The sequence below is a fragment of the Gossypium arboreum genome, chromosome 12 (assembly GCF_025698485.1).
Source record: "Gossypium arboreum isolate Shixiya-1 chromosome 12, ASM2569848v2, whole genome shotgun sequence".
NCBI classification, from domain to species: Eukaryota; Viridiplantae; Streptophyta; class Magnoliopsida; order Malvales; family Malvaceae; genus Gossypium; species Gossypium arboreum.
In genome coordinates this window covers 26,734,262-26,806,350 of record NC_069081.1, presented here as the reverse complement: position 1 = coordinate 26,806,350, position 72,089 = coordinate 26,734,262, and the positions used below count along the sequence as shown (strand labels likewise).

Here is a 72,089-nt window from a genome sequence, read left to right as displayed (position 1 = left end):
GTGAATTCACATACATGTCGTATAATATTATATAACACATACATAACATTTTAGCAAGCTTATAGCCGATTTTATCCTATCGCATTCAAGATCAAGGACTAAGCTTTGACATATGATCACTAAGCACAGTTTACACATGTATATATATATTCATGGCATATCGCATCTCAATCAAAATAAACTTCAACCACAACTAAACTAAAAACAATTCAAGCAAGATAATTAAGCCATTTTCGCATGGCTAATTTACAACATTTCCCAAAATATTCAATCTCAAAACCAGCCTATACATGTCATAATATATATATATATATTCATGGCATATCGCATCTCAATCAAAATAAACTTCAACCACAACTAAACTAAAAACAATTCAAGCAAGATAATTAAGCCATTTTCGCATGGCTAATTTACAACATTTCCCAAAATATTCAATCTCAAAACCAGCCTATACATGTCATAATTTAAGTTAGCTAAAAGATACCAAAATAGTTGATAGTGTGATGAGCTTGGCTGACAGTCCCCGAGCTTGCAACTTGACTTCTAATCTATAAAAATAAAAAAAATAAAAACAGTATACATAGTAAGCTATGATAGCTTAGTAAGCTATAAGCAAACAAACAATCAAATAAAATTAGTCAGAACCAAATTATTTTATCATACCACATATATATTCAATTGTTTATAAACACATATATTCATACTAAGTATGTATTTAAACATATAATAAATATTTCTCTTATATATATATATATATATATATATATATATGTTATCACCTTGATAGAATATTTATATCACTAAAATTCATATAAATTGACTTTTAATCTTCATATCCGAATATATAATACATATTTAGTTCACGTGCACAAACACGAACTCATGTGATTTATTATACTTCCACTTGCATATCTTAACCATATAACCGAATATGTACCTTGTTAGAATTAAGTGACCCAAAATTCTTATTTAAATAAAATACGATGGAAAATAAAATAAAAGTAAAATCCATATAGAACTAGACTTCTTTTATTTTATTTTAGAATAAGGTTTTAAACCTTATTAAACTCCATCTATTTTATATTGATTAGATAAGGTGTTTCAATCCTACTAGAATATGGCTTTGCAAGCCTATAAATAGACATAGTCTATTCCTCTTGTATTTGAGTAAAAATTTTTCGACATAGTGAATTTTCTTCTCCTCTTGCTGTGGTTTTTTTTTCCGAAAGGGTTTCACGTAAAATTTATGTGTTCTTTATTTTTATTTATTTTATTCTATTTTATTTTTCACAAATTGGTATCGAGCTTAGGGTTATTCATCTCGATCACGGTAATGGCGTCTTTGAAGTATGAAATTCATTGTTGGATCGCAACACTAGATTTGCGTTGTGGCAAATTAAGATGCAAGCGCTTCTTGCAGATGGATCTAGAGGATGCCCCGCTAGGATAGATAAGATGCCTTCGACATTAACAGATGAAGAGAAGAAGCGTAAGGATCGAAAGGCATTAACACAATTACATCGCATTTGTCCAACGAAATTTTGCAGGATGTGATGAAAGAGAAAACTGCCGCTGCATTATGGAAGAGGCTAGAACAAATATGTATGTCGAAAACTCTAACAAGCAAGTTGCATATGAAGCAGCGTCTTTATGCTCATCGTTTGGAGGAAGGTGCGTCTGTACACGAACACTTAATGTGTTTAAAGAAATTCTCTCAAACTTGGAGGCCATGGAGGTTCAGTATGATAAGGAAGATCTAGGGTTGATTCTACTTTGTTCGTTGCCCCCGTCTTATTCAACCTTTAGAGACACGATTTTATATAGCCGCGAGTCTCTCACAGTTGATGAGGTTTATGATTCTTTAACCTCGTATGATAAGATGAAGCATCTTGTGGTTAAACCCAACTCTCAAGGAGAGGGTCTCATTGTTCGTGGGAGACAAGACCGGAATGTTGATGATGATCGTGGTAGAACACAGGAACGGAATCCTCGTGGTAAATCTAAGGGTAGATCGAAATCTTCAAACAGAGGTAAAACTTGCAACTTCTGCAAGAAGAAAGGGCACATTAAATCTGAGTGCTATAAGCTACAAAATAAGATTAAAAGGGAGGTCGAATCAAAAGGAAAACACGGAAAATTCCGGTGAAGTGATGTTGTAGAAGACTACGATGGTGAACTTCTAGTTGCTTCATCAATGATTCTAAAGTAAGCGAGGAGTGGATACTTGATTCAGGCTGCACCTTCCACATGAGTCCCAATCGGGATTGGTTTACAACTTATGAAACAGTATCTGAAGGTGTTGTTTTGATGGGAAATAATGCTTCATGTAAAATCGCAGGTGTTGGAACAATTAAAGTTAAGATGTTTGATGGAGTTGTCGAACACTTAGTGACGTCGGCATGTTCCGAATTGAAAAGAAATTTAATTTCGTTGAGTACTCTTGATTCAAAAGTGCATGAGATACAAAATGAAAGTGGGGTTTTAAAGATTTCAAAGGGTCCTTGTTGTGATGAAAGGGCAAAGAAAGATTGCCAAGTTATATGTTTCTGAGGTTCTCTCATATTCTTGGTGATGCAATTGTCGCTTCCTCTTCCTTGTCGATGATGATATTACTAAACTTTGGCATATCGCCTAGGGCATATGAGTGAGAATGGCATGGCGAAATTAAGCAAAGAGGACTTCTTAATGGGCAAGGAATTTGCAAACCGAATTTCGTGAACACTGTGTTTTGGGAAGCAAAAGAGAGTTCGATTCACTAGAGGAATCCATAACACGAAGAAACGTTGGAGTATATCCATTACGATCTATGGGGCCGTCCAGAGTGCCTTCGAGAGGTGGAGCTAATTATATGCTAACCTTTATTGATGATTTTTCCGAAAAAGTTTGGGCGTTCTTCACGAAGCGAAAAGCGATGTGTTTTCCACATTTAAGTCTTGGAAAATTATGATTGAAAAGCAGACGGAAAAGCAGATAAAATACCTCCGTCATGACAATGGCTTAGAGTTACGCTCGATGAGTTTAATAGATTGTGCAAGTCGAAGGATCATGAGACACTTGACGATTCGTCATACTCCACAAAAAAGCGGCGTTGCGAGCGAATGAACGAAACGATCATGGAGAAGGTTCGATGTATGTTGTCAAATGCCAACTTACGAAGTCATTTTGGCGAAGCGACCTCTCGCATGTTTTTGATCAACCGATCTCCATCCGTTGCCATTGAGAAAAGACTCCACAAGAGGTATGGTCCGTAATCCCGCTAATTATTCGATTTAAAGATTTTTGGGTGTCCTGCGTATGCTCATGTTGATAATGGAAAATTGGAACCGAGATCCATTAAATGCGTTTTCTTGGTTATAAAGTGGTGTAAAAGGCTATAAGTTATGGTGTCCTCGAAAATAGAAAAGTTGTGATTAGCGAGATGTTGTTTTGATGAAACGCTATGCTACCTAACTTATCTCTTAAAGACTCTTCCAATAAAGAAAACCAAAAGCGGTGGAGCATCGATTAATACGAATCAACTCCTCAAGCCAAGATAAAAATTGAGAATAGAGTTGCTTCTTCACCGCAATACTCTATCGCCAAAAACAGGACAAGAAGAGAAATTAAACCTCCAAAGAAGTATGCCGAGGTTGATCTAGTTGCTTATGCTTTAAATGTGGCTGAAGATATAGATGCGAATCAAGAGCCATTTAATTATTCCGAGGCGATTAGGCGTGAAGACTCGAAAAAGTGGATGTTTGCTATGCAAGAAGAGATGGAATCACTCCACAAAAACAGAACATGGGATCTTGTAAAACTTCCTAAAGGTAAAAAGGTCATTCGTTGTAAATGGGTGTTTAAAAGAAAGAAGGGACTCAGGAGTTGAAGAACCCGGATATAAAGCAAGGCTTGTTGCAAAGGGTGACGGTCAGTGCCATCTTTCTTACAAAAGATCAAATGTTTCATGAGAGAACAAAACACATTGATATTCGGTATCATTTTGTTCGTGATATTATTGCTCGTGGTGATATTGTTGTGAGCAAAATTAGCACTCATGAAAATCCTGCAGATATGATGACTAAGTCACTTCCTATAACCAAGTTTGAGCATTGCTTAGACTTGGTTGGTGTTCATTGTTGAAGTTAAACCCTTAAGGGTTTTTGGAAGAGGTGAAGAACTTGTTTATTGAAAGTTCGCGATGAAGAACTTGTTCATTGAGAATTTGTGTCAAGGTGGAGATTGTTAGAATTAAGTGACCCAAAATTCTTATTTAAATAAAATACGATGGAAAATAAAATAAAAGTAAAATCCATATAGAACTAGACTTCTTTTATTTTATTTTAGAATAAGGTTTTAAACCTTATTAAACTCCATCTATTTTATATTGATTAGGATAAGGTGTTTCAATCCTACTAGAATATGGCTTTGCAAGCCTATAAATAGACATAGTCTATTCCTCTTGTATTTGAGTAAAAATTTTTCGACATAGTGAATTTTCTTCTCCTCTCGCGTGGTTTTTTTTTTTCGAAAGGGTTTCACGTAAAATTTATGTGTTCTTTATTTTTATTTATTTTATTCTATTTTATTTTTCACATACCTCATCACTTAATCACATACACGTAAGAACTATTATAACATGCTTACTAGTCAATCACAAATAAATACACATATCAAATACACATATTTTTTTTTCTAAATTTGTTTTTACTTACAAGATTTGTAACAAATAACCAAGGTGCTTACTTATTCAAATAAATAACAAATAAATTCTTACCTGATCTATAGTTTGTTTTACACATTTGTTCTCAGTATACCTCTACCCGATGAACCATTCGGAATTGGATAGGACACTCGGATAATCACACAAGTCGTACACTGCCAACGTCCCAGACGTGGTCTTACATGTAGTCATATATCGATGCCACTGTCCCAGACAGGGTCTTACTCGTAAACACATATCGGAACCACATATCGATGCCATGGTCTTACTCGCACACATATATCAGAATCCTATGTCATGACATATGTATCCTAACTATTCCTAAGGTTCATACGGGGCTTTCGGACGTCGTAACTCCGTCGGAACAAATTCGGAAATATAGTAGCCAAACTTATTCACATTCGGCTATAGCATATATAAATTTACAAATTTCATTTCAGCATATATATTTAGCATTTAATTAAAACTAAGTACGTCTATTTGCTTATAAACTTACCTCAGACGGTACAAAATGGAATCAGATAGCTAGTCAACAACTTTCGTTTTTCCCCGATCCAAATCCGATTTCTTTAGTTCTTGATCTAAAAATACTCAAATTGAGCTCATTCAAACATATTTTCATTAAATTTAGTCTAAAAACACATAAATAGGTAAATTACCATTTTACCCCTAACATTTACAATTTTTACAATTTAGTCCCGATTGCACAAAACACAAAATACACAAAATTTGGCTACATTCTAATTAGACCGAATGCTCCCTATATACATACAAGTCCATATTTTCCATCAATTTCATAATTTAGTCCCTCAACTTTTTATTTTTGCAATTAATTCCTAATTACTGAAAATCGTCAAAAATTCCAATACAAAATATGTTAACCCAACACCTACCTTTCATATTTCATCATCAAAAAAATAAAATCACAAGCTCTCATCAATGGCATAACTTAAAATATTCATCAAAATTCAAAATTTAAACATAGGTTTTGTAGTACTCGAAGCAACGATCTCAAAAACATAAAAATTATCAAAAACTGAGCTAAACACATACCTTAATCAAGCCTGAATATAACCGAACCCTAGCTTTTTTTTTTGTTTTCTTTCTTGCTTAAGTTTCAGCAATGGAGGTATATGAGCACTTAGATAATTTTATGATATAACATATAACATATATTATATAATTTATTACTTGATTTCCTAAATTACCCTTTTTAAAATTATAACCAAGCTTTATGTTATAAGCCATTTTTCGTCTCTTACATAAGATAATGGACATGGGTTGGCTTTCAATTTCACGCATTATAATATAAATATATATATACACATAATATCTTATTATAAAATAAAGCTTAACTTTACATATTTGTATAACTTAAATAACATAATATAAAAACTATTAAATTTTTACCTACCACCGTACCACTTATAAAGACATGGACTATTTACAACTTAGGGGCTTCTATTTAAAAAGCCATTACCAAAACAGTCCTTACAATTAAAACTAGCTAATTTTCAATTTATACGATTAAGTCCTTTCATTTAATCGGATACCCAAACGATAAAATGAAATCACGAAAATTTTACAGATGTAAATTCACACAAAATAAACACGAAAAATAATTTAAAAATATTTTTCTGACTTGGATTCGTGGTCCCAAAACCACCATTCCGATTAGGGTCTAAATCGGGCTGTTACATCAGCTCTCCCCCCTTCCCTACAATATCTCCATGCCATATTGGCACACACCTTGACCGGAAGGAGAGAAAGCACCAGCCTCGTCAACACCCACGACGCCTACTATTTATGGTGCATGGCGAATGCACACGTGACTGACTTTGCCCACTTTATTGCTTTTGCCATTCGCCATCAAACCGAGCGGTATAGGAAGGGAGTGATCTCCATCGGCCCCTACGTGACGTGACTTGCCAGACACTTCGGCCTTCTCTACACCGCCGCCCAATCATCAGCGCTTACCCTGATAGGTCAGATGTCCCCACAAGGCATCACGACTATGTTACACATGAGGATGATCAAGCGCCGACATGGGACCGATCCTCTTCAATATCGTCTCTCGCATGCCATTGACGAGGAGGATCTTGAGGACATCCCTGATGGTGTTCCCCAACGGCATGAGGAGCCTTCTACCGCGCCACCTAGGGAATGACCACCTCATGCGGCTGCTTCATTGGCACATCTTTCCGACCGACTAGCCCATTTCGAGTTGTATTGCACTACACAGTTCGAGATGATCCACGAGCGAGATCGGTGACGGGACCGACAGATGAATGATATGCAGGCCATGATGCAGTAGCTGTACCAACACTTCCACATCGCCACTCCAGCACCACCACCTGAGGCCCCCCCCCCGACGAGGATCATTGAATCCTCCTATTTTTTTATTTAGTTTTATTTTTATTTTATTTTCTTTTTCTTTTTCTTTTGATTTTTATTTTCATTTCAATTATTATTTTATTTTGAAAGACATATCTATATTAGTAAATTTTACTTTTTTTATTTTCTGGTATTTCTAACAAGTAATTCCACTACGCTCTCTTCCACACCAACTCTTAATCAACTCTTCATGATTCTACAGACTTCCAAGCAAAGCTGCTAGGAATATTTTATGGAATGAGGAAAAAAAAGGGAAACATTACCTCACAAGTGCCATGTTCAACAACCCAATTTTTTCATCTAGCCAAGAACAATGGCAGCCACCATTTTCCCCGAACACTCTATCCTTAGAATCAAGCTCCACATCCAAATAACAGGGAGTTTCACCTCCATTCCTCTTATGATTTTCTTTATTTTGAATAATATATCTTTGTACATTGAGGGCAATGTACATCTTAAGTGTGGGGGGTGAACATGAAACCTAACTTTTTGCATTATTCTCAAATCCCAGAAGTTGGTCTTGTGCTTAAGTGATTTTCTCATAATCTTGATCGAATAAATTCTAATTGATTTATAATTATTTTTGGTATGTCATGAATTAGACCATGGGAATTATGCATGATTATTTGATTATAGGACATTAGAGAATCGAGCATGATAAGTTGATATTTTGAGAACTAAAATTTTTTAGATTATTTTCCTAAATTGAGGTATTATCTTGAAATCTTAAGTCTCTGGAATGACATCGAAACCCAAATTTTGGTGAGATTTTGAGCCTTTAGAGCATATAGCTTTCTTTCTTGCTCACTTCTTTTGTGGTTTGAGTGTGTCAACATTGAACTGTTATTCTAGAACTTGCTTCGATTATACATATCGAGATCACACGTATGATTTGATATACTGAGATGATAAAGGCACTTAGGATTTAACCCATTTACTCCATAAAAAGCCTTCCCACATAATTAAACCCTTAGTGAAACCCCTTGAGCCTACTAACCTTTTTTCATTGATTAACCCTCATCATTAACCTTTTAACCCATTATTGTTGAAATCCTCCTACTGAATTTGACCCTTTTTATCGAGATTGAATTTAATATTGTTACCTCGCTATGTTCACCATTTTTTGTTACTGATTCATGAAGTATGATTTCTATATTGTATCGACTTGATTTGTTCTTAAAAAAAAAAACTCAGTATTATTATTGTAATTCTCAGCAAGCTAAAGTTGTCATGAACTCATGTAAAATAGTTCTAGATATTTGTTTGTGGTTCAGTAATTAAGTTTTTGATAGTGGGGTAATATATTGAAATTATCTCGATTCTAACCCTTTTCTCTTCAGCTTGTATCCATACCTTTAACCTCAACCCCATTACATCCATGCAAAGACCTTTTGATTAGTATATCGTCTAATTTACAAGTGGCGGAGATTTGATTTTCATGCAAGCCTATGGTAATAACTTTTCATGTTAGACAATCAAGTGCTTAATCTTAAACCTTAAACACTTTGAGTGATTTGAGTGAATCTTTAGTGAGGATGTCATCTCTTATATATTTAGGACTAAAGTTAATTACTTAGAGGAAGGAGATTACCTATGATTTTATTATCAAAATATTCGATTTAGATTGTTTGAGGCTTTTAATGCCCCTATAGTTGAATTCTCACTGTATAATTTTCTGTGGAATAACTTGTAACATTATCAGTAATGATTATGTGATTAAGAAGAATGAATTCTAGTAGTAAATGAGAATTTTTCTTGAGGACAAGCAAATGCTTAAGTGTAGGGGTATTTGATAAACGCCAAATTATACATATCTATACCCCAAATACTTAGCATATTTATGGATGTTTATTACTAGATTTGTAGATTTTGGTGCTCTTAATCCGATTATTTCATGTTTTGTGCTCAGGAGAGCACCAATAGTCGAAAGGAGCCAAAAACAAGCTAAAAAGGGACAAAAACAGACCAAATCGAGAAGATGACACGGCCTAAGCCTTGCCACACGGGCATGTCACATGCCCGTGGTCTTTGGGGGTGTCGACTAAGGTTTTCACGATTCACACGGCCTGGCCATTGAGCCCACACGGCCGTGTGCAATTAAATGGATCGAACACGGCCTGGTAATCACGTCACATGGTAGTGGCACACGGGCGTGTCCCTTTTTCAAAGAGTTGTATTTTACAAGGAAAAAGGTACTTAGGGAGGAAGAAAGCCAATCCAAAGCCTATATAAACACCCTAAGTGTGACCTAGAAGGAGGCCGCTCTTTCCAGAACTTTTCTGGAATACAGTACCACACGCTAGGGATTAATTGAAGAAAGCCAGACGATCAATCTCAAAAGCTGGAGCTACTCCAAGACTGAAGATCTCTCTCAGAATTCCTTCAAGGGTTTTAGAGATTTTTTTATTTTTTGTTATTTTCATACTTTTGAGATGTACTCTTATTTTATTATGAACTAAACCCCTTAGATACCTAAGGGGGATAAAACCTATGATGGATCTTGTTATTATTATCTGAATTGTATGATAAATACTTGATTTTTTTCTTAATTATGTGTTCTTAATGCTTGAGTTAATATTTCGGGTATTAATTCATGATTTGATGTGCTTATGCAGAGGAGGAATAGACCCTACCTAAGAGTAGATTTGGCATAATTAAGTGGAGTTGATCGAACGCCTAGAAATAGGGTTACGAGATTTTTCCAGATTAGGGTGAAACCTAATTAGGGGATCCGTAGATCGAGTTAATGCAACCCTAGAGTGTTAATTAGAGAAAAGTCTCGGTTATTCAATCTAGGGATTAGACATTATTAGTCTTGAATAGGGATAATAACTTAACTTAAGGATCTTTACGGAACAAGTCAAGTGAATAAATCGTCCGGTTCAGAGTCAGATAACAAGTGGAATCTAGGTGGATTCCTCCTTGGGTGTCGACTTTATCAATTGCTTTTCTTCAAGTCTTTTTCCAAATTTTCTCTTTGCTTTAATTAAATCAGTTAATTAGTTTAAATAATTAGTTTAATAAACAAACCCTTTTTATTCTTAGGCTAGATAATAAAAAGATCGTTATTACTAGAACTTTTGGTTCCCTTGGGTACGATATCCTGGTCTTGCCATTACTATACTATTGTTCGATAGGTGCGCTTGCCTTTTCGTTGTGATAATAGTTAGTCTAGGTTTGATCTTCATTATTACTTGTTACGAATCATGCGATCAATAGGCAGCCACATCTCATATAGTAACAAAAGATAATAACATAAAAAGAATCAAAATATTATTTACATACAAACTTACCTCCGTCCAAAATATAGAAATTTTGCATTTTAGTCCACAATCTTTTCATTTCCCCGATCAAGGTCGATTCCACGTCTTTCTTGGTCTATAATAACACTTTTGACTTATTAAAATGCTCACATTATTCAAATTAACCCAAAAACATCCCATGGAAAAATTTACAATTTTGCCCCTAAAGTTTCATAAAATTATGATTTTGCCCCTAGATTCGGGAAATAATTTTTATTCAATTTCCTTGTATTTTAGGCTTAGCCTAACCATTTTCATAACTATAGCAATCCACAATTTGCATTAAATCACACACTTACACACATTTTACACGTTTTTACAAACTAGCCCTTTTATGCAATTTCAACAAAAATCACTTAGTAAAAGTTTTTTATCACACTCCAAACATTCATATTCTTCCATAAAACGTCAAAATACATGCATGTTATCCATGGGTAAAATTTTAAATATAAACTCTAGCTCAAAATATTAGTAGAAATAGGTAAACCGAGCTACGAAGATCTCAAAAATGAAAAGAACATTAAAAACGGAGCTAAAACGGACTTACAATCGAGTGATACGTGATATTCGTGACAGGTTTTAAATATTTATAATGAATCATGCTTGAAACTAACTATTATCACGATGAAGGCAAGTGTACCTTTCGAACGGTAGTATAGCTTTAGTAAGACCGGATTATCGAACCCAAAGGAACTAAAAGTACTAGTAACGACTGTCTTTTTATTATCTAGCCTAAGAATAATGGGGTTTGTTTTAAATAACTAATTAACTAAACTAAGAATTCATAGAAAATAGAATTGGGGAATTACTTTTGGAAAAACGATTCAATTAAGACAATACCTAAGGAAAAATCCACCTAGACTTTACTTGTTATTTGACTCTGAATCGGACGATTTATTCATTTGACTTGATCCGTAGAAATCCCTAAGTTATATTATTATCCCTCTCGAGACTAAAAACATCTAACCCTCGGTTGAATAATTGAAATCTATTTCTAATTAACTCCCTAGGGTTGCAGTAACTCGGTCTATGGATCCCCTTATTAGGTTTCACTCTAATCTGGTAAAATCTTGTCACCCTATCTTTAGGCGCGCAATCAACTCTGCTTAATTATGACAACTGTACTCTTAGACAGGGTCTATTCCTTCTCTGAATAAGAGCTTAACTTGAATCAATATCCTGAAATATCAAAACAAGAAATTAAGAACACATAATTAAGAACAAGTCAAATATTTATCATACAATTCAGATAATAATAACAAGATCTGTCTTAGGTTTCATTCCTCTTAGGTATTTAGGGGTTTTAGTTCATAAATAAAAAGGTAAACATCTCAGAAGAATAATGACTACAAAACATAAAGAAAAACCCAAAACTCCTAAAGAGAAATTGAGGGGAAATCTTCAGTCTTGATGATGAATCCCGCTTCTGAGATGGATCAATCGGCTTTCCTTGAGCAGTTCCCTGCTTCCTCCTCTGTGCGTCTTTTCCCCTCCTCCTCTAGGGTGTATTTATAGGCTTTAGAATGCCTAAGAAACCTCAAAATTGGCCTTTTCTGAATTGGACTAAACTTGGGCTCGGCAAGGACACGCCTGTGTGCGATTGCTTAAGGTCGTGGTCAAGCTTGTTAAATAGGCACGGGCGTGTGGTTCACTCGTGTGAGTCGTGCTTCGATTCTACCAAATTGACACGACCATGTGGTCTCCCTGTGTGAGGAGGTCCAGGCCATGTTGATTTCATACGTTGGCCCATTTTCTCTATTTTTGGCCCGTTTCTCGTTCTTTCCACTCTCCTATGCTCACCTAAGTATAAACATGAAATTAAGGCATTAGGACCATCGAATTCACCAATTTTAAGGAAAAATCATCCATAAAATGTGCTAAGCATGGGATAAAAATATGTATGAATTACGGTTTCTCAAATACCCCCACACTTAAGCATTTGCTTGTCCTTAAGCAAAATCCTTAACTCATAATCAAAATAAATTCTTCTCAACTTATAATTTCTATCCATAATATCTCAAAATAATGCATAGGTAATCATACATTGAAAATTCAACTGAAAGAACATCAAAGTTTCAAACATTCCAAGTTGAGCATTTTATCATGAAAACATAGATGTCTCCCCTCATTTAAGTAATTACCTTTGATTCAAAATATCACAGAGTTTCACATCCTTACTAAAGATTCACTCAAATCACTCGAGATGTTTAAGGAAAATAAAATGAAGCACTCAATAGTCAATAATGAAGAGTCATTACCATAGGCTTGCATGAAAAGCAAATCTCCACCACTATAAATTGAGATGAAACATCAATTAAAAGGTCTTTAGAGGGTTGTAACGTGGCTTTGGTTAAGGGTGTGGTCACAAGCTGAAAGAAAGGGTTAGAATCGAGATTGAATTGAAAAATTGCCTAACTAGAAAAATGACTAGTCATCAATTGCGTACAACAGAGCTTTTTCTCAGAATATGGAATTTAACTTCTTTATCTCAAAAGATCACTACTACTAATATGTATACATTTTTTTAAGAACAAGTCAAATTACAAAAAAGAATAAAATATAGCTAAGCAATTATTCCAACTCAAATCTTGACAAAAATAGGGATCAAATTAATTTAGGGGATTTCAACAATAATGAGTTATGGGTTAATATCAAGGGTAAATAATGAATGGGTTGTTAGGCTCAAGGGGGTTTGCTAAGTGTTAATTGTGAAGGTAGGCTTTTATGGAGTGAGTGGGTTAAACCTAAGTGCCTTTATCATTTAGACATATCAAATCAAATGGTGTGGTCTTGACATGCATAATCAAGCAAGTTCTAGAATAGCAATTCAATACTAACACACTCATAATGAAAGTGAGTATGAAAGAAATAATAGATGCTCTAAAGGCTCAAGATCTCACAAAAATTATGACTTTTTGATGTTTAAACTTGTGAATTCCAACTCAAGATAATACCTAAATTTGGGGAAACAACCTAAAAGTTTTAAATTCTTCAAAAATCAACTTATCATACTTGATTCCCTAATGTCTTAAAGTTTAAACCCTCAATGCATAAATGCCTATGTTTTAATTCAAGATATACCAATAAAAGTCATAAATCAATCAAAATTTATCCTAAACATGATATGAGAGCTTTTCAAGAGAACAAGACAATCATTCAGGGATTTTTCTGATAGTGAAATGAATACCCCCCCACACTTAAGATGTACATTGCCCTCAATGTACAAAGATATATATGTAGAAAAGAATATAAATATAAGAAAGGGAGAGAACTGAAAATTCCTGAGTGATGAATAAATTTCCTTGAACTGGATTTTTGGAGAATAATCGGCGTGAGGGTGGAGGAGGATTCTCCGGCGATGCTAGAGGTTCATTAGTCCATAAGTCTTGCGCAAAAAGAATATTATATCTGACGTTTGCTATGGTCGTGGTCGAGTAGGACATGACAGTCGTGGAGAACCTTTCCCGGTGGAGTTTTTAATTCTTATGTAAGGATGGGCTGAGTAGCTCTTTATAACTGTGATAAAATCAAGAACTCTTTAAGGGGTATACTGAAGCATAATTACTCGTAATGAAATAGCCGAAGAATAAAAATTGTAAAAACTCATGATAAAATAGTATTAAAAGGAAATAAAAATAATAATTTCAAAATATATAAAAATAAAATAAAATAAATAATAGGTATTTATAGATAAATTGGGGCACACGACCGTGGGGCACGCCCGTGTGCTCTAAGCTCAGCCCGTGCGTTTTGTAATTTTCGAAATTAGGCGCACTAGTGTACACGGCCATGTTGCACGGCCGTGTCGATATTCGTTCGCTTCTCCCACGCCCATGTATGCAGATGCACGCTCATGTTAAATTGACAGGTTTAACCACGGGTTTAAAACACGGGCGTGTTTCACACGAGGTCCCTAAAGTTTCACAAAATTATGATTTTGCCCCTATGTTCGGGAAATATTTTTATTCAATTTCCTTGTATTTTAGGCTTAGCCAAACCATTTTCATAACTATAGCAGTCCACAATTTGCATTAAATCACACACTTACACATATTTTACACTTTTTTACAAACTAGTCCTTTTATGCAATTTCAACAAAAATCACTTAGTAAAAGTTGTTTATCACACTCCAAACATTCATATTCTTCCATAAAACATCAAAATACATGCATGTCATCCATGGCTAAAATTTTAAATATAGACCCTAGCTAAAAATATTGGTAGTAATAGGTAAACCGAGCTATGAGGATCTCAAAAATATAAAGAATATTAAAAACGGAGCAATAACGGACTTACAATTGAGCTTGGAAGTTTGAAAAACCCTAGATATGTCTTCCTCATTTGAAATTCGGCCAAGGGGTTGAAGATGGACAAAAATTAGCTTTTAATTTTGTTTTTAATTCATTTTAATAACTAAATGACCAAAATGCCCTTAATGAAAAACTTTGGAAACATGCCTAACCATGCCCATTTTTGTCCACCAACTTAACCAATGGTCTGATTACCATATAAGGACATCCAATTTAAAATTTCATTACAATTGGACACCTCTAACATGTAGAACTCAACTTTTTCACTTTTTACAATTTAGTCCTTTTGACTAAATCGAGTGCCCAAACGTCAAAATTTTTGAACAAATTTTTTACAAAATAATTCCATAAAAACGTAGACCATAAAAATATAATAAAAACACATTTTTCTATGTCGGATTTGTGGTCCCAAAACTACTGTTCTGACTAGACACAATCAGGCTGTTACAACTCTCCCCCTTTAAGTATTTTCGTCCCGAAAATCTTACCGGTAAAGAGGATTGGGTATTGTTTCCTCATGGCTTCCTCTGGTTCCCACGTAGTCTCCTCTATTCCATGCCTTTTCCAAAATACTTTTACTAAGGCTATACTTTTATTTCTCAACTGCTTAATTTCCCAAGCCAAAATCTTAACCGGTTTTTCATCGTAAGTCATATTCGGTCGAATACCAATCTCCATTAGAGGAATCACATGCGAAGGATCGGAACGATAACGTTGCAGCATCGTCACATGAAACACATTATGGATCTTTTCCAATTCTGTTGGCAAAGCTAACTGATATGCCACTAGCCCTACTTTTTCAATAATCTCATACAGACCAATAAAACGTGGACTCAACTTGCCTTTCCGGCCAAATCCGAGAACTTTCTTCCATGGGGACACTTTCAAAAATACTTTATCTCCGACCAGTAACTCAATCTCTTTTCTTTTCAAATCTACATATGATTTCTGTTTATCGGAAGCAGCTTTCAAACAATCTCAAATTACTCTTACTTTCTCTTCGATTTCTTTAACCAAATCAACTCCGTGAATCTGTTTTTCGCTAAGCTTGGTCCAATACAAAGGTGTTCGGCACTTGCGGCCATACAATGCCTCATAAGGTGCCATTTTTATACTCGACTGAAAACTTTTGTTGTAAGCAAATTCAACTAGTGGTAGGTATTTCTTCCAACTACCTTCCAATTCTAAAATACAACATCGAAGCATGTCTTCAAGAATTTGAATTACCCTTTTGGATTGACCGTTAGTTTACGGATGAAACGCAATCCAAAAAATTCAATTTTGTACCCAAGGCTTCTTACAACTTTTTCCAAAACCACGAAGTAAATCTTGAATCTCTATCCGAAATAATGGACATAGGTACTCTGTGCAATCTCACAATTTCAGCAATATACAATTAAGCCAACTTACCAAGTGAGTAGTCGGTATGTATCGGTATAAAGTGAGCCAATTTTGTCAATCTATCAACCACAACCCAAACGGCATCTTTCTTTTTCGGAGTTAGAGGTAAACCTGTCACAAAATCCATTGTGATTTTGTCCTATTTCCACTCGGGAACCATCACTGGCTAAAGTAAACCCGAAGGCACTTGATGTTCGGCTTTCACTTGTTGACAGATCAAACACTTTGATACAAACTCAGAAATGTCTCTTTTCATACCCGGCTACCAATATAATTTCTTCAAATTGTTATACATTTTTGTACTGCCAGGATGAATTGACAAACTACCACTGTGTGCCTCATATAAAATATTCTAAATCAACTCAGTATCTTTCTATACACATACTCAATCATGGAACATTAAGCAATCATCTGGTCCGATTCAAAATTCTGAGTTACAACTTGATTCACATTGAGCTTGCTTGGCTTACAAATAACTGTCATTCTTCTGAGCCTTACAAATTTGCTGAATAAATAACGGCCTAGCCCTCAACTCGGCCAAAATCGAACCGTCATCATACATAACCAAACTTGTACACATTGCTCTCAAAGCAACCAAGGATTTTCTGCTCTAGGCATCTGCGACTACATTTGCTTTTCCCGGATGATAGTTAATCATTAGGTCATAATCTTTCAATAATTTGTTCCATCTCCATTGTCACAAATCCAAATCCCTTTGATTCATTAGATACTTCAAACTTTTGTGATCAGTAAAGATTCGAAATTTCTCACTATACAAATAATGACGCCAAATCTTCTAAGCAAAAACAATGGCGGCTAATTCCAAATCGTGCATCGGGTAATTCTTATCGTACGGTTTCAACTGTCTCGAGGCATAAGCTACCACTTTACCTTCTTGCATTAATACACAACCAAGACCAGTTAATGACACATCACTATGGATCACAAACTCTTTACCCGACTCGGGTTGCACTAGCACTGGTGCTTCTGTCAATCGCGTTTTCAACTTCTCAAAACTTTGCTGACACTTTTCAATCCAATCGAACTTAACACTCTTTTGCAGTAACTTAGTCATAAGAGAGGCAATCATTAAGAATCCCTCGACAAAGCATTGATAATATCTAGCTAAACCCAAAATGCTTCTAACCTCAGTTACATTCTTTGGAGGTTCTCAATCAACAATCGCCAAAACTTTGCTCGGATCAACCCGAATACCATCACCCGTAAGTAGATGTCCCAAAATCCAACTTCATGAAGCCAAAATTCACTTTTACTGAATTTAGCGAACAATTTCTTTTCTCTCAAAATCTATAATGTCGTTCTCAAGTGTTCGGCATGCTTGGGCTTATCTCGAGAATAAATCAATATGTCATCTATGAACACAACCACAAACTTATCCAAATATGGACAAAAGATTCGATTCATCAAATCCATAAAAATGGCTGGAGCATTAGTTAAACCGAAAGGCATCACAAGTAATTCATAGTGTCTATTCCTCGTTCTGAAAGCGGTTTTTGGCACATCTGACACTTTAACTCTCAACTGATAGTAATCGGATCTCAAATCTATCTTTGAAAACACTATTGCCCCTTTCAACTAGTCGAACAAATCATCAATTCTCAGAAATAGATACTTGTTCTTTATAGTCACCTTGTTGAGCTGTCGGTAGTCAATACAAAGTCTCATAGATCCATATTTTTTCTTTACAAACAATACGGAAGCACCCCAGCGAGAGAAACTCGGTCTGACAAACCCCTCATCTGTTAACTCTCGCAACTGAGCTTTTAATTCTTTCAATTCAGTCGGAACCATTCTATAGGAGCAATCGAGATCGGTGCAGTCCCAGGCAACAAATCAATGGCAAACTCTACCTCTCTAATCGGAGGCAACCCAGGAAATTCTTCTAGAAATACATCCGGGAATTCACAGACTACCGGTACTAATTCAAGCCTCGACTCCAACATCCTGGTATTCAATATATATGCAAGATAAGCTTCACACCCTTTTCTCATGTATCTCTGAGTAGACTTGTGCTAAATCACCGTAGGCAATTTATTTGATTCATTTGTTTCAACCCAAAGAATTTCACCGTTTTCACATTTCAACTCAAGGGTTTTCTATCTATAATTTACCTTGGCATCATGTAATGTCAACCAATCCATATCTAGAATGAAAGCAAACTCATCAAATGGTAACAACATCAAATTAGCCAGAAAACAGTGACCTTGAATCATCAAAGTACAATTCTTGCAAACCTTTTCTACTAACACATATTTGCCTAAGGGGTTTGACACGTTAATCATAAATTCAGTAAGCTGTACAGCAAAACTCTTACTAGATACTAAATTCTCGTAAACATAAGAATGAGTAGATCTAGGATCAATCAATGCAATAACAGTAGTATCATAAAGAGAAAATGTACCAATAATCACATCGAGAGATGACGCTGTAACATCTCGAAATAGGGCCTAAATGGAATAGTGGTTGTGAACCACAAATCTGAGATAGAAAATTTTATTTCGATTAATTTTTATGATTTACTGAGTGATTAGATGCATGTGTTAGAGTATTGATAAGAAATTTTATAGATTGCATGTTTAATTTGCCTATTAGGGCTTATTTGCAGAAGTTGCTGTAACAGCCTGATTTAGGGCCTAAACGGAACGATGGTTTTAGAACCACGAATTTGAAGTCAAAAAATTTATTCTGATTAATTTTTAAGGTTTATTTATTGATTAAAATATTGTGTAAAAATATCGTTAAGTAATTTTACTGATAAAGTGCTTAATTGGACTTTTAGGACTAAATTGCAAAAGTTGCAAAATATGTGTTCTAATTCATAAGTACTTGATTGAAATGGGGGTTTAAAGAGGAGGTCCTTAAATGGTAATTTGACCATTATATTTCGTTTGGACAAAAATGGGCATGAATAGGACAAAATTTTAAAGAAAGGCCTTCAGGGCATTTTAGTCATTTGATAATTAAAAGAAATAAAAAGGGAAAATAAAGCCAAAATTTACTCATCTTTTTCATGGAGGCAGAAATTAGCATGGGGGAAGCCACGACTAGGGTTTTCAAGCTTTCCAATCTCAATAGTAAGTCCGTTCTAGCCCCGTTTTTCAAGTTCTTTACGATTTTGGAATCCCAGTAACTTGATTAAGCTTATTCTAGCAATAATTTAAGCTAGGGTTCATATTTGGAAAAATACCCATAGGTGAAATGTGTTTATTTTGATGTTTTATGGTATAACATGAAGGCTGATATTATGTTAAACAACTTTTGCTAAGCAGTTTTAAGCAAAAATGAGTAAAACGGCTTAATCGGTAAAAGTTGTTATTGTTCATAACTATGTGTTAGAGTGAGAATTTGATGTTGCCATAGAATGGAAAAATGATCAGCATGTCATAAAACATAAGAATAAGGGATGAAGTTTAATTCCCGAGCCTAGGGGCAAAAGTGTAAATATGCAAAAGTTTAGGGGTAAAATTGTAATTTTTCCAAAGTTTGAGTTAAGGACTGTTTTGAATAGTACATTAATTAAATAAGTAAAATATGATGTTTTAGATCCCGAAAAACGAGATTTGAATCTAAAATGGGAGAAAAATCAAAAATCGGGAAAGTTGGTAAAATGGCCGTTTTAGTATCGAAGTAAGTTCATATGTATAATAAGCATTAATTTATGCATGTTTCAATGTAAAATTGATATATTTACTATGATTGCCGAGGTGTTGAAAGTAAGTATAATTATGATGATTTAAATGTTCAATATTAATTCGATATGGAAATGAGAAAGTATGTAAGTTTGTATGTAAATAATACATTATCTTTATTATGTTTTTGTATTTCAGCATATGTTATGTATTGTAGCTGATTTTTGAATCATAATTGACTATCGGAAGTATGGAATCAAGTATTAGAAAGAGAGAGAAATCCCGGTTGAACCTTCGGAAAGATTGGATGATACAGATGGTTTGTAGCTATGTCACATGTATGGTGCTGAGTGCACATCATGTGTACAAGAGAGCTACGAGACATTATGATGTAGCTAGGTCGCATGGGTGATACTATGTGTACACCATGTAGACAAGAGAGCTACGGGATATATGTAGCTAGGTCGCATCCGTGGTTCCAGGTGAAGGACACCATGTAGACAAGAGAGCTACGTGATAAACTGGCTAGGTCACATAGGTGGTACTAAGTGTTCACCATGTGTACAAGAGAGCCAAAATTATGTGTACAATCGAGCTACGTCACATGAGTGGAGCTAAGTGAAGGCCACTATGTGTACAAGAGAGCTTCAATTTTAAAGGTAGGCTGTGTGCGATACCATCACGTATCTGTTATTATTCCAAAGCGTTCAACTGAGAAATTGATTAAATGAAATTGTGTATGACTTTTTGATAATAAGTGTAAGTATATATGTGTGTAACTTATGAGCAATATGCTCGATATGTGATTGGAAATTGGAAAGATTGTTATGGGAAAGTGATGAATACAATTGAAGTGTGAAAGATCAAAATTGACAATAAAACTGTTCTGGATAGTTGCAATGACATGAATCTAAAAATTTACCAAAAATAGTAGAAATTGAATTAGAGACTGAATGAAATATAAAATTATAGCTTAATGAGTGTATTTTCATATAACAGAAACAGAGCAAGCAAAGGAATTCTATATTATGATATATTTAAGTTTTTGAGAGACTGGTTCAGAATGACTACGTGATCCCCTATTCTAACTTGGAAAAATAATTAAAAATTTTAAAAAAATATTTAGGGGATATAATTTATATGCTTGAAATCCTTAATTAGTCTAGTTTCAAATTAAATAAACAATAACATACTTTGAATTCCGTACGAGGAGAAAATTGATTCGTAGTGAAGAGTGATCAGAACAGTTGAGCAATGAAATAGGGGTAACTTCAATGAATAAACTGTACTAATTGGCTAGACCAAAAATCCTGAAATTTTTATGGTAAGAATATATGTAAATCTAGTTTCAAGAAAAATTAATGGTTTGTAATTTGGAGTTCTGTAGCTCTAGAAATAAATAATTTAGTTTCTAGTACTCTACTAGACAGCTTATTTTGAACTTGTTTATGATTGTAATAGTGAAAGTATGTGTGTTTGTGATGGTAATATTCCGGGAACATATTGTGACTTTGTTTAAAGTATGATAATTTATTGTTTATTAATATTTACATACTTACTTACTAAGCTATAATGCTTACTCGCTTCCTTTCCTTTTTCCTATAGTGTCGCAGATGTTAGCTCGAGTTGGAGGTCGCCAGAGGTTAAATCACACTATCAAACTATTGATCAATATATAAAGGTTTTAAAGTATTTTAAGTCTTTGGCATGTATGGAGACTCATTTAATTGTTATTAAGTTGCTAGGAATTGGCTTAAAATACTGACCTATGTTATTTGAAGGTCTCTATTGTATAAAGTCATTTAATGTAGATAGTCTTGATTATGTTATTAATTAAATGATGCAATTTATGAATGTGCATGCTTGCCTATGTGTGTGGTTGAATTAAAGCATGATATGGGCCTTGTAAGCTCTTTTTAAGGGACAGCTTGAATGTGTTTGAAAAAGTTTTAAATTAGAGTGAAATTATGAATCGATTTTTATACGATGATTAGTGATTAAGTCCGGTAATGCCTCGTACCCTGTTCCAGCGTCAAACACAGGTAAGGGGTGTTACAGACGCCTCCTCACAAAGCACGTATGGCATAAGCTCCAGCAGGTGCTCTAGCTTCTGATCTCCCAGTTGAATCCTTCATCACACTTTTACTACTAGCTCCACTTCCAGTATTTCTCGGAGGTCTACCTCTATTAGTAGTGTTAGTCTGTCTGACATTCAGAAATTTTTTTTCTTCAACCCTTTTTTGACAGTCCTTAATATAATGTTCTCGAGAACCACACCTGAAACAAGCTCGGCTAATCACCCAACACTCACCTTGATGTTGCTTACCACAATCCTAACACTCAAGTCTATTAGGGCTCGCGTTCCACACACTTGTCATTGAAGTAGCTTGAGTTTTAGAACCCAAATATGATCTCTCACGGCCTCAGTACGAATATCCGGTTGAAACCGTCAATTGAAGATTCATGTCTTTGGATTTCTTTAACTGATATTGGAACGACTTAATCGTTGGCCTCTTTCTTGCATCTCTGGCTTCAATCACAGCTTTTCTCTTTTCTTTGTTCAGCTCTTCAGCTTTACCAGCTCGATCGACGAATACCACAAACTCTTTCAACTCTAAGATCCCAACTAACAATCTGATGTCTTCATTTAACCTATCCTCAAACCTCTTGCACATAATAGCTTCAGTAGACATGCACTCTTGGGCATACTTGCTAAGTCGAACAAATTCACGTTCATATTCTGCCACAAACATTTTACCTTGTTGCAGCTCGAGAAACTCTTTCTGTTTCTTATCAATGAACCTCTGGCTTATGTACTTCTTTCTGAATTCCTCTTGGAAAAAATCCCATGTAACCTTTTCTTTCGGAACCACGGATACTAGTGTCTTCCACCAATGATATGCTGAATCCCTCAGTAAAGATATAGCACATTTTAAACATTCTTCAAGAGTGCAAGAAAGCTCATCAAATACCCTGATAGAATTCTTAAGCCAAAACTCTGCTTTCTCGAGATCATCATCTATATTAGCCCTGAATTCTTCGGCCCCTTGCTTTCAAATTTTATCAACTAGAGGCTTGTTCAATCTTACCATTTCAGCACCTTGAGGAACTACGGGAACCGGTTGAGGAATAGGAGGGGTTGGAGGAGGTTGAGCATTTAGATTTGCTCAAACAAATTCTATATATCAATTATTCATCATACGGAGAAAGGCCTCCCGAGCCCCATCTCCCTGATCAAGTGTCTCAGGTCTACTCTCAGCTGGCGCTGTCCCTTGCGTGGAGCCGGCGCATTACTTTCTACATCGTCAGCTACAACTCAGTCGAGATTCATTTACTATATGAAAACACAATTTAAATTATCAGGAGTCATCACACTATCACAGTATATTTATGGCATGTATAGATAGACTTTTACACACGCTACATAAATCCGAGAACCAACTAAACCATAGCTTTGATACCACTAAAATATAACACCCCTTACTCGTGTTCTACACCGAAACAGGGTACGAGACATTACCAGAATATAACACATGAAATCGTACGAAACCATGACGTAGATTTTATATATATATATATATATATATATATATATATATATCCAAGTTAAAACAATTCAACTTTCATACTTAATCATGCATCCATACCTTATAGCTTGAACGATATCAATTAATATCAATGGTCATATACAAAATGAGCTATCAAATATTGAAGGCTAACATTTTAGGCCAAATTAATTATGACATAAAACAAAATAACTAAGTCCTCTATACATGCCATAATCCAAAATATTTGGCATGGCCTAGCACACGGCCTGGTACACGGGCGTGTAAGGTAATTTTTAGGGTACACGGGCTAGCTACACTGGTGTGTGTGTTGGCCGTGTGACCCAAGTTAGAGAGTTACACGAGGTCAGACACGGGCTGGGACACGGCCATGTGCTCCCATTTTGAATGTCGACACGGCCAGTGACACAAGCGTGTCTGTTGGCCGTGTGAGACACATGGCTAGGTCACACGCCTGTTTTGAGAAAAAATTTCAAGGTTTCGTGAAAGTTTCCAAAGTTGTCGATTTAGTTTCGAACCATTTCCAAAGCATGATTAGAGCCTCGTAAGCTTATATTAGGGACATTATGATTGAGATTGAATGATGATTGCATGAATTTTGAAAATGTGGACGAAGTGATTGTATAATTGTTTTATAAGTCCGGTAATACTCTGTAGCCCTATTTCGGCATTGAATACGGGTGAGGGGTGTTACAGGTTCTCTGCATGTCTCAGGATGATGATGGGCAATCCTCACATAACGTGAGTTTAGGCAAGTCCATATTGTAAACACGTTAGGTAAGAAAAGCCTTTGTGGTGTAATATGAAAGAAAAACATGTGGCATAATATGAAAGAAAAGCCTTTGTGGCGCAAAATGAAAGAAAAGCCTTTGTAGTGTAATATTGAAGGAATTATATAGAGTATCAAAATGAGATTATGTTATAGCATGATATAGAGTTCACTTGGATGTTGCTTGCAGTGAATTATTTGTATAGGTATAAGAAATTACATGAATCACGACATGTTTGAGTAAGAATCAATAATATGAAAAACTATGTAAGTATCCAACATATTTATGTGTTCGCCCAAGATGATAACAGTAAGAAATTAATTGGAAGAAGAGCATGAGTTGAGTTGTGGATCGGTGGAAATGGTTTCTAAAGGTATTCTCTTACAACAGTATATTGGGGCAAGAGAATCATGAAACAACGAGAAGGGCCCTCCTACTAATTAAGTACAAAAGATTAAGTATAACAAGGATGTTATAATTAGTGTGTACATGAAGAATAAGACCTTACGGTCTCAGTCATAGTAAATGGCAAAGAGTAGAAGTTGAACCATGTAAAGTCCTAAAGTATTACAAGACTTCGCCAAGGTACTGTCAATGAACTTACTAAATACTTTTATACTTATGAGGTTATTACTTCTTTTCAGGTTTGCTGATAAGTGGATTCGCCTGGAGGGACAACACCAAAAGTACACCAAGCTGGTGGCAGATTGGGCTGTTATGCATACAGAGGATTGGTGGTGCAACTTTAAAAATTTTCTTTTAAGTCTATCTTAAATAATTCCCTAACTTGTAGAGATTTGAATCAGATTTGTAATAAAATGTTTATCATGTACTCCATTTCAAATTTTTAAAAATGTTGAGATTTTCTTATGGACTTCAAATAACAATCTTAAAAAAGAAATAATAAACTTTTTTACTAAATGTTTTGCACCGCCTGGTAACACTCGATATCCGGACTCGGTAAATCAGGTCGGGTTGAGGGCGTTACATATAGCTTGTCACTTACGCAAGATTGAGGTAAGCCACACTATGAATGTCACAAGTAAATTAATCCATAAATGAATTTAGGATTAATTCAACTTGGATTTCATCTGATGTGTTGTCAATCCAAACAATCACATCTTTGTCTCTATCTTAGAAGAGGAAACCACTATAATACCCAAGACAATGCATCTCCCCATTTGGACTTGTTAGACAACATAATAGCCCTTTAATCGATTTGCTTAATTTCGATTCATAAGATTATGGACCTTTTAGGTTACCTGCTAATTCAAGTTGTCTTCTCACATTACAATCCAACAACATATGCAACTTAGTATTAGTTAAACACTAGGTAATCAATGAGTCAATATTTGCTTATATTTTGCTTTGCATGGAAAAATCATTGAGGACAAGTACAAAAGAGATTAATGTGAATACTAGAATTTTATTTAAACCAATCTATTCAAAAAATTACAAGCATAAATGACGAATAAACTACACTCAAGCCACAAGATCCTAACATACTTTACCCAACATTATCACTCAAGAATCAATTCTCTTTAAAGCGGTCGAATCTCCCACGCACATGGAATATTGTTGGAAGTTCCTCATATTTAATATATTTCTTAAACCTTATTAACCCCAATGAAGGAGACAATAGGGTTGTTCAAGTCGATCACAAAAACAATCCTCATAAAGCACCCCCGATTACCAAAATTTGTATGTTGTAGTCTATTTTAACCACCTTACTAATAACCTTTGCAATTGCCTTCATTAAGCCCTTAGTACATATATAGGAGTCTATTTTAACCAGCTTACTAATAACCATTGCAATTGCCCTCATTAAGCCCATAGTACATATATGGGAGTCTTCGTAAATGAATCTAAGCAACAATCTTCGATAGATGTGACATTTTTGTAGAAAACTCGTGGCTCCATGGCTGAACAATAAGATAATGTCCATAAACCATCCAAGATCCTCCTACCAAGACCTTATCATAGTCCTTTTGATTGGCAAACTTCACAAGGAAATAATTATTATCCAGATCGACAATTTTGAATTCACCAACTTCCCAAAGGCTTTTAATTATGTTCTCAAGTGTTCAATACCCAATTGTTAAACCAAGAAAACGAACAATAAGCATTTGGTGCATACTCTGATCAATTAGACCATGAACTTTTTTAGAAAAGAAAATTTCTAGATAAGGGTCCTGTGACAGCCCTAAATTGACCCTAGTCGAAAAGTGGTTTCGGGACCACTAAACCGAGTCATAAAAACAATTAATTGTTATATTCTATACTTACTATGTGTGTGCATGCATATGTGGAAGTTTCATTCTCTAATTTTACCAATTGCATGAGAAATTATTAAATAGGGATCAATGTGAAACATGGGGAAATATGATAGGCTAATTTTAAATGGCTTATTAGTGCATGTTAACAAAAAGGTGGAGTTGCATGTCAAATAATCCACTTCCTAAGGAGGAGTGGCCGGCCATGACAAGGTTATGGGCAAGGAACATGTTTCCAACATGTTTTGCTAGTGGTGTATGTAGGAAGTCATAAAATAAAGACTAGCATTAAAGAAATGAACAAAAAAATGAGCATGGATGCCCCCCTTGTTGCCGTGAGTAGAGGAAAAGAAAGGAGAAAAAAATTTGTTCATCCATTCTAAATTCTTTGGCCGAAAATACTAAGGGAAAAAGGAAGGATTTTTGCTCCATTTCTTGGTTTAGAAGAGATCTAGAAGGAGTTTTGGCTATACTTGCATCAAGATTAAGGTATGTATGAGGTTGTATCATGAGATTCATGCATGTTTTAGTTGCTAACTTGATGCTCATGTTAGCCATGGTTCAAATCCTTGTTATGCCATGGAAATGGTCTGTAACACCCCGAACCCGAGACCATCGCCGGTGTCGGACACGAGGGGTTAACAAGCCAAGTTCCCTTGCTTTGCCCATCCATTTGACATTTTCAGTCAGGCTGGAAAACTGCGTCACTGTCGCCTTAAAAATCATATCTCGAGTTTCAAAACTCGGAAACTGGTTTCGTAAATTTTCCATGAATTTAGACTCATATATCCATCCATGGATTTATTTCTAGAATTTTTGGTTAGGCCAATTGGTACAGTTTATTAGTTAAAGTCACCCATGTTACAGGGATCGACTGCTCTGACCTTCGCGCGGTATAACTTGAATATCTCTCTGTACAGGGCTTTAATGCTGGTGTCGTTTGTTTCTAATGAAACTAGACTCAAAATGGAATCTGTAAATATAAGGTATGTCTCCTAATTCTTTTTGATAATTTATAGTAAATTTTAAAGTTGCGACAGGAACCCAGAAACCGTTCTGGCCCTGTCTCACAATAGCTTTAATATCTCTTAACATGTAACTTCTATGACCATTTCGTTTCTTCCATATGAAAATAGACTCATCAAGGTTCGTTTACATAGCTTATTCACTATTTAATTCCATTCCTACGAATTTTGGTGATTTTTCACATTCACGTCACTGCAGCTGGCAGCATCTGTTTTAAGGTAGGTCTTACCTATTTGGTAGTCACCATGAACCAACTAGTCTTGCCATACATAGGTTCATATATGATCATTTTAACCATGCCAATGGCTGATCATATGACCAACATTCCCATTTCCAAGCCATAGCCACATCATGACACCAAATATATACATACAAACCACAATTAGTCTAAGTTCATGCTTCCTTTTTGAGCCATTTTCGCATGGCCGTACATATATACATCACAACATATTTAACCAACAAGGGTAGTCCTATACATGCCACTTCAAGTTCAACCAAAATTTATACCAAAATGGAGGCTTGATAGTGTGGATGACTTGACTTCAACGATCCCAAATCCGATTGCTTGAGCGAAATCTAGAAAACGAGAGCCAAAGCAACGGGTAAGCATTTTATGCTTAGTAAGTCTCAAGGAATATAATCAACTCTAATTACAGCAATACATTCACATAGCCAAATGCATCATTTCATTAATACACATTCTTACTTCACACTTCATCATTATATAATTTCACAAAGTATCAATCAATTCAATAACTGAAATTCATTAGTCGATTGAGCGAATATTGCTCAAACATGTCGACTTTCCAATGCACATATAACGTACCTTATCCTTTGGGCCTTTCAAGTGTACTAATTGAATTCATTACAGCAACCAACACTCACGTCCAGCCCAAGATTCTTCGGAATATAACCGGATATAATCACGTGCACAAATGCCTTGAGTCTTAGCCGGATAGAATAACTTCATACGAATGCCTTCGGTCTTAGCCCGGATATAGCCACTAGCACAATTGCCTTGGTCTTAACCGGATATAATTTCCAGCATAATTGTCTTCGGGGCTTAGCCCGGATATTATTCAATTTCTCATGTACACATACATCAATAATCATTGGACATACATATTTCATTTTCGTTACTAAGGCTCAAACGCACATATATTCACAAGCATATTCGCCTTGGACTTAGCCCGGTATCATTCAATTTCTCATACACATAAATCAATAATCATACACATCCATACTTCATCTCACATAATTCAAGTAAGGTCACTTCTTGAGGACTTACCTCGGATGTTGTCGAACGGCTTTTTCGGCTATTCGATCACCTTTTCCTTCCCTTTGTCCAATTGTGGCCCTCTTAGCTCTTGAGCAAATTCAAACAAATTCAATTTATTAAAACCTCATTGTGCTTGCTTATGGCCGAATATGACAAGGAGTTTTAAATGGTCATATGGCCACTCTTTAGCTTGAATACACAATGGTCATGCACATTTTATACTACATCAAGCAATTCAATACAATTTATTTGAGCATCAAGGAAAAGCTAAGGCCTTCAATAGGCTACCCAAGGCCGAATATTCATGTACATGTTGAGGTCAATTTTGCACTTAATACCTCACAAAACAGCATGCATTTTACTAGTTAATGCTTTGCACATTGTGGCCCAAAACTTATAATATAGCATCAAGCACTTATATGTGTGCTAGGCGAATTGTGCTTGCAATTTCACAAGCATTCTTCCACATCTTCTTCTTTAAACCAATATATTCATCACTTACTTCATAGCCAAAACATCATGTGCAAACATATATATACAATATGAGCATGGCGAATTTCAAGATGTCCATAGCCATCCAAAATACAAATTTTAACTAACATGCAAGAAGCATGAACCATGTTCATGAATGCATCATGGCGAATCTGAAAATCATGCTCCATTCAACTTCAATCATGGTTAAACACAAAAAGAAAACTCAAAATCTTACTCAAGAGTAGACAATCCATCATTGCATGCATCATCATCAAGCTTCACACTTAGCATGCAATGGCTTTATCACCATAACAACTTTGGCCAAATACCATTTCCATGGCATAACAAGGATTTGAGCCATGGCTAACATGCACATCAAATTAGCAACCAAACCATGCATGAAACTCCCAACACAACCTCATACATACCTTAATCTTGATGTAAACTTAGCCAAATCTCCTTCTAGGTCTCTTCCAACCCAAGCATGAAGCAAAAATCCTCCCCCTTTTCCCTTAGTATTTTCGGCCAAGAAGATGAGAAAGGATGAACAAATTTTTCTTTTCTTTCCTTAGGACATTCGCCAAGCCTATGGAGAAGAATGAACACTTTTTTTTTTTCATACTCTTATTTTATCATTTCTAACATCATCCATTAGTAAAACATGTTGGGAACATGTTTCCCTTGCCCATAATTTGTCATGGCCGCCATCCACCTTAGGGAATGGGATAATTGACATGCAACTCCATTTATTTCACTTCATGCATTATTAGGCCACTTAAAATACACCTATCACATTTTCAAGTCCTAGCACATGGGTCCTTTCTTATAAATTAGCACCTAATTAATAAAAATCGAGACACGAAATATTTACGCATACCAATTCCACATACAATAAGCACGGAATATAACACTTAATTATTCTTGTGACTCGGTTTCGTGGTCCCAAAACCACTCTCCGACTAGGGTCACATTAGGGGTGTCACATGGTCTTTGGCCAAGGTTGATATTGTGTTGAGGCCATTGCATGCTAAATGTGAAGCTTGCTAATGATGCATGTAATGATGGATTGACTACTCTTGAAATTTCTTTTTAGTATTCTTGAGTAGGGCATTGAGTCCTTTGTTTAACCACGACCAAAAATTTAAAAGGGGTATGGTGTGAGGTATTCGGCCATGGTATGCTCATGAGCGTGGTTTATGCTTCTTGCATGATAGTTAAAATTTGTGTTTTGGATGGTTATGGACACCTTGAAATTCGGCCTTGCACCTATGTGTGTATATATGTTGCACATGATGTTTTGGTTATGAAGTAAATGATAAATGTGTTTGTTTAAAGAATAAATTGTTGGAGAATGTTTGTAAAAATTGCAAGTATATTCGGCCATTAGGGTGAGTATGTAGGTGATGTTGAATCAAGTTTTTGGTGCATATTCGGTTATGTGTATAATCGACCAAATGGGTGATTAGTAAGAATGGTTGCCGAATATACAAGCATACATATGCATGTGTAGTTGAATTATGAATGTTTAGCAAGATGGTTAAACTAGTTGATTTATTGATCAAGCTCAAGGAGTCAAAGAAGGAGAATCAAGCAAGGGAAAGACGAAGGTCATCGAGTAGCCTACTTGGAACTATTTTACCCAACACGAGGTAAGTCATTAAGCACGTATTTGATATTGCTTAAATGATTGTAAAATTTATGCAATTGTGTTTAATGGGATGATATATATATTTACAAATGAAAATGTATGTGTATGGAATGATGACATTTGTTGAATGTAAAAGAAATAGTGAAATGTGTAGAAAGTTGCTTTCGGCACTAAGTGTGCGGGCAATACGTGTGTACGGTGACGAGATTGGCACTAAGTGTGCATGCTGGAAATATATGGCACTAAGTGTGCATGCTGGAAATATACGGCACTGGGTGTGCGAGCTCGAAGGGTATGGCACTATGTGTGCGGGCTTAAATCGCATGGCACTAAGTGTGCGAAATCGAGTATTAAGCAATCGTGTGTGTGCTCTATATATATATATATATATATCTCCGATCGAACAATTATATGGAGGGTGTGTCTCCATCAAGTTGAGTATGGCCAGCGGATCGGGTAAGTACCTTGAGCTCATGACGAATAGGCAATATGTTCATGCTCGGGGTTGAGCTTGGTAAGCTTTAAATCTATGTGATGATTGCAATTGTGTGATTGTGGTGAAAATGAGTTAGTGTGTGAAAATGCCTCAAATATCTTATTGTGTAGAACATGAAATGTGGATGTATGACTTGGTATGAGATTGAACCGAAAGGTCCGAGGAATTATGGTATAGTTTCGGTATGGATGAGTACCTAGCCTCGTTTATTGTTTCATGTTGTGATAACTTTATTAATGGATGGTGGTTGAATGCTTATGACTTACTGAGTTATAAACTCACTCGGTGTTTTCTTGTCACCCCTTTTAGGTCTCTTGGACTCGTATTGTTTGCGTGCTCGGAACCATCGTTGAAGTCATCACACCGGCTGGAAATCTTTTGGTATTGTCTTCGTAGTTGAACTAGGAGAACATTTGGCATGTATAGGCTATTATGTTTTGTTGAATTGTGGGTTGTAAACTTTAAGCCATGTGAAAATGGCCTATGTGGTCGTTGAGTGGGATGCTAGAACCTATAGCCACGAGTCTTAGAAACTTTAATTTTGATAAGGTGGCCATAATTTGTGTCATGTATGATGGATGATTAGTAAGGTCAAGGAAAGATTCATGAAATTGGCATAGTCTACTGCAGTAACTGTTGCGGACAGCAGCAGTGATATGAGATTGAAAAATCACTAAAAATAGTAGAAGTAGAATTAAATAGTGAATAAATTATGAAATTGAACCTTGATGAATCTATTTTCATATGGACGAAACGAAACGACCATATGAGCAGTATACTAAGAGATATTAAAGTTCTCGTGAGACAGGGCCAGAACAGTTTCTGGATCCCCTGTCTCGACTTTGAAAATTTACTATAAATTATCCAGAAGGAATTAGAAGTCATGCCTTATATTTTCAGATTTCATTTTGAGTCTAGTTTCATTAGAAACAAACGGCACCAGTATTAGAGCCCTGTACAGAGAGATATTCAAGTTGTAACGCGCGAAGGTCAGTGTAGTCGACCCCTGTAACATGGGTGACTTTAACTAATAAACTGTACTAATTGGCCCGACCAAAAATTCTAGAAATAAATCCATGGATGGATATATGAGTCTAAATTCAGGGAAAATTTATTGAATCAATTTCCGAGTTTTGAAACTCGAGATATGAATTTTAAGGCGACAGTGACGCAGTTAGCTAGCCTGCCTGGAACAGAAAACAAATGTTTCAAAAAGAGTAATAAGGGAAGTAAGCCCGATAACACCACGTGTTCAAATCCGGTGATGGTCACGGGTTTGGGGTGTTACAGGTCCGTTGAGATATGCACATCATCTTCATGTAGATGTAACACCCCGCACCCGAGACCGTTGCTGGAGTCGGACACGAGGGGTTAACAGACTTAATTCCCTTAAAAATTATATCCTGAGTTCCAAAACTCGAAAATCAGTTTCGTAAATTTTCCCTGAAACTAGACTCATATATCCATCTACAAATTTTTTTCTAGAATTTTTGGTCAGGCCAATTAGTACAGTTTATTAGTTAAAGTCTCCCCTGTTTCAGGGTTCGACTGCTCTGACCTTCATGCATTACGACTTATATATCTCCCTGTACAGGGCTTCAATACTTATGCCGTTTGTTTCTAAAGAAACTAGACTCGAAAAGGAATCTATAAATATATGGAATGACTTCTAAATATCTCTGGTTAATTTATAATGAATTTCCTAAGTCCGAACAGGGAATCCAGAAACTGCTCTGGCCCTGTTTCACAAAAACTTTAAAATGTCATAAAATACTGTTCATATGATCGTTTCATTACTTCCTTATGAAAATAGATTCATCAAGGTTCAATTACATAATTTATTCGCTATTTAATTCCATTCTTACTATTTTTAGTGATTTTTCAAATCCACACCGCTGCTGCTGTCAGCATCTGTTTTTAAGGTAAACCTTACCTATTTCATGGTTTTCCATGAATCAACTAGAGTTTGTCATACATAGCATCAAAATAATCATAATTAACCATTCCCAATGGCTAATCGTTACCAAACATTTCCATACCTCTCAATGAACAATATACAAGACGATTATAATGCTATGCTCAAAGTGTATATAAGCCATTTTCGCATGGCTATCCAAATTTATACAAAACCAAAGGGTACATGACCAACAACAAAAGGGTAGTCCTATACATGCCATTTTCGAGTTCAACCAAAAGTGTACCGGGGGGCTTTGATAGTGTGGACGACTTCGACTTGACAATCCCGAGTCCGATAGCTGACGAACCAAAATCTATAAAACAGAGAATCAAAGAAACGGAGTAAGCATTTAATGCTTAGTAAGTTTTGAATAATGAAATTAGTTTCGCTAAGGTATAACATTCATATGGCTAAATGGATAACTTCATATATGCACATTCTCATAAACATACTTACTTCACGCTTCAATCAATATATTCATTCACAAGGTATCAAACCTAACTAAAGGCCGAAAATTCGTTAATCAATTGAACGAATACTATTTAAAACGAATCGACTTTTCCGATGCATATACGAAACATACCTCATCGTTTGGATTTTATGAGCGTATTAATTTGAAATTTACAGCAAGATCGCTCATTCCCAAACCAAGTACCTTTGGAGTTTAGCCGGATATAGCTACTAGCTCAAATGCCTTCGGGACTTAGCCCGGTTATAGTAACTCGCACAAATGCCTTCGGGACTTAGCCCGGTTATAATAACTCGCACAAATGCCTTCGGGACTTAGCCCGGATATAGTAACTCGCACAAATGCCTTCGGGCTTAGCCCGGAATTAGCCACTAGCACAAATGCCTTCGGGACTTAGCCCGGTTATCAATCCGAATATCCATGCACATATCAAAAAATCATGACACATCAATATTTCATTTTCGTAACTAGAATTCAAACACAATTCACTTATCAAGCATTATCATTTTCGGCTCAATAGCTACATACAAAGGGCATGATTTTGATTTGCTTATAACATAATCTAATCGAATCATAATCTAAGTTTCATTACTCGAAAACTTACCTTGGATGTTGTAGAACGATTTCGACGGCTATTCGATCACTTTTTCCTTTCCCTTATCCAACTTTGGTCCTCTAAGCTCTTGAGCTAATTCAAACAAATTTAACTTATTAAAGTCTCATTATGCTAGCTTATGGCCGAATATGACAATGAATTTGATAGGTCATATGGCCACCTTTAGCTCAAATACAAAATGGTCATACGCATTTTTAATCACATTAAGCAATTTAATACCATTAATCTAACATTTCCTCATGTGCAACTTTATGACCGAATACACATATCATTAACTCAATATCAATTAACTAAGCACTTAAACAAATTCTCTTTAACTATACACACATTCGGCAATGACAAAGACAATTTAGCAAACCTTAAATTCAACTTATAACAATATATATATATTCAATATTCAAAGCATTTAACATCACTCCACCATAATTTGTACATCATGGCTGAATGTTCCTTTGAACCATTTACCCTTAAAAGGCATAAATTTCACCATCAAAACTAACAAGCTTATAATCCCATGATCGAAACCTCTAACAACACCAATTGAGAATACTTCATGGGTTTGAGGTAAAACCAAGAAAGAAACTCATAAATATCGAGATATAAGCACTAACATTGTTCATCTAGACTTAGCATGAAACAACATCCATCACCCTTATAATTACCATAGCCGAAAACCTTACTCATTCCAAAATCCAGATCTCAACTTGGGTCACAAAAATAACTTGATATCTCATCAACACAACATCAACACCAAGCAAGAATGATACATCCATGGCCGAGTGTCATCTCCATCACATAGCAAGATTTAGACCATGGGCTAGGTAGAACTCAAGCTAACAACTAAAACATGCATGCATCTCATGGAACATCATCAAACATACCTTAGTCTAGCAAACCACCATAGTCGATTTCCTCAAAGCTCTTTTTCCTTCTTTGTCTTTTTTTCTATTCGGCCAAGAACAACATGAGAGCTTTTTTTTTTTCTTTCTTTTTCTTTCTTCTATTCGGCCAAGGACAACATGAGAGCTCTTTTTTTTTTCTTTTTTCTTTTTTCATCATCATTTACCTTCCTATTATTATTTTATTGCCCATACTCCTTATTTTATTTTTCCTAACATAAAGCATTAACCCAACATGTTCATGACATGTTTTTTTAGCCATAACATTTTGTCCACCCTCATGCTCATGGCCGGCCACTACTAATTAGGGGGGGAAAATTGACATGCAAGTCCACCCTTTGATTACATGCACTAATAGATCCTTATAGATTAACCTATCACATTTCAAAAGTGTCACACATAAGTCCTATTGACTAAATTCACATGCAATTTACTAAATCAAGCTTAAAACTTTCACACATTCATATTCACATATTTTAGACAATAAATATCATATTCAAATAATTTGGTGACTTCGGTTTAGCGGTCCGAAACCGCTTCGACTAGGGTCACTTTAGGGCTGTCACAACTCTCCCCACTTAAGAAATTTTCGTCCCGAAAATCTTACCGTAAATAAGTTTGGGTATCGTTCTTTCATAGAGTTCTCGGGTTCCCAAGTAGCTTCTTCCATCCCGTGTTTGAGCCATAACACTTTTACTAAAGGAACCTTTTGTTTCGCAACTCTCTCACTTCACGAGCTAGGATACTGAATTGGTTCTTCTTCATAACTCATATCGGTTTGAATTTCAACCTCGGAGGACTTATTATGTGCGAGGATCAAATCAGAACGTCAAGCATCGAAACATGAAAAACGTTGTGGATCCTTTCAAGTTCGGGGTAAAAGCAACCTATATGCAATCGGACCAACTCGTTCGGAGATTTCATACTGCCCAATGAATCTCGGACTCAACTTGCCCTTACGCCCAAATCTAAGTATTTTTTCCAAGGTGAAACTTTAAGAAACACTTTATCTCCCACGATACTCAATGTCCTTTCGTTTCAAATCACAGTCATTTACTTGACGATCCGATCTTGCCTTCGGACTTTCACGAATTATTTTACTTTTGCTCAGCATCTTTAATCAAGTCAACTCGAAAATTTTTCTTTCACCGAGCTCGGTCCAAAACAATGGTGTACGGCATTTTCGACCGTACAAAGCCTCGTAAGGCACCATCTTAATGCTTGACTGAAAACTATTATTGTAAGCGAACTCAATCAAAGGTAGATACCGTTCCCACGAACCACTAAACTCAAGGATGCAGCATCTCAACATATCCTCGAGTATCTGAATTATCCGCTCGGATTGACCATCAGTTTGGGGATGAAAAGCAATGCTAAAATGCAACTTGGTACCCAAAGCTTCTTGCAATTTCTTCCAAAATCGCGAGGTGAATCTCGGATCTCTATCCGACACAATAGAAATGGGCACCCCGTGTAATCTCACAATCTGAGAAACATACAATTCAGCTAGTTTATCCAATGAAAAATCCGTACGTACGGGAATAAAATGAGCCGACTTAGTCAGTCTATCAACAACAACCCAAATCGCATCTTTCTTACTTGTCGACAATGGCAACCTGCACACAAAATCCATCATGACTCGATCCCATTTCCATTCGGTACCATGATCGGTGGAGTAAACCAGAGGCACTTGATGTTCCGCCTTCACTTGTCGACATATTAAACACTTCAAACAAAATCGAAATGTCTCGTTTCATACCATGCCACCAAAACTGACGTCTCAGATCGTTGTACATTTTCGTACTTCCCGGGTGAATTGACATTCAGCTACAATGAGCTTCGTTCAGAATCATCAAAATGAGTTCTGAATTTCTTGGAACACACAAACGACTTCTGAACCTCAAACAATCGTCATCATCAATTTGAAACTCGATTCCGTATTCGAACACATTCACCCGTTTGCAACCAATTCATCATCAACTTTCTGAGCTTCACGAATTTGATGGATCAACAATGGTTTGGCCTTTAATTCTGCCACTAACACATTTTCGGATAGAACGGACAAGTGTACATTCATCGCTCGTAAAGCAAACAGTGATTTACGACTTAAGGCATTCGCAACCACATTAGCTTTCCCGGGTGATAGTCAATGACAAGCTCATAATCTTTCAACAACTCGAGCCAACGTCTTTGTCGCAGATTTAAGTCTCTTTGAGTCATCAAATATTTGAGACTTTTGTGATTCGAATATACATGGCACTTCTCACCAAATAAGTAATGTCGCCATATTTTCAAGGCGAACACAATGGCAGCTAGTTCAAGATCATGGGTCGGATAATTTTTCTCATGTGGCTTTAATTGTCTCGACGCATAGGCCACAACTCGACCTTCTTGCATCAATACGCAACCCAACCCAAGTAGGGAGGCATCACTATAGATGACAAACTCTTTGCCTGATTCGGGCTGCACTAGAATTAGAGCTTCATCAAATAAGTTTTCATTGATCAAAACTTTTCGACATTTTTCCGTCCATTCAACTTAACATCTTTTGAAGTAGCCGTTATTGGTGTGGCTATCATCGAGAAACCTTTACAAACCGTCGGTAGTAACCAAGAAGTCCCAAAAGCTCGAACCTCAAGAATATTTCTGAGGCTTCCAGCTAAGTATGGTCGAAATTTTGTTCGGATCAACTCGAATACCCAATGCAGATACCACATGACCCAAGAAGCTAACCTCTCTTAACCAGAACTCACACTTACTGAACTTAACATATAACTGCTTATCCCATAAAATTTGCAACACTAATCCTGTGTGTTCAAGATGATCGGTTTCATTTCTCGAATAGACCAAAATATCATCGATAAACACAACTACAAACCGATCCAAATACGGTCTAAAAATCCAATTCATCAAATCCATAAATATCGCGGGGGCATTAGTGAGCCCAAACGGCATCACTAAGAATTCGTAGTGACCGTATCTCGCTCGAAGCGGTTTGGGTATATTCAAATCTCGAATTACAAGAATCGATAATAGCCCGATCTCAAATCTATCTTTGAAAACACTGAGGCTCCCTTTAGTTGATCAAACAAATCGTCAATACGCGGTATCGAATATTTATTCTTTATTGTCACCTTATTCAGCTGACGATAATCAATGCACAACCTCATGGTTCCGTCCTTCTTTTTCACAAACAATACTGGTGCACCCCAAGGTGAGAAACTTGGTCGAGCGAAACCTCTATCCGTCAACTCTTGCAACTGAGCTTTCAACTCTTTTAACTCGATTGGTGCCATATGATACGGAGCTATCGAAATCGGTGTAGTCCCAGGTACAAGCTTGATGCCAAACTCTACCTCTCGAATAGGTGGTAAGCCAGGTAATTCTTCGGGAAAAACATCCGGGTATTCACAAACCACTGGCACAGATTCAGGCTTCTTTTCTAACTCTTTATCATCAAATACATACGCAAGGTATGCTTCGCACCCCTTTCTTACATATTTCTGAGCCAACATCGATGACATTACAGCTGGCGACCCATTCAAGTCGGTAGACTCAACTCGAATCATCTCATTATTTGCACACCTCAAATCGATAGTTTTTCTTTTGCAATTTACAACTGCATCGTGAACGGTTAGCCAATCCATACCGAGGATAACATCAAATTCATCAAATGGCAAAAGCATCAAATTGGCCGGAAGCAAGAACCTCAGATTTCTAAGGGACATTTCTTACACACTTTGTCGACAAGCACATAACGACCCAAGGATTTGACACCGAATTACGAACTCAATGAGACTCAACGGTAAAGTCTTCTTGGTTGCTAAGGTTTACATATATAAGAATGAGTAGAACCAGGGGTCAATCAAAGCAATCACATTAGTATCAAAGAGAGTGAAAGTACCGTAATAACATCAGTGAAGAAGCATCCTCGCGTGCACGTATAGCATAAGCTCTAGCAGAGCACGAGCCTCGAGATCTGGTTGTAGCATCTCTAGATCCTCTCGACCGCCACTAGCATTTCCGTATTCCTAGATGGTCTACCCGAGCAAGAGTAGCACCGTGTTTCCCACTCGATTTACATTCTGCTCGCACAACCCGGGCAATCTTTAATAAAGTGGTCAACTGATCCGCACTTGTAACAGGAGCGGTCATGGTATCTACAACTCCCCGAATGCCATTTACCACAATACGGACACTCCGTTCTGTCTCGACGATCATTTCCAACACTGGCGACCGAAGTGACTCGTGCACTCATAGGGGGTCGATCAAGATCTCGTCTAGAAAAACCCAAAGTGTCTCTAGATCGGCCCAAATCATCTCTAAATTTCTTCGATGACTGTTGAAAGGGCCTCCCCGAAGACCTCTTACGAAACTCCTTTGCTCCCATATCAGCTTTTCTTTTCTCCATACTGAGCTCCTCGGCTTTGCAAGCCGCTCGACAAGTACCACAAATTCTCGGATTTCCAAAATGGCAACATACAGCTTTATATCATCATTCAGTCCATCCTCGAAATGTTTACACATTACGGCTTTTGAAGAAATGCATTCTCAAGCGTACCGACTAAGCCTTACAAACTTTCGTTCATAGTCAGTAACCGACATGAAACCTTATTTAAGTTCAAGAAATTCCTTCCGTTTTTGATCCATGAATCTCTGACTGATATACTTTTTTCGAAACTCGATTTGGAAAAACTCCCAAGTTACTTGATCTTTGGGCACAACAGAAGTCAACGTGTTCCACCAATAGTAGGCAAAATCACGTAGCAAGGAGATAGTACACTTTAGGCACTCATCGGGTGTGCAAGATAGCTCATCGAGTACCCGAATAGTGTTGTCCAACCAAAATTCAGCTTGCTCGGCATCATCGCTATCCGTAGCTTTAAATTCAGTAGCCCCGTGTTTTCGAATTTTGTCAACTGGGGGCTTATTTGACCTTATTTGGTCGGTTGCCGGAGGTATTGTAGGTGCGGGGGTGGCATTAGTCGGGAATGGAGGTTGTGGAACAGCCGTATTAGTTCAAATGTATTGGTTAAACCAATCATTCATCACGCTATAAAAAGCTTGCCTAGCCTCATCATTCGGATTGCTAGCAATAGGTTGAGAGTCCGCCGGCGCTGTCCCTTGTGCGGGAGCAGGCGCTACACTCTCAAGATCATCAGCTACCGCTCGGTCGGGATCGGGATCCATTACTATAAATAAACACATTTGCAAATGTCAGAAATCACCACACTATCAAATAATCACAAAATGGCATGTATAGCTAGACCCAAACGTATTACGGTAGTCCTAGAATCGACTAAACCGTAGCTCTGATACCAATAAAATTGTAACACCCCGTACCCGAGACCGTTGCCGGAGTCGGACACGAGGGGTTAATGGACTTAATTCCCTTATTTTTACAGTCCATTTTAAAAATCTCCAGACTAGCTGGCTAATTGTGTCACTATCACCTTAAACATCATATCTTGAGTTCCAAAACTCGAAATCAAATTCCGTAAATTTTTCCTGAAACTAGAATCATACATTTATCTACTAATTTTTTTCTAGAATTTTTGGTTGGGCCAATTAGTACAGTTTATTAGTTAAAGTCTCCCCTGTTTCAGGGTTTGACTGCTCTGACCTTCATGCATTACGACTTATATATCTCCCTGTATAGGGCTTCCATACTTATGCCGTTTGTTTCTAAAGAAACTAGACTCGAAAAGGAATCTATACATATATGGCATGACTTCTAACTATCTCTGGTTAATTTATAATGAATTTCCTAAGTCCAAACAGGGAATCCAGAAACTGCTCTGGCCATATTTCACAAAAACTTTAAAATCTCATAAAATACTGTTCATATGATCGTTTCATTACTTCCCTATGAAAATAGATTCATCAAGGTTCAATTACATAATTTATTCACTATTTAATTCCATTCTTACTATTTTTAGTGATTTTTCAAATCCACACCACTACTGCTGTCAGCATCTGTTTTTAAGGTAAACCTTACCTATTTCATGGTTTTCCATGAATCAACTAGAGTTTGTCATACATAGCATCAAAACAATCATAATTAACCATTCCCAATGGCTAATCGTTACCAAACATTTCCATACCTCTCAATGAACAACATACAAGACGATTATAATGCTATGCTCAAAGTGTATATAAGCCATTTTCGCATGGCTATCCAAATTTATACAAAACCAAAGGGTACATGACCAACAACAAAAGGGTAGTCCTATACATGCCATTTTAGAGTTCAACCAAAAGTGTACCAAGGGGGGCTTTGATAGTGTGGACGACTTGACTTGACAATCCAGTCGATAGTTGACGAACCAAAATCTATAAAACAGAGAATCAAAGAAACGGAGTAAGCATTTAATGCTTAGTAAGTTTTGAATAATGAAATTAGTTTCGGCTAAGGTATAACATTCATATGGCTAAATGGATAACTTCATATATGCACATTCTCATAAACATACTTACTTCACTCATCAATCAATATATTCATTCACAAGGTATCAAACCTAACTAAAGGCCGAAAATTCGTTAATCAATTGAACGAATACTATTTAAAACGAATCGACTTTTCCGATGCATATACGAAACATACCTCATCGTTTGGATTTTATGAGCGTATTAATTTGAAATTTACAGCAAGATCGCTCATTCCCAAACCAAGTACCTTCGGAGTTTAGCCGGATATAGCTACTAGCTCAAATGCCTTCGGGACTTAACCCGGTTATAGTAACTCGCACAAATGCCTTCGGGACTTAGCCCAGTTATAGTAACTCGTACAAATGCCTTCGGGACTTAGCCTGGATATAGTAACTCGCACAAATGCCTTCGGGCTTAGCCCGGAATTAGCCACTAGCACAAATGCCTTCGGGACTTAGCCCGGTTATCAATCCGAATATCCATGCACATATCAAAAAATCATGACACATCAATATTTCATTTTCATAACTAGAATTCAAACACAATTCACTTATCAAGCATTATCATTTTCGGCTCAATAGCTACATACAAAGGGCATGATTTTGATTTGCTTATAACATAATCTAATCGAATCATAATCTAAGTTTCATTACTCGAAAACTTACCTCGGATGTTGTCGAACGATTTCGACGGCTATTCGATCACTTTTTCCTTTCCCTTATCCAACTTTGGTCCTCTAAGCTCTTGGGCTAATTCAAACAAATTTAACTTATTAAAGTCTCATTATGCTAGCTTATGGCCGAATATGACAATGAATTTGATAGGTCATATGGCCATCTTTAGCTCAAATACAAAATGGTCATACGCATTTTTAATCACATTAAGCAATTTAATACCATTAATCTAACATTTCCTCATGTGCAACTTTATGACCGAATACACATATCATTAACTCAATATCAATTAACTAAGCACTTAAACAGATTCTCTTTAACTATACACACATTCGGCAATGACAAAGACAATTTAGCAAACCTTAAATTCAACTTATAACAATATATATATATATATTCAATATTCAAAGCATTTAACATCACTCCACCATAATTTTTACATCATGGCCGAATGTTCCTTTGAACCATTTACCCTTACAAGGCATAAATTTCACCATCAAAACTAACAAGCTTATAATCCCATGACCGAAACCTCTAACAACACCAATTGAGAATACTTTATGGGTTTGAGGTAAAACCAAGAAAGAAACTCATAAATATCGAGATATAAGCACTAACATTGTAATATCTCGAATTAGGGCCTAATCGGAATAGTGGTTTCGTGACCATAAATCCGAGATAGAAATAATTATTTTATAATTATTTTGAGGTTTATGATATGATTTCATGATTGTGTGAAAATTTCGTGATGAAATTTTATGCCTAAAGTGCTTAAATTGAAAGTAGGGACTAAATCGAATAAGTTGCAAAACTTGCATTCTAGAAGTTTTAGTATGAAATTGTTTTGGAATATTAATGAGGAGGTCTTAAATAGCAATTTGACCAATTTTAAGTTCATGGACAAAATTAGGACATGGAAGGAATTTTGGAAAGTTTAGTAGTAAGGGTATTTTGGTCATTTAGTTATTAAAATGAATTAAAACAAAATTAAAAGCCAATTTTGTCCATCTTCTTCATTAGGCCGAAATTTCAAGGGTTCTCCATAGCTAGGGTTTGTTTCAAGCTTCCAAGCTCCATAGTAAGTGATTCCAAGCCCGCTTTTAATGATTTTTACGTTTTTGAGATCCCAGAACTCGATAAAGCTTATGTTAGCAATAATTTAACCTAGGGTTTATATTTGGAAAAATACCCATAGGTGAAATTTGTGTATTTTGATGTTTTATGATAGAATATGAAGTTTTAAATTATGTTAGACAACTTGTACTACTCGATTTTAAGCAAAAACGAGTAAAAGGGCTTAATCGGTAAAAATACCTAATAGTCACAAGTACATGTTAGAGTGAGAATTTGATGTTGCCATAGAAGAGAAAAGTGATCAGCATGTTGTAAAACATAAGAATAAGGAATAAAGTTTAATCCTGAGCCTAGGGGCAAAAATGTAAATATGCAAAAGTTTAGGGGTAAAATTGTAATTTTGCCAAAATTTGAGTTAAGGATTAATTTGATAATGTGAGTATTAAATAAGCTAAATATGTTATTTTAGATCAAGAAAGACGTGGAATCGACCTTAATCGAGGAAAAGAAAAGATTGTGGACTAAATTGCAAAATCTTTGTATTTTGGTACCAAGGTAAGTTCATGTGTAAATAATGTAGCATAATGGTTATTTTTAAGTTATTGATGTTAATTATATGTTATGCTGAATTTTATTATGAAATGTATGATTTGTGGTTAATTTCAAATAATATGTAAATTATGTGAACTACTTGTTAAATAAAATTGTTACCGAGTATTGATTTCGGCATTCTACGGAAGACGGCAAGGATAAGTGTTCGAGGAAAAAGCCCGTTTGAACCTTAGGAATAGATTAGGATACAAGTGACATGTCACTAGGATGGTTGAGCATCCGAGCTCGTTGAGTTGAGTCCAAGTTCACTTATGGATGCGAATGTCCGAACTCGTTGAGTTGAGTCCGAGTTCGTGAGATGTAACTAGGCATCCGAACTTGTTGAGTTGAGTCCGAGTTCACTTATGGATGCGAACGCCTTAGCTCGTTGAGTTGAGTCCGAGTTCGCCTATGGGCGGGTTACATGATTGCTTGATTGCATATATGGCACTTATGTGCAAGTTATCCATGTATCCGAATTATATTCCGATGTGTTCAACGGGTAAAGTTCTACTCAAATGGAGGAATATTCGAGATGTAAAGAGACGTATTGGTAAGATATGTGAAATGCATATTTTGGACAGGTATGTATTTAACCCTCGGGTTGAGTATTGATACAACCACAATAAGGTAATAAGATGATGAAAATGATTAAAATGTGATATGTGTTTTAGTGATACATGCTAATGTTGATTGGTATGACTGTTTGTTATGTTACTTATTATTTGCATATGAACTTACTAAGCATTTATGCTTACTCCTCCTTCTTACTCATTGTAGTTTTGGACAAGCCAGCTCAGAGTCGATAGGTCAAGGCTCACCACACTATCCTAAGACTTTTGGTAATGGCTTGTAAATTTAAGTATGGCATGTATAGCAATATACCTTTTTGTGTAAATGATCTTATGGTATGGTGATGGAATGGTTGAGGAAATGCTTGATAATGATAAATTATGAAAATAGTTAGTTTAGATTATATTTGATGTTAAGGAAAATTATTAAGATACTTAGTGCATAAAAACTCATAAAAGGGATGAAATTTGCCATAAACAGAATACTGCAGCAACACTGACGCGAGTTTAAAAATTTACTAAAAATCATAGAAATTGAACTTGGTGATGGACTACATATAAAATTGAAGCTTATTATGTCTAGTTTCACATGAAACAAATGAAACAGGTAAATGAATTATATGTTACAAGATATTTTAATTTTAGTGAAACAGGGTCATAGCAGTTTCTGAATCCCCTGTTCCAATTTTAGAAATTCACCATAAATTGTAAAGATATAATTAGGTAGTGTATTTTATATTATCAGAATCCTTATTGAGTCTAGTTTCAGGAGAAATAAACCTCATAGTTATATGGATTTTGTACAGATAGAAATGTGGTTCGTAGTAAACAGAGGTCAGACCAGTCAACTCCTGAAATAGGGGTAACTTTAACTAATAAACTGTACTAATTGGCCAAACCAAAAATTTTAGAAAATAATTAGTAGATAGGTATATGAGTCTAGATTTAGGGAAAATTTACGGAGCTTGATTTCGAGTTTCGTAACTCGAGATATAAATTTTCTTGTGACTGTGATGCAAGTAGCTTAAAAGCTGTGAATGTAGAAATAAATAATCCAAAGTTCTAAATATGTTAAATTAAGCTTAGTAACTCCTCATACTCGACTCCGGCGACGTTCTCGAACGTGGGGGCGTTACATTTAGTGGTATCAGAGTAGGTTTAGTCTGTTCTCGGACTACGTGTTGTATGTACAGATTTTGCTATACATGCCATATGTATGAATTGTGATAGTGTGACGACTTCTGACCTTTTTAAATGAATTTTTTTTATATAGTAAATGGATCCCGATCCAGCTGTGGGAGATGAAGTAGAGAGTAATGCGCCAGCTCCGGCTGAAGGAGCAGCGCCGACTGAAAACCCACCCCCTACTGTTGGTCAGGGAGGAGGAGAAAGGGATCGGAAAGCCTTTCTCCAAATGATGAGTGCATGGTACACTGAGTTCGTTCGTACGAACCCAAATGTACGATCTTCCCCACCTCCCCCAATTCCTCAACCTGTATCCCCGATGCCTCAAGGTATGGATATGATAAAATTTCACAGAACCCCCGTTGACAGAATTCGTAAACAAGGGGCTGAAGAATTTAGAGCAAATATTGATGATGATGCAGAGAAAGCTGAGTTCTGGCTTGAAAATTCTATCTGGGTATTTGATGAATTATCTTGTACACCGGAAGAATGTTTGAAATGTGCTACATCTTTGTTGAGAGATTCAGCCTATAATTGGTGGAAGACTTTGATTTCGGTGGTACCAAAAGAGAGGGTAACCTGGGAATTCTTTCAAGAAGAGTTTCGGAAGAAATATATTAGTGAAAGGTTTATTGATCAGAAATGTAAAGAGTTTCTTGAGCTGAAGCAAGGTAATATGACAGTCTCAGAATATGAAAGAGAGTTTGTGTGACATCCCAAAATTGACCATAGTCGGGATGTGGTTTCGGGACCACAAAACCGAGACACAAGAATAATTAATTATTATTTTCTATGTTTATTGTGCATGAACGTACATATGTGAAAATTTCGTGCCTTAATTTCGTCATTCGTAGGTGAAATTTATTAGAAAGGACTTATGTGAGGAAATTGAGAAATGTGCTAGGCTAATGTTAAAGTGGCCTATTGATACATATTAGAAAATGCTTGGACTTGCATGTCAAATTGCCAAATTTTCCTTATGGTGGCGGCCAAGTTAGATTGATGATGGGCAATATATTTGTTTGCCTTAGATATTATAATAAGAAATTGGATTATGGGAGACAAACTAGAATAAAGAAAGGAATTTAAAAGAAAGGGAATAAAATAAGAAAAAAAAGTGTGTGGATGCCTCCCCCAAGTTGCCGTGAATGGAGCAAAGAAAGAAAAAAAAGAGAGCTTCATTTCCTTTGGTTCTCTCTTAGCGAATTGAAGAAAGAAAGGGGAGGGAGATTTCGGTCAACTTTAAGCTCAAAACAAGGTTAGTAATTCATGTTAGATTTTGAAATTTCAGCTTAATGAAAGTTGATTACTAAGTTCTTTAACTAGCCCATGTTAAAATTTTGGATTTGGGTGGTGCATGAAGTATACTGCCATGGTAGATAGTGAAGGAGTTGATTATTTTCTTTGTGTTAAATGAGTGATTGTGGATGGGTGAAGTGTGAGCTAGTTAAATATTCATATAGTTAGGTTGGATGATAGGAAGAAAAAATCAGCTTGTGTATGTACACTAAGGCCGAATATGAAGTTGGAGATTTGTGGGAAATGTATGTGTCTTGAAGTGTTGGAATGGAGAGGATGCTTTAATTGTGTTATGAACAATTATGTGTTAGAAATTGTGATTTTGGGTTGACTAGGATTTTCGCCATAGTGGTCATTGAGGATTAAGGTTATGTTTCATGCTAAACTTGATAAATCTTGGTGTATGGGTGTTTGAACTAAACTAATGATCAAATAGTTGCATAAATACAAAGTAAGAAGAATCGGCTATTGTATGTAATATTATTGCCGAATGTGAAAATACTATACTTGAGTAATGAATGTGATTGGATTATTGATAGTATGGTAATTGCATAAGGCTATTAGCGAATAGCTAAGAACGTAAGGTAGTAAGATAAAAATTTTACTATGTCGTTCCGTATGTCATAAGATCATTAAAATGTGGATACCAATATATGTACCAAAGCGGTTGAATGAGCTAATTTATTTGTTTAAGCTCAAGATCCTAAAGGAGAGGCGTCCAACAAGGGGAAATCGAAGATCATCGAGTAGCCGACTTGGAATTATTTACGAACACAAGGTAAGTCATTAAGCACATATGTTTGATATTGCTTAAATGATTGGAAAATCTATGCAATTGTGTTTAATGGAATGATATATATATGTATAAATGAAATTGTATGTGTATGGAATGAGGATAATTGTTGAATGTAATAGAAATAGTGGAATGTGTAGAAAGTTTGCTTTCGGCACTATGTGTCGGGCAATACGTGTGTATGGTGACGAGATTGGCACTAAGTGTGCGTGCTGGAAATATATGGCACTAAGTGTGCGTGCTGGAAATATTTGGCACTAAGTGTGCAAGCTGGAAAAATACTGACCTTTGGGTGTGCGAGTTCGGAGGGTATGGCACTTGTGTGTGCGAGCTTAAATTACGTGGCACTAAGTGTGCGAAATCGAGTGGTAAGCACTATGTGTGCGTACTCTATATATATGGAGGGTGTGTCTCCATTGAATTGAGTATGGACAGCGGATCGGTAAGTACCTCGAGCTCATGACGAATAGAGAATTCGCTCATGCTTGGGGATTGAAATTGGTAAGCCTTAAATCTATGTGATGATTGAAGTGTGTATGGTTGTGCTGGAAAATGAGTTAATGTGTAAAATGCTTGATTATCTTGTTGTGTAGAATATGAAATGTGGATGTATGAATTGGTACGAGATTGGACCGAAGGTCCGAGGTATTATGGTATAAATTCGGTATGGACGAGTACCTAGCCTCATTTGTTGTACATGTAGTAGTAACTTTATCGATGGATTGATTAATGCTTATGACTTCTGAGTTGTAAACTCACTCGGTGTTTTTCATGTCACCCATTTTAGGTCTCTCGGACTCGTATTGTTTATGCGTGATCGGGACCGTCGTTGAAGTCATCACACCGCTGAAATCTTGTGGTATTGTTTTTGTTGTTGAAGAACATTTGGCATGTATAGGCTATTATATTTTGTCGAATTGTGGGTTGTAAACTTTAAGCCATGTGAAAATGGCCTATGTGGTCGCCGAGTGAGATGCTAGAACCTATAGCCACGAGTCTTAGAAACTCTAATTTTGATATGGTGCCCATAATTTGTGTCATGTATGATGGATGATTAAGGCCAAGGAAAGATTCATGAAATTGGCATAGTCTACTGCAGTAACTGTTGCGGACAGCAGCAGTGAGATGAGATTGAAAAATCACTAAAAATAGTAGAAGTAGAATTAAATAGTGAGTAAATTATGAAATTGAACCTTGATGAATCTATTTTTATATGGACGAAACGAAACGACCATATGAGCAGTATATTGAGAGATATTAAAGTTCTCGTGAGACAGGGCCAGACGGTTTCTGGGACCCCTGTCGCGACTTTGAAAATTTTCCATAAATTATCCAGAAAGAATTAGGAGTCATGCCTTATATGTACAGATTCCATTTTGAGTCTAGTTTCATTAGAAACAAACGACACCAGTATTAAAGCCCTGTACAGAGAGATATCCAAGTTGTAACGCACGAAGGTCAGAGCAGTCGATCCCTGTAATATGGGTGACTTTAACTAATAAACTGTACCAATTGGCCCAACCAAAATTCTAAAATAAATCCATTGATGGGTATATGAGTCTAAATTCAGGAAAATTTACGAAACCAGTTTCCGAGTTTTGAAACTCGAGATATGATTTTAAGGCGACGGTGACGCAGTTTTCCAGCCTGACTGGTAATGTCAAATTGGTTGGTATCTTGAGAGGATTTGGCCGTTAACCCCTCGTGTCCGACACCGGCGTCGGTCACGAGTTAGGGGTGTTACAATTTTATTGGTATCAGAGCTATGGTTTAGTCGGTTCTAGGACTACCATAGAGCGTGTGAGTCTAGCTATACATGCCAAATTGATAGTGCTTAATAATGTGATGACTTCTGACGGTTGAAATTTTTGTTTTGATTAGCGATGGAACTCGGGATAGAGAGACCCTTGGCGGATGACGTTGAAAGTGTAGCGGCTGCTCTGCGCAAGGGACACCGCTGTTGAGCCTCGGTCATCCGCGAATAATCAAAATGAAGGGGCGAAACAAGCCTTCTTCACTATGATGAATGAGTGGGTCGCGAATATGCCCGAACCAACCCGGCTGTCCAACCATTCCCGAATTTAAATACTCCACCCCAAGAGCCCGCAATGCCTCCAGTTATTGATCCTGTGAGGCTGAGTAAACCACCGTGGACTTGATTAGGAAGCGCCGAGAGGAGTTCAAGGCCATAGTTCTTGATGATGCCGAAAAGGCCGAAGTTCGCTCGATAACACCATTAGAGTGTTAGATGAACTGCCATGCACACCGATGAATGTCTTAAGTGTGCTATATCCTTGTTGCGAGACTCACTTACTATTGGTGGAGGACTTTAATTTCCATAGTCCCAAATGAACGAGTTACAGGATTTCTTTCAATCCGAATTCAAAGAAATACATTAGTCAACGGTTCATCGATTAGAAGCGTAAGGAATTCTTGGAACTCAAGCAAGGCCGGATGATCAGATCGAATACGAACATGAGTTCGTAAGACTTAGTCGGTATGCCCGGAGTGTGTGGCTGATGAGGTTGCGATGTGCAAAAGATTTGAAGAAGGATTGAATGAAGAGTTAAAGTTACTAGTGGGAATTTTGGAGATAAAGGAGTTCGTGACACTAGTCGAACGAGCTCGCAAGGCGGAAGAACTTGGGAAGGAGAAGAAGAAGGCTGAATTTGAAGCAAGAGATTACCGTAAAAGATCGACGAGTAAAGCTCCGTTCTCGGCTGTAAAGAGGTTCGGGGAGGACACCAAGAAGTCGAGGACGATCATGGAATTTCCATTAGAGCCCGACCATTGACGGACTCCCGAGCTACTTCAGTAGCTAGTGTGGGCAATAGTCGTCAAGAGAGACCTGAATGCCCCAATGTGGAAGACGACACCTAGGTGAATGTTGGGGTAAGTCTGTTAATAGGGCTGTTATGGATGCGGTTCAAGGACCACTTCATTAGAGATTGCACGAGCTAGATGAGAGGAATAAGACGCAAGGTGCAAGACCTAGTGGAACGACGGTGGAGGTAGGCCCCGAGAATCTCGGAGGTAGGGGTGGTAATCGAGAGAAGCCTCGATACGGCCGTCCGATCCGAGACCCGTGCTCTGCTAGAGCATATGCCATCCGCGCACGAGAGGAGGCATCCTCCCCGACGTTATCACTGGTACTTTTACTCTCTTTGATACTATTGTGATTGCATTGATTGACCCCGCTACTCACTCATATGTATGTGAAACCTTAGCATCCAAAGAAGACTCTACCGTTGAGTCTCTCGAGTTCGTAATTCGAGTGTCAAACCCTTTGGGTCAATACGTGCTTGTTGATAAAGTGTGCAAGAGATGCCCCTAATAATTCGAGAATCTGCTTTTCCTACCGATCCGATGCTTCTACCATTTCATGAATTCGATGTTATTCTTGGTATGGATTGGTGACCGTACATGATGCAAAGGTGGATCGCAAAAGGAAAACCATTGATTTGAGGAGTGCAAATAATGAGGTAGTCCGAGTCGAGTCTACTAATTTAAAAGGAGCGCCAATGATAATATCTTCTATGACCGCCGGAGGTATGTGAAAAAGGTGTGAAACATACCTTGCGTATGTGTTTGGAAGTAAAGAGACGGAAAGGAAACTCGAATCGGTACCAGTGGTTTGTGAGTATTCAGATGTTTTTCCTGAGGAGTTACCGGGATTGCCACCGGTTCGAGAAGTGGAATTCGCATCGGTTGTACCGGTACTACGCCGATTCAATAGCCCCGCATCGTATGGCATTAACGGAATTAAAGGAATTGAAGGTTCAATTGCAAGAATTGACGGATAGAGGTTTCGCTCGACCGAGTTTTTCTCCATGGGGCGCACCTGTATTGTTTGTGAAGAAGAAGTACGGAACCATGAGGTTGTGCATCGACTATCGTCAACTCAATAAAGTGACGATAAAGAATAAATATCCATTGCCACGAATTGACGATTTGTTTGATCAAGTAAAGGGAGCCTCGGTGTTTTCAAAGATAGATTTGAGGTCGGGGTACTATCAGTTGAGGGTCCGAGAATCGGACATACCCAAAACCTCTTTTAGAACGAGGTACGGTCACTACGAATTCTTGGTGATGCCGTTTGGGCTCACTAATGCCCTACGGTGTTTATGGATTTAATGAATAGAATTTTCAGGCCATACTTGGATCGGTTCGTAGTTGTATTTATCGATGACATTTTGGTCTATTCGAAAGATGAAACTGAACATGCTGAACATCTGAGGCTAGTGTTGCAAATCTTACAAGATAAGCGGTTATACGCAAAGTTCAAGAATGTGAATTTTGGTTGAAAGAGGTTAGCTTTTGGGGCACGTGGTGTCCGTGATCGGTGTCGGGGTGGACTGAACAAAATTTCGACCATAGTCAATTGGAAACCTCCAAGGAATGTTACCGTTAGGAGCTTTTTGGGGCTTGCGGTTACTACCGACGGTTTGTGAAAGGATTCTCGATGATAGCCACACCCATGACAAAACCGCTTCGAAAGATGTCAAATTTGAATGGACGGAAAAGTGTCGGAAAAGTTTCACCAATTGAAAACCCATTTGACGAAAGCTCCGGTTCTAGTACAAATTAATCGGCAAAGAGTTTGTCATCTATAGTGATGCCTCCCTACATGGGTTAGGTTGCGTATTGATGCAAGAAGGTCGAGTTGTGGCCTATCGTCGAGACAATTAAAGCCACATGAGAAAAATTATCCAACCCATGATCTCGAATTGGTCGCCATCGTGTTCGCCTTGAAGATATGGCGACATTACTTATTTGGTGAGAAGTGCCATGTGTATTCGGATCACAAAAGTCTCAAATATTTGATGACTCGAGAGACTTAAATCTGCGACAAAGATGATGGCTCGAGTTGTTAAAAGATTATGAACTCGTCATTGATTATCACCCGAAAGGCTAATGTGGTTGCGGATGCCTTAAGTCGAAATCACTTGCTTACTTTACGACGATGAATGTACACTTGTCTATTCTACCCGACAATGTGTTAGTAGCCAATTAAAGGCCAAACCATTGTTGGCTCATCAAATTCGGAAGCTCGAAAAGTTGATGAGGAGTTGCTTGCAAAACGGGCCGAGTGTGTTCGAACAAGGAATCGAGTTTCAAATTGATGATGACGATTGTTTGAGGTTCGAAGTCGTCTGTGTTTCCAAAGAATTGAACTTATTTCGATAATTCTAAATGAAGCCCATTGTAGTCGAATGTCAATCCACCCGGTAGTACTAAAATGTACAATGACCTAAAACGCCAATTTTGGTGGCCCGGTATGAAACGAGACATTTCTGAATTTGTTTCAAGGTGTCTGATATGTCAACAAGTGAAAGCGGAACATCAAGTGCCATCGGGATTACTTCAGCCGATCATGATACCCGAATGGAAATGGGATCGAGTCACAATGGACTTTGTATCCGGACTGCCATTGTCAGTGAGTAAGAAGGATACGATTTGGGTCGTTGTCGATAGACTGACTAAGTTGGCTCACTTTATCCCCATACGTACGGATTTTTCAATGGACAAACTAGCCGAATTGTACGTTTCCCAGATTGTGAGATTACACGGGGTGCCTATTTCTATCGTGTCGGATAGAGACCCAAGATTTACGTCACGATTTTGGAAGAAATTGCAAGATGCTTTGGGTACCAAGCTGCATTTTAGCACCGCTTTTCATCCCCAAACCGATGGTCAATCCGAACGGATAATTCAAATACTCGAGGATATGTTGAGATGTTGCATCCTTGAGTTTAGTGGTTCATGGGAACGGTATTTACCTTTGATTGAATTCGCCACAACAATAGCTTTCAATCAAGTATTAAGATGGCGCCTTTACGAGGCTTTATACGGTCGTAAATGCCGTACCCCATTATTCGGACTGAACTTAGTGAAGGTAAATTCTTCGGGTTGATTTGGTTAAGGATGCCGAGCAAAAGTTCGAGTAATTCGTGAAAGTTTGAAAGTCGCTTCGGATCGCCAAAAGTCGATGCGGATTTGAAAAGAAAATATGTTGAATATCGGGTTGGAGACAAGGTCTTTCTCAAAGTTTCACCTTGGAAGAAGGTGCTTAGATTTGGTCGTAAGGGCAAATTGAGTCCGAGGTTCATCGGGCCATATGAAGTATCCGAACGAGTTGGGCCATCGATATCGATTAATTTTGCCCCGAGCTCGAAAGGATTCACAACGTTTTTCATGTCTCGATGCTTGACGATATAGGTCGATCCATCGCACGTAATTGCTCCATCCGAGATTGAGATTCACCTAATTTGAGCTATGAAGAGGAACCGTTCGCATTATGATGCGTGAAGTAAAAGAGTTGCGCAATAAGAAAATCCCGTTAGTGAAGGTGTTGTGGCATAAACACGAATTGAAGAAGCCACTTGGGAACTTGAGGACTCTATGAAAGAGCGATACCGAGCCTATTTACGGTAAGATTTTCGGGACGAAAATTTCTTAAGTGGGGAGAGTTGTGACATCCCAAAATTGACCATAGTCGGGATGTGGTTTCGGACCACAAAACCGAGACACAAGAATAATTAATTATTATTTTCTATGTTTATTGTGCATGAACGTACATATGTGAAAATTTCGTGCCTTAATTTCGTCATTCAGAGGTGAAATTTATTAGAAAGGACTTATGTGAGGAAATTGAGAAATGTGCTAGGCTAATGTTAAAGTGGCCTATTGATACATATTAGAAAATGCTTGGACTTGCATGTCAAATTGCCAAATTTTCCTTATGGTGGCGGCCAAGTTAGATTGATGATGGGCAATATATTTGTTTGCCTTAGATATTATAATAAGAAATTGGATTATGGGAGACAAACTAGAATAAAGAAAGGAATTTAAAAGAAAGGGAATAAAATAAGAAAAAAAAAAAGTGTGTGATGCCTCCCCCAAGTTGCCGTGAATGGAGCAAAGAAAGAAAAAAAAAAGAGCTTCATTTCCTTTGGTTCTCTCTTAGCGAAATTGAAGAAAGAAAGGGGAGGAGATTTCGGTCAACTTTAAGCTCAAAACAAGGTTAGTAATTCATGTTAGATTTTGAAATTTCAGCTTAATGAAAGTTGATTACTAAGTTCTTTAACTAGCCCATGTTAAAATTTTGGATTTGGGTGGTGCATGAAGTATACTGCCATGGTAGATAGTGAAGGAGTTGATTATTTTCTTTGTGTTAAATGAGTGATTGTGGATGGGTGAAGTGTGAGCTAGTTAAATATTCATATAGTTAGGTTGGATGATAGGAAGAAAAAATCAGCTTGTGTATGTACACTAAGGCCGAATATGAAGTTGGAGATTTGTGGGAAATGTATGTGTCTTGAAGTGTTGGAATGGAGAGGATGCTTTAATTGTGTTATGAACAATTATGTGTTAGAAATTGTGATTTTGGGTTGACTAGGATTTTCGCCATAGTGGTCATTGAGGATTAAGGTTATGTTTCATGCTAAACTTGATAAATCTTGGTGTATGGGTGTTTGAACTAAACTAATGATCAAATAGTTGCATAAATACAAAGTAAGAAGAATCGGCTATTGTATGTAATATTATTGCCGAATGTGAAAATACTATACTTGAGTAATGAATGTGATTGGATTATTGATAGTATGGTAATTGCATAAGGCTATTAGCCGAATAGCTAAGAACGTAAGGTAGTAAGATAAAAATTTTACTATGTCGTTCCGTATGTCATAAGATCATTAAAATGTGGATACCAATATATGTACCAAAGCGGTTGAATGAGCTAATTTATTTGTTTAAGCTCAAGATCCTAAAGGAGAGGCGTCCAACAAGGGGAAATCGAAGATCATCGAGTAGCCGACTTGGAATTATTTACCGAACACAAGGTAAGTCATTACACATATGTTTGATATTGCTTAAATGATTGGAAAATCTATGCAATTGTGTTTAATGGAATGATATATATATGTATAAATGAAATTGTATGTGTATGGAATGAGGATAATTGTTGAATGTAATAGAAATAGTGGAATGTGTAGAAAGTTTGCTTTCGGCACTATGTGTGCGGGCAATACGTGTGTATGGTGACGAGATTGGCACTAAGTGTGCGTGCTGGAAATATATGGCACTAAGTGTGCGTGCTGGAAATATTTGGCACTAAGTGTGCAAGCTGGAAAAATACGGCACTGGGTGTGCGAGTTCGGAGGGTATGGCACTGTGTGTGCGAGCTTAAATTACGTGGCACTAAGTGTGCGAAATCGAGTGGTAAGCACTATGTGTGCGTACTCTATATATATGGAGGGTGTGTCTCCATTGAATTGAGTATGGACAGCGGATCGGGTAAGTACCTCGAGCTCATGACGAATAGAGAATTCGTTCATGCTTGGGGATTGAAATTGGTAAGCCTTAAATCTATGTGACGATTGAAGTGTGTATGGTTGTGCTGGAAAATGAGTTAATGTGTAAAAATGCTTCGATTATCTTGTTGTGTAGAATATGAAATGTGGATGTATGAATTGGTACGAGATTGGACCGAAAGGTCCGAGGTATTATGGTATAAATTCGGTATGGACGAGTACCTAGCCTCATTTGTTGTACATGTAGTAGTAACTTTATCGATGGATTGATTAATGCTTATGACTTCTGAGTTGTAAACTCACTCGGTGTTTTTCTTGTCACCCATTTTAGGTCTCTCGGACTCGTATTGTTTATGTGATCGGGACCGTCGTTGAAGTCATCACACCGCTGAAATCTTGTGGTATTGTTTTTGTTGTTGAAGAACATTTGGCATGTATAGGCTATTATATTTTGTCGAATTGTGGGTTGTAAACTTTAAGCCATGTGAAAATGGCCTATGTGGTCGTCGAGTGAGATGCTAGAACCTATAGCCACGAGTCTTAGAAACTCTAATTTTGATATGGTGCCCATAATTTGTGTCATGTATGATGGATGATTAAGGCCAAGGAAAGATTCATGAAATTGGCATAGTCTACTGCAGTAACTGTTGCGGACAGCAGCAGTGAGATGAGATTGAAAAATCACTAAAAATAGTAGAAGTAGAATTAAATAGTGAGTAAATTATGAAATTGAACCTTGATGAATCTATTTTATATGGACGAAACGAAACGACCATATGAGCAGTATATTGAGAGATATTAAAGTTCTCGTGAGACAGGGCCAGACGGTTTCTGGGACCCCTGTCGCGACTTTGAAAATTTGCCATAAATTATCCAGAAAGAATTAGGAGTCATGCCTTATATGTACAGATTCCATTTTGAGTCTAGTTTCATTAGAAACAAACGGCACCAGTATTAAAGCCCTGTACAGAGAGATATCCAAGTTGTAACGCACGAAGGTCAGAGCAGTCGATCCCTGTAATATGGGTGACTTTAACTAATAAACTGTACCAATTGGCCCAACCAAAATTCTAAAAATAAATCCATGGATGGGTATATGAGTCTAAATTCAGGGAAAATTTACGAAACCAGTTTCCGAGTTTTGAAACTCGAGATATGATTTTTAAGGCGACGGTGATGCAGTTTTCCAGCCTGACTGGTAATGTCAAATTGGTTGGTATCTTGAGAGGATTTGGCCGTTAACCCCTCGTGTCCGACACCGGCGTCGGTCACGAGTTAGGGGTGTTACAGTTTGTTTGATTGAGTAAGTATGCCAGGGAATATGTTCCTACAGAAGCCAAGATGTGCCGACGATTTGAAGACGGGCTCAACGAAGACATTAAAGTATTTGTCGGGATCCTTGAACTAAAAGAAATGGTAGTACTGGTTGATCGAGCTTGCAAGGCTGAAGAACTACTTAAAGAAAAGAAAAAGGTAGAGGCTGAGACTAGAAATTGGAAGAAAAGACCGATGAGTAGTTCATTTTCACAGCAACCTAGAAAGTCAAGGAATATGAATCCTCGTTCCCAAGCTTCACCGGACAATCATATGGGAATTATAAGAAGCAAAATGTGGGTCCTAAATCTCGAATATTCATGAGCCAAAGTAGGGAACTCGAGATTTGTTAAACCCGAAAGTGCCACCGTGTGGTAGAAATCATTTTGGTCCGTGCAGAGCAAATGAATGTTTTCGATGTGGTTCTCCTGATCATTTTATTAGAGACCGCCCGAGAGAGTGAGAAAGAAAAATTTCGAATGTAAAAGCTAGTGGTGCAGACTCGAGGGAAGGTATCCGAGAAAAGTGGAAGTGAAACAAGCAATAAGAATGTAGCGAGGATGCACCGTTAGACTGAAGGAAGGGCTCGGCTACAACTTATGCTATTAAAGCGCGTGAAGATGCTTCCTCACCGATGTGATTACTGTACATTTTCTCTCTATAATGTTAATGTTATTGCTTTGATTGATCCGGTTCTACTCATTCATATGTGTGCATGAAATTGGTGTCTAGTATGAATATACCTGTTGAGAACACGAAATTTATGATTAGAGTGTCGAATCCGTTAGGCAAATGTGTGATTGTTGATAAAGTATGTAAGAAATGTCCTTTAATGATTCGGGATCATTACTTTCCTACCGACTTGATGTTGTTGTTGTTTGATGAGTTTGATGTTATTTTGGGTATGGATTGGTTGACATTGCATGATGCTAAAATAAATTGCAAAGAAAAGGTTATAGAATTAAAGTGTGAAAATGGTGAAACTCTGGGGTTGAATCGAGATAAATCAAAGGCATTGCCTAGTGTGATTTCTTCAATGTCGGCTCAAAGATATCTGAGAAAGGGTTATGAAGCTTATTTGGCGCATGTAATTAATACAAAAGAAGTTGAAAAGAAAGTTGAATCGATTACTTGTTGTGTGTGAATTTGCGGACGTATTTCGGAAAGAATTGCGGGTTTGCCTCCAATCGGGGAAGTAGAATTTGGTATTGATTTGATACTGGGAACAGCTCCGATTTTGATTGCTCCGTATAGAATGGCACCAACAGATTTGAAGGAATTAAAGTCACAGTTGCAAGAGTTGACTGATAAAGGTTTTGTGAGACCGAGTTTTTCACCTTGAGGTGCTCCCGTGTTATTTGTGAAAAAGAAGGATGGTTCTATGAGGTTGTGTGTTGATTATCGGCAGTTAAACAAGGTGACAATCAAAAACAAGTATCCGTTGCCAAGAATTGATGATTTGTTTGATCAGCTAAAAGGAGCGACATGGTTTTCAAAGATTGACTTGAGATCCGAGTATTACCAATCATGGGTAAAGGAGTCGGATGTGCCTAAAAGCGCTTTTAGAACAAGGTACGGTCATTATGAATTTTAGTTATGCCATTCGGTTGACAAATGCTCCTGCTATGTTTATGGATTTAATGAATCGCATATTTCGGCCATACTTGGACAGATTTGTTGTGGTGTTTATAGATGATATTTTAATTTATTCAAAAGATGAGACAGAGCATGCTAAGCATTTGAGGATAGTTTTGCAAACTTTGAGAGATAAGCAGCTGTATGCTAAGTTTAGTAAAAGTGAATTTTGGCTCCGAGAAGTTGGATTTTTGGGTCATATTGTTTCAGGTGATGGTATACGGGTTGATCCTAGTAAAATTTCAGCCATTGTTGATTAGAAACCACCAAAAAACGTAACTGAAGTTAGAAGTTTCTTGGGGCTAGCTGGGTATTATCGGCGGTTTGTAAATGGATTTTCTATAATTGCTGCTCCTATGACTAGACTACTCCGAAAGGATGTTAAATTTGAATGGACGGAAGAATGTCAACAGAGTTTTGAAGAATTGAAAAAGTTATTAACTGAAACACCAGTGTTGGTACAGCCCGAATTAGGTAAAGAATTTGTGGTGTATAGTGATGCTTCTCTAAATGGTTTGGGGTGTGTACTCATGCAAGAAGGAAAAGTGGTGGCTTATGCTTCGAGGCAGTTAAAACCTCATGAGAGGAATTATCCTACTCACGATTTGGAATTGGCTGCAGTGGTGTTTGCTTTGAAGAATTGGCGACATTATTTGTATAGTGAAAAGTGCCGAGTATATACCGATCACAAAAGTCTTAAATACTTGATGTCACAAAAAGACTTGAATTTGAGACAGCGAAGATGGTTGGAGTTATTGAAAGATTATGAGCTTGTTATTGATTACCATCCGGGAAAAGCGAATGTGGTTGCCGATGCTTTAAGTAGAAAGTTGTTGTTTGCTTTGAGAGTTATGAACACTCAGTTGAAAATGTCAGATGACGGTTCGATTCTAGCGAGTTAAGAGCAAGACCGATGTTTTTACAAGAGATTTCAAACTCGGAAAAATTATCAGGATTTGCTAGCCAAAAGAAAATAGTGTGAAGCTGATACGGGATCGATTTTAGAATTGGTTCGATGGATGCTTAATGTTTAAAGATCGGATTTGTGTAATCAAGAATGAGGAATTGATTCAAAAGATCCTACTGAAGCACATAGTGGTTATTTCTCGATTCATCCGGTAGTACGAAAATGTATAATGACTTGAAGAAAATGTATTGGTAGAATAGAATGAAAAGAGATATATCGAGTTTGTGTCCAAATGCTTAATTTGTCAACAGTGAAAGTGAACACCAAGTACCTTGAGATTACTCCACCTATTATGGTTCCCGAATGGAAATGGGATCGGATTACTATGGATTTTGTTTCAGATTGCCATTGACTCGGAAAGAAAGATGCCATCCGGGTAATAGTTGATGATTAACTAAGTCGGCTCATTTTATCCCGATACGTACGGATTATTCTCTTAACAAGTTGGCTGAACTGTATATTAGAGAAATTGTTAGATTACACGGAATACCATTATCGATTATTTCAGATAGAGATCCAAGGTTTACCTCGCGGTTTTGGCAAAAGTTGCAAGACGCATTAGGTACGAAGTTAAATTTCAATACTGCTTTTCATCCACAAACTGATGGACAATCAGAAAGAATAATTCAGATTCTTGAAGATATGCTTAGATGTTGTGTATTGGAATTTCAAGGAAGTTGGGAAAGATACTTACCGTTGGTAGAATTTGCTTACAATAATAGTTATCAGACGAGCTTGAAAATGGCACCTTATGAAGCATTATATGGTCGTAAGTGTCGAACACCATTGTATTGGACTGAACTCAAGGAAAATCAGATTTATGGAGTTGATCTAATAAAAGAAACTGAAGAAAAAGTGAAGATAATTCGAGATTGTTTAAAAGCTGCTTCAGATAGACAGTAATCTTATGCAGACCTAAAGCGAAAAGACATTGAATTTCAAGTTGGTGATAAAATATTTTTAAAGGTGACTCCGTGGAAGAAAATCCTCAAATTTGGACGGAAAGGCAAATTAAGTCCGCGTTTTGTTAGGCCGTATGAAGTAATTGAAAAAGTTGGACCGGTAGCATATCGGCTAGCATTACCACCTGAATTAGAGAAGATTCATGATGTGTTCCACGTATCTATGTTACGTCGGTATTGTTCGGATCCTTCACATGTAGTTTCACTGACAGAAATTGAACTACAACCAGATATGACCTACGAAGAAGAACCGATTAAGATTTTAGCTCGAGTGGTCAAACAACTAAGGAATAAAAATGTTGCACTTGTGAAGGTGTTGTGGCAAAGGCATGGAGTCGAAGAAGCTACATGGGAATCTGAAGAAACTATGAGAAATCAATACCCACATCTGTTTATCGGTAAGATTTTCGAGGACGAAAATCCTTAAAGGGGAGAGTTGTAATATCCCTAATTAGGGCCTAATCGTAATAGTGGTTTCGTGACCATAAATCGAGATAGAAATAATTATTTTATAATTATTTTGAGGTTTATGATATGATTTCATGATTGTGTGAAAATTTTGTGATGAAATTCTATGCCTAAAGTGCTTAAATTGAAAGTAGGGACTAAATCGAATAAGTTGCAAAACTTGCATTCTAGAAGTTTTAGTATGAAATTGTTTTGGAATATTAATGAGGAGGTCTTAAATAGCAATTTGACCAATTTTAAGTTCATGGACAAAATTAGGACATGGAAGGAATTTTGGAAAGTTTAGTAGTAAGGGTATTTTGGTCATTTAGTTATTAAAATGAATTAAAAACAAAATTAAAAGCCAATTTTGTCCATCTTCTTCATTAGGCCGAAATTTCAAGGGTTCTCCATAGCTAGGGTTTGTTTCAAGCTTCCAAGCTCCATAGTAAGTGATTCCAAGCCCGCTTTTAATGATTTTTACGTTTTTGAGATCCCTAGAACTCGATAAAGCTTATGTTAGCAATAATTTAACCTAGGGTTTATATTTGGAAAAATACCCATAGGTGAAATTTGTGTATTTTGATGTTTTATGATAGAATATGAAGTTTTAAATTATGTTAGACAACTTGTACTACTCGATTTTAAGCAAAAACGAGTAAAAGGCTTAATCGGTAAAAATACCTAATAGTCACAAGTACATGTTAGAGTGAGAATTTGATGTTTCCATAGAAGAGAAAAGTGATCAGCATGTTGTAAAACATAAGAATAAGGAATAAAGTTTAATCCAGAGCCTAGGGGCAAAAATGTAAATATGCAAAAGTTTAGGGTAAAATTGTAATTTTGCCAAAATTTGAGTTAAGGATTAATTTGATAATGTGAGTATTAAATAAGCTAAATGTGTTATTTTAGATCAAGAAAGACGTGGAATCGACCTCAATCGAGGAAAAGAAAAGATTGTGGACTAAATTGCAAAATCTTTGTATTTTGGTACCAAGGTAAGTTCATGTGCAAATAATGTAGCATAATGGTTATTTTAAGTTATTGATGTTAATTATATGTTATGCTGAATTTTATTATGAAATGTATGCTTTGTGGTTAATTTCAAATAATATGTAAATTATGTGAACTACTTGTTAAATATAATTGTTACCGAGTATTGATTTGGCATTCTACGGAAGACGCAAGGATAAGTGTTCGAGGAAAAAGCCCGTTTGAACCTTAGGAATAGATTAGGATACAAGTGACATGTCACTAGGATGGTTGAGCATCCGAGCTCGTTGAGTTGAGTCCGAGTTCACTTATGGATGCGAATGTCCGAACTCGTTGAGTTGAGTCCGAGTTCGTGAGATGTAACTAGGCATCCGAACTCGTTGAGTTGAGTCCAAGTTCACTTATGGATGCGAACGCCCGAGCTTGTTGAGTTGAGTCCGAGTTCGCCTATGGGCGGGTTACATGATTGCTTGATTGCATATATGGCACTTATGTGCAAGTTATCCATGTATCCGAATTATATTCCGATGTGTTCAACGGGTAAAGTTCTACTCAAATGGAGGAATATTCGAGATGTAAAGAGACGTATTGGTAAGAGATGTGAAATGGATATTTTGGACAGGTATGTATTTAACCCTCGGGTTGAGTATTGATACAACCACAATAAGGTAATAAGATGATGAAAAATGATTAAAAATGTGATATGTGTTTTAGTGATACATGCTAATGTTGATTGGTATGACTGTTTGTTATGTTACTTATTATTTGCATATGAACTTACTAAGCATTTATGCTTACTCCTCCTTCTTACTCATTGTAGTTTTGGACAAGCCATTTCAGAGTCGGGATAGGTCAAGGCTCACCACACTATCCTAAGACTTTTGGTAATGGCTTGTAAATTTAAGTATGGCATGTATAGCAATATACCTTTTTGTGTAAATGATCTTATGGTATGGTGATGGAATGGTTGAGGAAATGCTTGATAATGATAAATTATGAAAATAGTTAGTTTAGATTATATTTGATGTTAAGGAAAATTATTAAGATACTTGTGCATAAAAACTCATAAAAGGGATGAAATTTGCCATAAATGAATCTCGCAGCAGCACTGACGCGAGTTTAAAATTTTACTAAAAATCATAGAAATTGAACTTGGTGATGGAATACATATCAAATTGAAGCTTATTATGTCTAGTTTCACATGAAACAAATGAAACAGGTAATGGAATTATATGTTACAAGATATTTTAATTTTAGTGAAACAGGGTCATAGCAGTTTTTGAATCCCCTATTCCAATTTTATAAATTCACCATAAATTGTAAAGATATAATTAGGTAGTGTATTTTATATTATCAGAATCCTTATTGAGTCTAGTTTTAGGAGAAATAAACCTCATAGTCATATGGATTTTGTACAGAGAGAAATGTGGTTTGTAGTAAAAAGAGGTCAGACCAGTCAAGTCCTGAAACAGGGGTAACTTTAACTAATAAAATGTACTAATTGGACCAACTAAAAATTCTAGAAAAAAATTAGTAGATAGGTATATGAGTCTATATTTAGAGAAAATTTACGGATCTTGATTTCGAGTTTCGTAACTCGAGATATAATTTTTCTTGTGACTGTGATGCAAGTAGCTTAAAAGCTGTGAATGTAGAAATAAATAATCCATAGTTCTAAATATGTTAAATTAAGCTTAGTAACACCTCATACTCGACTCCGGCGACGGTCTCGGGCGTGGGGGCGTTACAAACATTGTTCATCTAGACTTAGCATGAAACAACATCCATCACCCTTATAATTACCATAGCCGAAAACCTTACTCATTCCAAAATCCAAATCTCAACTTGGGTCACAAAAATAACTTGATATCTCATCAACACAACATCAACACCAAGCAAGAATGATACATCCATGGCCGAGTGTCATCTCCATCACATAGCAAGATTTAGACCATGGGCTAGGTAGAACTCAAGCTAACAACTAAAGCATGCATGCATCTCATGGAACATCATCAAACATACCTTAGTCTAGCAAACCACCATAGCCGATTTCCTCAAAGCTCTTTTTCCTTCATTTTCTTTCTTCTATTCGGCCAAGAACAACATGAGAGCTCTTTTTTTTTTCTTTTTCTTTTTTCATCATCATTTACCTTCCCATTATTATTTTATTGCCCATACTCCTTATTTTATTTTTCCTAACATAAAGCATTAACCCAACATGTTCATGACATGTTTTTTTAGCCATAACATTTTGTCCACCCTCATGCTCATGGCCGGCCACTACTAATTAGGGGGGGAAAATTGACATGCAAGTCCACCCTTTTGATTACATGCACTAATAGATCCTTATAGATTAACCTATCACATTTCAAAAGTGTCACACATAAGTCCTATTGACTAAATTCACATGCAATTTACTAAATCGAAGCTTAAAACTTTCACACATTCATATTCACATATTTTAGACAATAAATATCATATTCAAATAATTTGGTGACTCGGTTTAGCGGTCCCGAAACCGCTTTCTGACTAGGGTCACTTTAGGGCTGTCACAGTAGAGCTATCTGATTATCATTCAAGAACCCCTTCCATCTTATTGTCTCCATGTGCATTTGCCATAAACTTCTCCTTAAAGATTGCTTCCTCCATTTCCAAGTCATCACTATTCACAAGTAATGGATCCTTATTCTCTACCTTCTTTACAGCTCACTCTAACTCAAGCCGGTAGTAGAGAGATTTCTTTTAACTTGTTTACCAACAATAAATGCTTGAATTGCATAAAAATTAAACTCAAAACTGATATAAATGAAAATTAGATATTAAACATTTTAGTTTACAATACAAATATAAATACAACTTCAAACAGTTAAAATGTGAAATCAAACTAATATACGATACAATAAAAATATCGAAAACCCACTGATTACAAGTAAAGGTGATCATGGGCCGGGTTCGGGCAGGGTCCAGATAAAATTTTAGGCTCGTCTACTAGGCCCGAGCCCAGCCCGAAATATAGGCCTAAAAATTTGTCCAAAATTGCTAAGCCCGAGCCCTACCCGGCCCGACCCATATTAAATTTTTTTCTTATTTCATTAAATAAAAATATTTAAAAATATAATAAATCAAATATATTTAAAAACATAAAAAAAATATTAAAACAAATAAAAATGATACTGAAACAATTATTAAAACAATACACAAATTTACAATATAATAAAAAATAGTTATATTAAAATTTTAAAATGATTAAAAATAAAATAAAAAATATATAATAAATAATTTGGGTAAGTGGGCAGCCAAAAAACTAGTACCGAGACCCGTCCCGTTTTCTAAACGGGCCTCTTTTTTTGGCCAAACGCATTTTTCGAGCCTATATTTTTACCCAAACCCTCTCATTTTTCGAGCGGGCCTTCGGGCTGAACCGGGCTGCCCGACCCATAATCAGCTCTAATTACAAGTATGTGCAAGACCTCCGCGTTCCTCATTAATATCAAAACTTTCTATCACCTATCAATTATTTATTTCTATGTTTCTGTATTCTAAAAAACTCCAATTAACAATGAAAGCTATAAATTTTAACAAACGTGCTAAAAAAAGTTTATAAACTAAAAAGTAGAAAGACAAAAAAGCCCATCCACCTATATGGTTATTGCGTGGAGAGAAAGTCAATTCCTAACGGTATCTATCCACCGACCGAACACCGACCTACCCTATCACTTAGCTCTTGCTCGCCTACTCACTCCTTTAAAAACAAATAAATAATTACGTAAATTATTATTACTATTTATTATAATAAAAAGATGGCAAAACAAACAAAGATAGAATCATTACCATGAAATTGAGTTTAATTATTGATTAATTAAAAAAGGTTGAGAAAATGAAAAAAGTAATGTCCTTTTTAAAACCCTTTGAAATGCACTTCACTTGCCCACAAAACGACAATTCCTCCAATCCCTCCATCACCGCCTTCCTAATTACTTAATTGTTTGCGTGATCAAGTTTTTTATGTATTCTTTAATTAATGATTAAAGTACACTGCAGTATGAAATCTTAGCTAAACAAACACCTAACGACACCGGTTTCATCTCACTATTTTAATATGAAAGAAATGAGATTAATAAATTCTATTCTGAAAGCATCGCAATAAGAAAACAAAATCATAAATTAATATTTAAACAATAAATTAGGTGTAAAATAAGTTTGAAATCAAAGATGATAAAAGAAAATGGAAGACAATAAAATTCATATTTATATTTATACCAAAGACAACCCCAACATGCCAAGCTTTAAAGCATTCAAGTCCACGCCCCGTTTTCCTTTTTTCCCCCAGTTATAACAATTACTAAGAATAATAATATTGTGTATGTTGTATTTATAACAAAATTCCCTTACTCCACATAGATTTGTGTCGGTGAATTTGGATTTTCTCTTTTATAGTTTTTCTTCCTTCTCTTTCTCTCTGCCTTTCTTTTTTTGTTCTAAAATATAACTTTGTTGTGTCGGAAAAACATTACATTTCAAACACATGACACAACCAAACTAAACTATGTCATCTCCAACTCTCCATTCTTCTCCTCCCCCTTCATAGTTCCAGCTTTCTTCCCCTGTTCTAATAAAAACCCAAGCCTCCCGACTACACAACCCAGAGTTGAGGAACATAGGATTTCTCCAATAATTTGCAAGGCATGGAGAATGGAACAGGAGTTGTTGCTTCAAGGGAGAGTTCGAGGAAGCCCACGGCGGAGAGGCCTTACAAAGGGATAAGGATGAGGAAGTGGGGGAAATGGGTGGCTGAGATTAGGGAACCCAATAAACGGTCGAGGATTTGGTTAGGGTCTTATTCAACACCTGTTGCGGCGGCTCGAGCTTATGACACGGCGGTTTTTTACCTGCGTGGACCGTCGGCGAGGTTGAACTTTCCTGACCTTTTGGCGGGAGAGAGAGTTGGCAGCGCCGGTGGCGGCTCGCTCGGTGGGGATTTGTCAGCGGCTTCTATAAGGAAAAAAGCAATTGAAGTTGGTGCTAGAGTTGATGCTCTTGAGGCAGCTCACCACCACCACCACCATCATAATCATCGTGGTCATAATTATAATCATGGTTATGACGAAGAGTTGAAGCCAAGTACAGGCGGTTTTTTACATCGGGTTGACTTGAACAAGATGCCCGACCCGGAAGATTCAGATGGTGAATGGGAAAGGAAATAGGAAGTTAAAAAAAAAACAAGTTGATTGAATCATGACCCTCCAACTTTTATGATTACAAAGTTGTAATTTTCGTTCCGTCTCTTTTGGCGGCTACCCCGAGGGAAAAAAGGAAGGGGAAAAGAAAAGGGCGAAGAGGAGGGAGGGGGGGGTTTGCTAAAATGCACCGGGGGCAATTCCTATCGTGCACACTGTAGTGGAGGTAAGTCTAGGTTACGCTGAAAAAATGATGAAACCTTTTGTATTAATTATTAGTCGTAATGAAAAATCTTTTTGGTTTTTCTGTTTAGGCACTTTTTCTTTTCATTGGTGGGATTTGACGGTGGTAAAAAATTTGACCGCTGGAGAAAAAGAAAAAGTAAATTGTATGTTTGGCTTTAACCTCTAATTTCTATACTTCATTTACAGGGTTTTTTTTATTAATTTGGTTGTGCTTATATAGGAAGCCTCTTCACTGTGATTCAGTAAAAAAGATATATAATTACTTTGGTGTCTTAGAAATCAAGTCGCGGATGTGATGGAATTTGAGCCATTTTTGGTTTTAACAAGGCTTTACTCCTGTTCTTCGGGGAGAGTGGAGGGACCAGATGTGCAAGTTGAAGCGACATAGTCTAAAGATCACTCCCCACCGAAAAAAAGCAAATAAAGTGAGGAAATAGATATAATTATTTTAAAAATAATTTATATGTTAATTATTTGTGTTATACAATATTATCTTTTTAAAAACATATATTTTGTGATAGTATTAGATATTGGAAATGGACAAGAAGAGATGAAAAGGGAACATGCAGTGGCCTACACATTCGGGCAGTTAGGTGCAAATTGGCCATACTAACCACTAATGCTATAACTACTAGAGTGATAAGATTTTGAGGTAGGTATTTTTCTGGTTCTCCACTCTGGATGTGGGACATGTGAAGCTAGAATAAAAATAATAATAAAAAGAAAAGAACGATTGCCGTCCTCCTGGAAATGGATGATGATGTTTTGGTCGGTCCAACTTGGTTGTTGCGGAAGGTTTTTTTCATAATAATCTATTACATTAGTTGTCAAATCTCGCCCCTCCTTGACAATCCAAAAACACCAATACGATTTTTATGCTTTGACTTGTTTTCTTCTTCGTCCTCCTCCAACAACTTTCTTCCAATCACCGAAAGAAAATTGTTTGTTTAAGAGTAACTTAAGAATCTTCAATGCCCATTGGCCTCTTTTGATGTAGATATTTGGCCTATTAGCCATCTATCAAATCTGCGGATTTAAGGGATTGACATGAATTCCTTCTTAATAACTGCGTGTTGACCCTGGTGAAAGAGTTGTATGGCTATAATGTAAATCCCATACTAAATACAGGAGTAAATTTTGAGAAAAAGGTAAAACACAGGACAAAATTGAACGTACTGCACGTGTCATTTTCTCTCTCCAATTTGTTTTTCATTTGAGTTAAGCTTTTCCTTAGTTATCGAGCTTTATCTAAGGCAGCTCTTACAACTTCTCTTCTTGTGATGATACCGATCTTCAAATGACAGGAAGAGCGCAATGTAATATGCAAGTGACATGATGAATCCAGTTCTAGTGTCACGGGGCTAGACCTTTCGTCTCGCAATCCGTGCGGCCTTAGGCGATTCGCTCGTCCAAACTCGCCCAAGTCAGCCTTTACTCGAATGAGGACTTCTTAAGAACTCCTCCAAGGCACTAACTCGTACAGCGGAAGACTTACTTACGCCAAAAGAAGCTTATAAGAACAACAGAAAGGGACGCACACAAAGTGTTTGAGTAAATGCTCTCTATTCTCTTATTCACAAAGAATAATGAAACAATGAATGGAGTGTGTACAAATGAGGGGGAGGCTCTCTATTTATACTTGAGCTCCCCCAAAACCGACGGTCAAGATACAATTACATCGACGGACGAGATTAAAGGGTACCTACCACCAAATATAATATCATATCTTCTAAGATTACATATCTTAGATAAGATATGTAATCTTATAAAATAATATCTTATAAGATTCCATATCATATCTAAGATCTCTAAGATTATAATATCATATCATGTTTCCATATTTGTAGATGGACCTTCAATCTCTTCGAGCAACGGGCCAGTCCGATCGGGCCAACTAGACTTTAATTCGACAAGCTTCTCCAATAGTTCCTTGAATCGGGCCAGCTCACGTGGGCCAAATGATCCCCATCTAAGTAATAGACCTCCATTGGATGCATTTGGTTCGATGGTCACGGGCTCTAAACTCTGGCCCGTGACACTAGTGGTAGGTCGATATGGGTTTCGATGAAAATCTTAGCTTTGAAGCTTAATGCTTTCCTATATACCAAAAGAATGACATATAAAAGGGGAAGCAGTCAAGCTTTACTGTTGTTTCACGTACGACAAATGGAGCTGCTGTCACTAAATCCCCAACTACCGGTCCGTTGGTTTCATTGAGTAACTTATGTACTTTGTTGAAACTCTGCAAAATTGAGGACCATTGAGTTGGACATAAGAAAAAGTATAAAATAAATACAAATGAGTTTTCGAACCAATTGCAGTAAGCTAAAATAGACACAAAAAAGTTAAGCAGCCCGAACCAGCCAAGGGATTCCTAGGGTGGTTTAGTATATACCCCAGCTAATGCATGGCAGGTAAATTGTTCTAATAATGTGAGATGTGACTAGCATTTATCGGATGTTTTGCAAGTACTTAACAGAAACAAATGTGTGACGTCACGACGAGGAAATATGTGATGTTCGATGACACGATAAGCAAAGATGACATCACGACAAGTGTCGTGAACATTATATTCACAATTTTCTTTAAAAAAAATACTCGGAGGAGAGCCTTCAATAGTTAATCGTATGGGAACCGCATGAACACAATGAAAGAAAAGGGATGAACATTGTGGGGTTTCCAGGAGTTAGAAAGGATGTTTTCATTTATTTTCAATTTCTCAACAATCGGTGCAAAACTAAAGAGATCATTTTGGAAAATAAGTGTGCGACGACAATACTAATTTAGGGATCTAAATGCATAGGTAATGTTAAGAAGAAGTAATGTAAAAGAAACGGGAAAAGAGGTTAACAGAAAAAGTTTTCTTTTAGTTTTAATAAAAGAATATAATAGTTACTTTTTTTTTTATATAAGAAATTGTAGATAAGATAAAGTTTTGGTCAGATTTAATAAAAAAAAATCAAGGTTCAAGTGTGCAAAAAGCCCTCAAATTTTTCAAACACAGTAACTAAGCCACTGCTTTTCTTTTTACACTCGCTTGAGTACTTGAACTTTCAAATGTATCAAAAGCTCTCAAACCTTTTAAAAAGCAATTAAGCCCCCACGTTTCTTTGCACTCAACTAGATATTTGAATTTTAAAATGCATCAAAATACCCTCAAACTTTTTAAAAAAAGCAATTAAGCCCTATTTTTATTAAAAATAATAAAATTAAAATCAATAAAAGCTATAAATAATATTAAATTTTAATAAAAATTAAAATATAAAAAATATATAAAAATCATAATATATATATATAATTGTAAAATTTTATAAAAATCATAAAAAGTATAAGATATATAGAAATATAAAAACTATAAAATTTTATAAAGTTGTAAGAAAATTATATTAAATATAAAGAAATATAAATTTGGTAAAAAATTTATAAAATTTATCGTACTAAAAGAAGCATTTTATAATTTTTCTATAACTTTTATTAATTTTTATTTTTTATCATTTTTCGCCACATGTCATATTGTGTTAAGACACCGATAACTTTAATTGAAGAAACTATGGGCGTTAATTTTTTATGATTTTTATAAAATTTTATAATTTTTATTTTTTACGATTTTTATAATTTTTTCTAATTTTAATTTTTAATTTTTAATTTTTAATTTTTTATAATTTTTTAATTTTTAATAAGAGTAGGGTCTTAATTGCTTTTTAAAAATTTTGAGGGTCTTTTTATACATTTTGAAAGTTTAAGTACCTAATTAAGTGAAAAAAAGCAGGAGTTTAATTGTATTTTTTGAAAAATCTGAAGATATTTTAATACATTTTAAAATTTTAAGTAGTTAAAAAAAAAAGACTTAATTACTTTTCTTTTTTAAAAAAAATTGAAGGGCTTTTATATTCTTAAACCAAAAATCAATTAGAAAACCAATTAAGAAAAGCAACGATCAACCGAGAACCGACAGAAAAGCAAAACCCAAACTTAGAAATTCACCGCTAATACAGACTACCCATTGGAAAAGACATGATGATTTTTTTCTGTCAAACTTTAAAAATATATATCTTAGTTTTCTATTTATTTATTTTTCTCATTTTAACTTTTAAATTTATATTTTTATTAAATTACCTCAACATGAATGAAAATGTTAATATTTATTAATTTTACTTATATGATATATATATGAATAACATCTCAGT

The 72,089-nt window shown here is 36.4% G+C and overlaps 1 protein-coding gene across 9 annotated transcripts; it reads left to right on the top strand.

The window, feature by feature from the left end:
- The first annotated feature begins 66,745 nt into the window (after positions 1-66,745).
- LOC108477113 (ethylene-responsive transcription factor RAP2-10-like) lies at positions 66,746-70,201 on the top strand. 9 transcript variants are annotated; one of them, XR_008276073.1, is made up of 4 exons: positions 66,746-67,882; positions 67,971-68,045; positions 68,123-69,600; positions 69,750-70,201. XR_008276073.1 is itself a non-coding variant. In XM_053023296.1 (4 exons), the coding sequence occupies exon 1, from the start codon at positions 67,165-67,167 to the stop codon at positions 67,681-67,683; it is 519 nt and encodes a 172-aa protein (XP_052879256.1). In that variant the 5' UTR covers positions 66,753-67,164; the 3' UTR covers positions 67,684-68,045; positions 68,123-68,327; positions 69,207-69,600; positions 69,750-70,201. The 9 variants fall into 9 exon arrangements, 8 of the variants coding, with proteins under 8 accessions (XP_052879256.1, XP_052879259.1, XP_052879258.1 ...); XM_053023296.1 differs by having other exon boundaries at positions 66,753-68,045; positions 68,123-68,327; positions 69,207-69,600; XM_053023299.1 differs by lacking the exon at positions 69,750-70,201 and having other exon boundaries at positions 66,753-67,882; positions 68,179-68,327; positions 68,424-68,778.
- Positions 70,202-72,089: the final 1,888 nt, after the last annotated feature.

Bases quoted from the DNA above. Each gene is read 5' to 3' on its own strand.
- LOC108477113 (XM_053023296.1), top strand. From the start codon at position 67,165: ATGGAGAATGGAACAGGAGTTGTTGCTTCAAGGGAGAGTTCGAGGAAG.